General features: G+C 39.0%; 1 protein-coding gene across 1 annotated transcript; it reads left to right on the top strand.

The window, feature by feature from the left end:
• Nucleotides 1-37,837: 37,837 nt before the first annotated feature.
• On the top strand, nucleotides 37,838-38,665 carry LOC118590882 (high mobility group nucleosome-binding domain-containing protein 5-like; the record flags this gene model as incomplete). The annotated part of the gene is given in 2 exon segments (XM_036198663.1): nucleotides 37,838-38,562; nucleotides 38,565-38,665. Coding segments are annotated over 2 exon segments (780 nt in total), but the record flags the coding sequence as incomplete, so codon positions are not given.
• Between the last annotated feature and the right edge of the window lie 33,424 nt (nucleotides 38,666-72,089).

Raw genomic sequence — 72,089 nt, 5'->3', positions numbered from 1 at the left:
ATGTATCTAATTGTTATAGCACTGTGACCAAATATTATACATGACATACTTTTATATTCCAAAAAGATATTTATTCCACTCTACAATACAGACAGTTATGTTATTCTCTATAATTGCATATTTATATGTTGAACAATAAAACATATGAAAAGTTTATTTTTTTTTTATCCCTGAGTTTTTGTTTTCTAAAGAGGGACAGGAAGTGAGTGGATCCAAATGGAAGGGTAGGTGTGGAAGAACTGAGAGGAGTAGAGGGAGGAGACAGTAACGAGGATATAATATCTGGAAAATAACCAAAAATTACCAAGAAAATAATCTATGTATTGGATTGCTGCATGTAGAACAATGCAAATGAGATCCATACTCATTATTCTAAATGAAAGTCAACTACAAATGCATCAAAGACCACAACATAAAGCCAGATATGCTGAACCTGATAGGAGAAAAAATAGAGAAAAATCTTGAATTCATTTGGACAGGAAAGGAATTTCTAAACAGGACATTTATAGCACAGACACTCAGAACAACAATTAATAAATGGTAGCTCATAAAAGTGAAAAGGTTCTGGGTTACAAAGAATACCACTGTTCAGACAAAAGAGTATGCTACAAAATGGGAATTTGTTTTTAATCAATTACAAATCCAATATAAGGCTATTATCTAAAATATATAAAGAACACACAAAACTGGATGTCAAGAAGACAAATAACCCAACTTGAAATGTATTATAGATATAAACAGAGAATTCTGAAAAGAGGAAACTGAAATGGCTATGAAATACTTAAAGAAAAGTTCAACAGCCTTAGTCATCAGAGAAATATAAATCAAAACTACTTTGAAATTTCATTTTCTATCAGTCAGAATGGTCAAGATCAGAAAAACAGTTCATTCTGGAGAGTATGTAAGGGGAACACTCATCCACTGCTGGTGAGAATGCAAACTTGTACAGCTACTATAGAAAAGGCTGTGAAAATTCTTCAGGAACCTGAAAATATATCTTCCTCAAGATCCAGCTATAGCACTCTTGGGCATATACCCAAAGGACACTTCATCCTATTACAGAGACAAATGCTCAACCATCTGCATTATTACTGTATTCATAATAGTCAGAAATTGGACACAGTCTAAATATACAACAATGGATGAGGTTAAAAAATTGAAATCATGAAGTTTGCAGATAAATAGATAGAGCTAGAAAACATTATCTTTAATGGGGTAACCCAAACTCTGAAAGTCAAATATAGGATTATTTGCTTACATGTGGACTTATCTGTTAAGCCACTGATAAGCAAATCACATCTTGTATACACATCTGTATAGCCACAGAAGTTAGGTATAGAGTAAGTGATTAGGTGGGGGGCTCATTCTTCCTAGCAAGGGGATATAGAATAGTTATAGATGGATTTGTGTGGACTGGAAAGGGATTGGGAGTTAAGTGGGTGGTGAGGGAGCAGATACAGAGATGGACAGCTAAAATTAAGGGCTTTTTTTTTTTTAGATGTTATATGAAAACCTAGTAGAGTAGAAGCTTCTTAAAAATACATGAAAGTATCTAAATGAAATCATCACATAACAAGGAGATGTGCAGCTTCAACTAGACATTGTTTATCACCAATGAAGTTTCCAGTTGCCTGGAATGGGTTACTTAGAATTGATTTTCTTGTCACAGGGCTCCATGGGCACTCTTACATATCCCACTCACTGCCAATGCTATTGGTTGCACTCTGCAAACTAACCAATCATGAAGCCCTGTTGCTGAAGGCATCTTCTATACAGTTCCTTGAATATAGAAAAGTCTATCATGTACCTATCTACTGCCTTCACCCCTCTTGGATTAGTGTTCATAGTACTGGAAGCTACTCTGCGTGCTCTCAAAGGAAAAACTTGAACAGAACTTGAAGCATGGCCTAATTAGTCTTATCAATAAAAATCAGGAATCAGATATTGGGGTAAAAGATGAAAGATCAGAAAAGCAGAGGAGAAGCAACCAGAGACTTCTTATCACTCTGAATCCTCAGACCAGGAGTGGGGAGATCCTTTTTTCACCCTACCTTTTCTTTTCACTTCCTGTCTCCTGTCTGTATAGACCTCAGGAACTCTATAGTTAACTAGTGGCTAGCTCTACCCTCTGATCTCCAGGCAAGATTTATTTGTCAGAACACAAAATATCACACATTTTCCCTTTTTTTTGTCTATAAAAAAAGGCAAAGATTTTAACAAACATAGAAAAAAACTATATACAATAAGTATAATAACTATATATAAATATATACAGGTAATAATTACATTAATAATGTATAATCCATTATCATTTGACAAATTCTGAGAAAATAATCCATTATGTATCTTGCCTTGGTGAGTCCAAAGTGTTGTACTGTAGATGTAACCGCCTTGTTAAATAAGAAACACAGAACCAATTGCAGAGTTAAAAACCATGAGGTTAGAGTAAGAGCAGAAAACCTTACCCTTCACTGCTTCTGCTGTTCTTCCTCTCTGCAAGAGAGCTACCTCTGTGTGTCTTATCATTTTTATAGATTTTCTGTTCTATTTTCTCATTGGTTGTAAACCCAGCCACATGACTTCCTCGTCACTGTCTGTTTGTACAGACCTCCAGGTCTTCTATGGTTGGTATTGAGATTAAAGGCATGTGTCTGCCATGCTGGCTGTGTCCTTGAACACACAGAGATCTACCTAAAGAGCACCAAAAATAACTAACATTGGTGCCATGAGGGAACGGGTGCTTCTGGGCACTCTGCGCCTAGAAACCTGGGAACCAGGGACAGAAACTCTTCACTACACTATCTGGGAACTCTGCTCCTTTCACGACAGATCACTCTCCATTTGCTTGGTCGCACCAAATCTGCATGCACCACTACTGCTCAGCTTCTGCTCTGGCTTGCTCTGACCTCAAGGCAACTTTATTAACATACAAATAGTCACATTTCAATACGAATAAAATATCACTATATTGTACCTATTTACTTTCTATCCTAACTTGCATTACCAACCCAAAACTATCTTACATCTCTCAACCTTACACTTTATATCTCTTTAGTAAGTTTCCTTTCTGAGTCCTGTAACAAGGAAAACTATAACTATCTAGTCTTCAACTCCATCAGAGACCTGAGAAGGCTATAATATTACCTGAATAAACAGGAAGTATAGAGCAAACAACTTCCAAAAATAAGATATGACAGAAACAGCTGGCTGCCTAGAAAGTCATCCAAGGTTCTTCTGGAACATTGGGGCATCCATATTAGGCCTACAGGCCTAGAATATCTGATAAACTTTTCTGTGAAGGAGGATTTTTGAAGGATTGTTCAGCCTTGTCTTGGCAAAGTTCAGTCAGCAGTCACTTTCTTTTCTGTCCTTGTCCAATTTGGACAACATACTGTCCGCAGTTGAGGCAAGGGCAGTTCTTTGCCCAGTGGCTAACTTTTGCCACAAAGAAAATAAACTTTGTATGGAGTTTCTTCTTTGTCTATCATCTTCTCTGAAGTAGATTAGTGTGCCAGGAGCAGACACGTCTCATCATTAAAAACAAACAAACAAACAAACAAACAAACAAACAAACAAAAACCTTATATTATTAAAACATCTTAAATGCCACATTCTGTAGATCTCTCAAGTATTTGAAGACTACTTACATATTTATCTGAAATATTACCTATTTGCCTTAAAATGACCTCTATATGATCTTGAAAACATACCTAACATGACTATAAGTTTGATTACAATAGGTGACTAGCTACTATCCTGCATTTCTTTATTATTGTAAATACTTTATAATAATAACTTTCAAAGACTAGGAATTTAGATTACGTTGTAAAATGGGCTATAAAGGTTCAATACCTTGAACAAGAACAGAAATTAATATATAGTATGTTCTAACCAAAAAAAAAAAAAAAACTTAAATTTGTGTCGATATATAAAAATTCATATCAATGTAAGATATTTAAAACTAGTAGTTGCTTTTTTGGTTTAAAAGTAAATTCAATAATCTACCCTTTTATCCTATTTTTATATTCTCCCTTTTCTTTTCAGAACAAGATCCCTGAATCTAATCTCCTTTGTTTAGTGTTTTTCCTGACCATTACCAGTAACAACTTGTAACCCCACTAAATGATGACAAATATTCATAACCCACTAAATACCAAAAACCACCAATCCTACTTTTAGGGAATGTGGGTGGCATGTTCTTAAAATTACTACCTGCTTGATGGGGAAGACAGCATCTTTAGAGGACACTGAAAAAATTGGAATAATTGTCAAGTCCTGGAAAAGCTAGCTATATCATTTGTTGTGCAGGGCTTGTCTCAACTCCTGACTAGAGTAGTCTGTGAGACTGTATCATTTCAGTCAGCTACCTTGAAATTGTCCTGAGCAGTTTATAGCCCAAAGCTGATATCTGGGTGGTGTTTGTCAGCTTAGAGGCATTACCATAGTCCAAGTGAAATCATTATTGTGGAGCCCTATCCCCTGTTTGGAGACTTCAAAGGTCACTCACGCATGGTCATGGTTTACTACAGAAAACAAACATTTAAAATGTCATGTGCAGCAGAACTCAAAGAGGTTAAAGGACCATAATTTGTTATAGAGATCCAGAGTACAAAAACTTAATTCCTTGTTACCTGATAGACTCAAACATGAAATTATGTATAAGAAGCTAGATGAAGCCCTTTTAGCACTATATATGACCATTCATACCATGACAAAAAGTTTTATACATATATATATGTCATAAATTTTGATAATTCATAACTTTTCATAACTTTTGAAAAAGTTTAAAGAGTCAAAATAAAAGCAAAGGGTTATGAAAATATTAGCAATGGAATAGTCCCTTAATTTTGGTTTTTCTTCTGTCCTATATCAGGTGGCTCTTCTGACATAAGACAGACATTATGGATTTTTCTTTGAACAAGCATACTAGGATTTAAAGAAGGAAAGAGACACACTCCAATTCAAAACCCACCTTTAGTTTTTAATTGAACAGGGACTACAAAAAGACCATTTATATTATGTGTCTGTAGAGAACAACAGAAATAGACATTTAGAAAGATATATGAAATTTTAACCTGTGGGAAACATGATCTACCAATAGGCCAATTTACTCCTTTTCTTGGGGCTCTGGATGATGCATCCTTTTTCTTCAGATGTACCATTTGTCCTGTGGTCTTCAGATTCCTTAGCTGGTTGTCTTCATTCTCCTTGAAAGACAAAAACAAAACCCTGCCCCAACCCTCACTTTAGGAAGCTTCCCTTTTGGCAAGTTATATCATCACATAGAAAGCATTTGTTAGTCTTAAAAGTTAGTTTAGATTGAATGGTCACACTAATTGATGAACTGTCATCTCTTCTAATCAAGAGGTCTTGCTTGTTCAAACCTAATGTTTATCAATTTTGATGATATCCATTGCTTTTTTTCTCCTTTGGAAACAAAAGCCAAATATCTTCCCCAAAATAACACATATACTGGTTTCCATTCGGTGGTCATCACATTTAAAGTATATAGGCTGATTTAATTCAGTAGTTTTTTTTTTTTTTCTTTCTGTTATCCAGTGTCTCTCTGCAGCTGTCGTTACTTTCTCATTAGCATTTATAAAATTTAAATTTAATAAAGCATTATACAATCGATCTCTGGGGGTCCCTATTACCCCTTTCTGTTTATTAATCATATCTTTTAGAGTTTTGATTAGATCTTTCTATAACTGCTTACTCTGTAGGATTGTGTGGTATACCTGTAGTATGCTATATATTGTAATATGCAAAAAACTGTTTCAACATTCTGATAGTTCTGCCTTTATATGTTACTTGTCTTTTTCCTTTGCAGCTCTTAATATTCTTTCTTTATTCTGTATGTTTAGTGGTTTTTATTATGTGACAAGGGGACTTTTTTGGATCCAGTCTATTTGGTATTTTGTAAGCTTCTTATATATTCATAGGCATTTTCTTCTTTAGATTGGGAAAGTTTTCCTCTATGATTTTGTTGAATATATTGTCTGTTCCTTTGAGCTTATATTCTTCTACCTCTATTATTCCTAGGATAGATCTTTTCATGGTGTTCAAGATTTCATTGATATTTAGTGTTGTGACTGTTGGCTTTATTGTGTGTGTGTGTGTGTGTGTGTGTGTGTGTGTGTGTGTGTGTGTGTTTGACCAATGAATCTATTTCTTCTATTGTATCTTCAATACCAGAGATTCTCTCTTCCATCTCTTGCATTCTGTTGGTTATGCTTGCATCTATAGTTTCTGTTTGTTTACTCAGATTTTCCATTTCCAGCATTCCCTAAATTTGTGTCTTCTTTACTCCCTTGATTTTAATTTTCAAGTCTTACAGTGTTTCTGTTTCCTTCACCTATTTGATTTCTTCTCTTTTTCTTTTTTTGATTTTCTTGACTTTAGGACATTTATTGATTTCTTCTAATTTTTTTGTTTATCTTTTTCTCAAATTTTAAAGGAATTTTTCATTTCATCTTTAAAGGCCTCTGTCATCTTCATAAAGTCATTTTTAAGGTTGTTTTCTTCTGATTTTTCTATGTTGGGATGTTCAGTTCCTGCTGTTGTAAAAACACTAGGTTCTGCTGGTGCCATATTGCTCTTTATGCTGTTGAATATACTCTTGCATTGGCATCTACCTATCTCTTCTTCCAATTGGAGCAATCAGTGCCTATGTGTCAGGGAGTTGCTGGGATCTTGGGGATGGGTAAGTTTTGGCGACAAAGTGGGGTATGTATATTACAGTGTCTGATGGGGGAGGTAATGGGCAGGCCTGCCTGCAGGAGTCTTGCCTGCTGGCCTGCAACTGGGGATGCAATGAGTGTGGCTGGGGGGAGGGGAGCAAAGTTTGTGCCTCTAGGCCTTAGGCCTAGAGGCTGGGGAGAATAGCTGTAAGAATGGTCACTCCCTTCTTGGTCCAACTGAAGCTCCAGAGTCTGTCTCAGGGAACAGCTGAGGTGTTGGAGAATGGGTGAGACAGAGTGGGGCTTGTAGTTACAGGGTGAGTGGTGGCAGGGTAGGCAGGCCTGCCCTCAGATATCTTGCCTGCTGGGGCTGGAATGGGTGGGGATAGGATGGCACAGGTTGTGCCTCAGGGCCTAGGGCCTTGAGACTGAAAAAATTAGTTTTCTACAACAGAGTTTCACTGGGGATACAAACACCCTTAAGGACAGACTCAATGGCCAGCAGTTGATGACCAACAACAACAACAAAAAAGAACTCAATAGAGTCTTTGGACATATTTTTGTCTCATTGTGCTTAGGGCATTTAATTATTTACTCAATTAATTTTTAATTTTTCTTTATTTTTATTGTATTTTATCTGTTTTCTTTATAGGTTATTTGTATGTACATTGTGGCTTTCAGTTTTGTATTTTTATGGGATTCTTGTGTGGTAAAAAGCATGTGCCTTTGCATATGTATTTCTTGTGCTTTTCTATCTTTCTATTAATTCCTTTTTTCCTACTCCGATTTGTTTGTTTCATCATCTTTTATTTTATTACTATTATTTAGATGCCTATTTATATTCTAGGGGAGACCGAAGATGAGAAAAAGATGGAAGGTGAAGAGGGGAGACTCTTGGAGGAGTTGGGGTGTAGGAAACAGAAGCCAGAATATATTGTATAAAAAGCATTTATTTTCAATCAAAAATATAAAGAAATATATGCAAGTCAGGATTGATTTGTTTTTAATCAGAAAATAAAGTGTGCTTGAGATCTGGAAACTTTATGCCATTTAACAACAATAAACCTCACTGCTTGTCATCAGTTGGAGTTGCCCAAAATTTCTATACTAAATTAGCTGTTACCTTTAGTAATTATCAAGGTCTCCCAGACAATGTAAGAGTGCTTTGAATATTCTATCTTTCATTATTTGAATGTGTCATGTAAGAATATCAAGCCTGCATATGATTGGAGTACCATGTATCAGCAGGGTGGAAAAGACTGATGGGAGCTTCTAAAGCACTAGCCCCATCCATTGTGCTTGTTAAGATGTGTTCACTTTCTTAGGAGAGTCTAGAGCTGCCTGACTGTCAGGAACTCCTGGCTACAGTGCACAATGCTGTGCCATCCTTTCCTGTTACTAGAACTACATAACATAACAATGTACCATGTAGTGGGTAGCCATCTCAGCATTGGCCTGGATGTTCCAACCACCATTCAGGCTTCGATAATGGTCACGCCCATAAGGCAGGGCTGAGGGAGGAAGCTGAAGACCCAGGATGGAGAGGAGAGGTCTCTCTTGGTTCTGGGACCCTGGACGCTGGAGGTAGACAGAGCAGAGTTTTCCAGAGAACACCGCTGGACTGCACCATACCTTTGCCAGACCCTACAACCTATCCCTTCATTTGTAAGTTACCCCCACAGAATAAACCTCCCTTTTACCTATGTGGAGTGGCCTTAATAATTTCACCAATATCTGGTGCTCACATGGGGCAAATTCCAAAGGCCTGGGTGGCCGGGCGGTGGTGGTGCTGGTGGTGCAGTAGCACTTTTCAGCCAGCAGGAGGCATTGGTATAGCTCCAAAGCAGGGCCTGCTGGCGACCTTGGCTGGTGGCAGCTGAAGGCAGGAGCCAAGATGGCGGGCACTCAGGGAGGAGCGGGAACGCCTCACTCACAGGACTAGCTGCTCCCTTTTTCGGGAATGGAACTGTGTAGGTGTCCCCTGGTTAAATGGAACTTTGCAGGCAGGTTTAGGTACCCGCCAGCCAGGGAGGAGGCTGAGGGAGGGAGCCACCCAGGCCTTTGGTATTTACCCCACGTGAGCGCCAGATATTGGTGAAATTATTAAGGCCACTCCATGTAGTTAAAAGGGAGGTTTATTTTGTGGGGTAACTTACAAATGAAGGGATAGGTTGCAGGGTCTGGGAAAGGTATGGCGCAGTCTGGCGGTGTTCTCTGGAGAACTCTACTCTGTCTACTTCCAGCGTCCAGGGTCCCAGAACCAAGAGAGACCTCTCCTCTCCATCCTGGGTCTTCAGCTTCCTCCCTCAGCTCTGCCTTGTGGGTGTGACCATTACCGAAGCCTCAGTGAGGGTTGAACTTCCAGGCCAATGCTGGTATGGCTGCCCACTACAGTACCAGGCACTGAATAGGTTCAGAACAGTACACATATATTTTTCATAGTTCTACAGGCTCAGAAGACCATGTTTGAGGTGCTAATGCATGTGGTGTCTGGTGAGAGCTTTTTTTTCTGGTTTGTAGATGGTGCCACATATGGAATGAACAAATAAGTTACCTTTTGCCTGTTTATAAGGAAACTGATCTAATTCTCATAGTTATTGAGAATTTTAATAGGTGAACACAACATTCAGACCATACCAAACAGCCAACTTCTTCTGTCAACAAATTTCATGCTGAATATGTGACATGGAAGACATTCTCAGCTTTGGCAACCTGTGTGCAGATGGAGGGATGTGTAGAGATTACAAGGGGTGAGTGTTTTGGAAGGCCATAAATGGGAATGCTAATAAGCATGTGTAATCTGATTTCACTGTAGCTTCCTGACTATCCAGCCAACTGTTTAGCATCTGATAGTGCACCATGTGAAATATCATGTCTTGACAGGGAAAGGTAGGCATAAGTAGGAAGAACCAGAATGTACTAAAACCTTTCCATTGGGCACTGTCTGACATGCAGTGCACTCACCTGCAAAATTTATTATCTTAGGTTACCTTTTTTTCATTGTTACACACATTTTTGCAAGCAGTTGCCTGCTTTTGAGGTGTGTGTGTGTGTGTGTGTGTGTGTGTGTGTGTGTGTGTGTTTGTGTGTTTTCCTTAGTAGGCAATTATCATAAAGCCTACCAAGAATTATGACATGTCATTGTGATTTGGAGTTCTAGGTATGCCTAGGGAGACAAGGTGTTCTCCCAGTTGGGCTATTTCACTATTTTTAGTTTACCCTTTCACTTCAGTTTTATAAAGAGATGTGCATATCAGCAGAAATTCATGTTACAGTCAGTTTTTGTATGTATAATTATATTTGTTGAAACACTGAACCAAATATTACAATATTTAGCCATTGTTAAATTCATAATAAATTCTTTTTTAAAAACTTTTTATTGACTCTTTGTGAAATTTACATCATGTACTACAATCTCACTCATCTCCCTGTCCCTTCACATCTGCCCTCTGTCCTTCCTCCCCCCTCCAATAAAATTAAATTAAATTAAAAACAAAGCACATACACATTTCATAGTGGAAGCTGTAGTGTACCACAGTGAGTCACACAGTATTCTCTTTACTCCATACATCTTTACATGCAAATATTCATTGTAATGAGTCATTGGTCTGGTTTGAGGCCTCTGGCTTCCACTACACTATCAATACTCTATTCTCACTGGGACACCTCTTGGATTTCCTGTTGCTGCCCTGTGTCCTGGAAAGCCTGCAGATTTGGATGTGAAGGATTGGCCCCTTAACATACTCCAGCAGTTCACAGATGGGGTGGATGTTGGGGTGGAACAACTCATAACCCTGGATCTGATCCTTGGTAGTAGCTGAGTTACTACCAGCTCTCCAGAATCCTCACCACCAGGGTGAGCTCTCCAGCACTGCCCTGGCTAGCCTATCCAATGCCACAGGCAGCAAGGGTTTGGACCAGTTCTGCTCTCATGTCCTAGGCGCCAGCTCACCCACACTATCACCACCAGGGTCAGCTCTACTGTGCTGCCTGGGTGAGATGCAGGGCCGCCTTCCTAAGTGCTGCAACCAATAAGGGGAAGAGACAACTCTGCAGCCCTTGGATATCAATGTGGTTCAAGGCAGCAGTTTAGACCAGGGGCATTCATACTGGCTGAGGTGGTAACATGGGCTTTGGACATTGCTACAGACCCTACTGCTGCATTGCCACAGGCTCAGCCATGGCCCTCAGTGGGTAGGGATTTCACCATGGCTTTGCAGGCTACTCATATCAGGCTGTTCCTCTCCACCCATGAGTCTCTAGAATCACCTCTCTTTATAGTGATTAAGCTCTTCTGCTTCTCTTTCTCCCATCACCCCACCCCATATTTACACATCATAGTGGCTTGTGCTGTGGGTGGGCCACATGTTGGGTAGGTTTCTGGGTATCTTCCAGTGTTTGCCAAACCCAAAGTTTGCAAAGAAATAAATCTCTGGCCAAAGTTATACACAGTATGGTAAAACTAATTCAACATAGTTGTCTAGTCTCATGGCTGAACTGCCCCCACAAACAACAAGAGAGGTTATCAGCTAGGCCAATGATGAGAACTAAAGACAGCAGAGGATGTTCAGTCAGTTGTGGGTCTCCATTCTGCAGGTACTGTTGTTCTTCCTGGGCTAGGATGTGGCTCTGGGAGTCACAGTGACTCATGGAGTGTTTGGTTTTCTCCAAGGAAGAAGGCAAAAGCCCAGTGGCACTTATGTTTGTTACTGGCTCTATTGATGAGCCAGTACAGCTCCCAAGGAGCAAGTGCAACAACTGCCTTTGCATCTCTTGCCTCACTTTATAGCACACAAATAACCCCTTCTGTTTCTCCACCACCAATTGCTCCCTTCTTTCTCTCACCACTCTATATCTACTTACTCACTTCCCACCACACCTAGTCAGGGGCAGAGCCCTTGGTGTCTTTGGGCTTTCTGGCAGGTAAGGGTGTGTCTCAGGTCTTTCCAGTGTCTAGAATGTGTTTCTTGATGATTCCAGTCATGGTGACTTCTGGGTACTAGCAATGGTCTCTTCTCTTTGTTGTAGTCCTCTTTTGGTCCTGCCTCACTGGGTAAGAGGAGAGGCACTTGTGTGCTCATTCTTGGGAAAGATCAAGACCCTGCCTGGCCAAGGCTACAGCTACCTCAGCCACCACCGAAAGCCAAGAGTGTGACATGACTACCAGCACCATCTTCATATATTCCTACTATATAAGAATATTTATTGCATTCATTTTACCTAAGAAAAGTTGTGTTTGAATGCCAGGGTATGGTGGTTTGAAAGAAAATGGCCTGCAAAGTGACTGGTACTATTGGGAGTCATGGTTATGTTGGAGAAGGAATGGGCTTTTTGTAGGAAATGTGTCACTGTGGAGGCAGGCTGTGTGGTCTCATATATGTTCAAGCCACACCCAGCATCTCATACCACTTCCTGTTGCCTGCAAGTCCAGATGTAGGACATTCAACTATTTCTTCAGCATCATATCTGCCTCCATACCACCATGTTGCACCATGATGATAATGGACTTAACCTCTGAAAATGTAAGCCATCTCAATGAAATGTTTTTCCTTTATAAGAGTTGCTGTGGTGATGGTGTATATTCACAGCAATAGACACCCTAACTAAGACACAAGGGCATCATAAAATATGTATAGATAGGGGAGAATAAGCCTTGTCTGGGCCCTGAGGTATACACTGACAATATAAAGTCAAGGGTTGGAGATGGGTTGAATAAGTATCCAGTCTTCTTTGAAATTTCACACTTAATTACTCATGGGAATAGAGAAGTCTCAAGGACTTTGTTACTGATCAGGACTCCAAAGCAAGTTTAAAATGAAGTAAATATTAGACTTTGAATTCTCTCACAGACCCTTTTTTCCTCATTAATTTAATTGTTTGGTTAAAGTGTCTGTGCTATGAAGCTTTACTGGTTTATTGAGTCCCTGTACATTTGCAGAGTTATTGCTTTTCAGGGTGATTGCACAAGTCCTATGATCCTATGATTTCAAGGAGCAGCTACAATGCCACCTAAATACCTCAACCTGCATCTCTGGTTTCCCTCTCTTCAGAAAGTGGGCTTGGAACAAAACTTATTACAAGTATTATGTTTTGGAAAACAGATGTCCTTTGATTATGCAACCCATTATTATTTATTTCACTAAGATTTTGATCACTAGTAACTTCCTAGGCAGTGTTAGCTCTGCATACCCGAATGTTATCTCCTTCCAGCCATTTGTCACTTTAATGAACTGACAAACAACATATAAGGAGATACAGCTACTGAGAAATTCACAAATATTCCCACAGTAGAGGGTCTTCTATACTATTTCTTTGACTTTTGAGAAAAATAATACTGAGAAAATAACTTGAAATGAGTATGCCTTTTTACAACTCATGTGTCACATTCAAAAGAATAGAAAGGTGCAAAAGCCAATGAATAGTCTTCATTGAAGCAATGCATCCAAGTGAAAAAGGCAAAGGCACTTAAACACACTAGGGAAACTGTCCATGCCTCCACCAGGCAGAGATCCACTCTAACATTTATTCATCTAGGTATTTTTAATGATTTATTAAGTATGTTTTATGTGCCAAATATGCTGCAAGATAAAATGAACCCCTTTCCTCCAGGAAAAAATAGGATGGAAAGAGAGATTCTGAAGATGGAAAATGCTTTCTATTGATGATAGGTTGGGATATAAGGACAAGGAGTTAAGGTGTCTTGAAGTAAGAACAAGAATATTTTCATAAAATCAGACTGCATACAGGTGCATCAGGAGAAATGAGGGGAGTGTTGCCTCTCAAGTAAAATATATGGCTTGTGTGCACCAATGGCAAGAAAAGAAAAGCAGGAAGTTCAGTTTGATGGAATATTGACCCCCAAGGAGGTTAGGGAATGGATGAAATGAGGTTGGTAATCAGAGAGGAATCTTAGAGAGATTTGTAGGGGCTGGAGGCAGAAAAAATGATGTGTTTGAGTCTGGGTATTAAGGTAATCACTCAAAATGCATGGAAGAAAAGACATTGACCACAATGAGAACAATTAGGAGACTAATGTCATAGCCTAATTGTTCCTCCAAGGGTGAAAATGCCTTGAAGTAAGAAATCAACAGCAGCTTCTGGAAAAGGGTACAATTTTGAGAAGTCATTAGTTAGTGGAGAGTAGATGACTTGTTGATTAGACATGTGAATGAAAGAAAAATGATTGAGTTTCTCCCTGGATTCAGACATCATTTACTGAGGGAGGATGGAAAACTGAGGAGAAGGAAGATGGTTTCTGTTTCTGACATCCTGAATTTTATATGCACATGGTAGAATGAAATGAAAGTCTTCAATTTTCAGTTTGACATCTAAAGTCTAAGGAAGATAGAAGATTTTGAGATTTCAGAACAATCACCCCAATGAAAATAATTGAAAACAAAACATACCTATTGATGACATGCCAGTTGTATGAAAGCACCCATTGTCTCAGTGAGGGTTTCTATTGCTATGAAACCCCAGGTCCAAAAGCAACTTTGGGAGGAAAGGATTGGATTTTTGTTATCTTTCATATTTCATCATCAAGGGAAGTCATTGCAGGAACTGAAATAGGAACCTGGGCACCAGAACTGATGCAGAGACTATGAAGGGATGCATCTTACTGGTTTGCACCTCATGACCTACTTAACCTGTTTTCTTATAGCACCTTAGGTGCCTGGGAGTGGCACCACTCACAGTGAGCTAAGCCTTCTTACACTAATAACTAATGAAGAGAATACACTACAGGCTTATCCACAGACCAATATGGTGGAGGCATTTTCTCAACTGAGGTTTTCTTTTCTGAAACAACTCAAACTGTGTCAAGTTGACATAAAACTAGCCAGCACATCCATGGAGAAGAAGAATAGAAATGGGTTAACAATGGGGCAGAGAATAAACATTGTTTAATCTTCTTAATAATTCCTCTGACTTCATAGATTCTCAAGCATCATTTTATTAGTGACTGGTTCCTTCAGCAGTGCCAGCCACAGGTGTCCTTCTAAGCAATGGCGCAATTTCCCCCTAGTTCTTTTCTGCCCCATGTCATGAGTTCCTAGGGTTACTTCTGTACTCACTTGCTGGCTCTTTTGGCTCCTCCAATAATACAAATCCTGCAGACTGTTAAGCAAAGTTTTTAAGACTCTGTAGTATTCTATTCTGGGAATTTTTCATAGATAACACATGTCTTTTGATTTCTTCCTTCTGAGATAACATGACAATAGTTTCAATATTATTTTAAATCTTTTATTTTGATAAATGATGTGGTCCTCAGAGCTCTGCTGATAATGAGCAAGTTCCTGGGGATTTTGGCAAAGATATTTCAATGCATAAGTGGGGTAAAAGTGATAGTGTTTAGAGTTAAGTAGATTGAACTGCAAGCAAGTCCACAAAGTAAGTGGAGACACCCTCTAGATTAGATCATTTGTGAGAGAAAAGAAACAGAAGACTACAGAGTTCTGGTTTTGGGTGTCAAGCATGGTAGCCAATGGTTACCTGTAGTTTACTGAGTACATGAATTGTGGTTAATCTGAACTGAGAAAATGTATAGTCAATTCCAAAGACATGGTATTAATAATACAAACATTTCTGTATGCTTTATGTTGGTTGTAGGCTAAAATGAAAATATCATAGATATATTAATAAGTATATAATGTATAGCATGCATATAATATATATAACATGTTATATTAATATTTTATAAGCTGATAAATAAATTACTACATATTCATAGATGTAATCCGATAAAGTGTCTTAATTAATTAATCTGCACATTTTGGCTTTTATTTAATATAGTATCTTAATTCATTGTAACAAACTACTATAAACAGAAACAAAAATACAAAACAAAAATAGCAGTATATCCCTCAGATTTCTAGACAATTGGAAGTTCAATATCAAAGTACAGCAGAAGTGTCTGGTGAGGGCTTGCTTCCTAGTGGGTAGTTAGCTCTCTACCTGCTTTGTCCTCACAAGGTGGAACAGTAAGGATGCTCCCTGGGGACATTATTTTTAATATTCCAGATTTTTCCTGGGGACATCACATTGGAGTTTGACATTTGTTTGTTACTAGTATATTTTAAGTTTAGTTTGGTTTGTACGGTGCTGATCAATACAATGATCAAAATCACCCTTAATGCTTCAGTCCCTTTTCTGTGTCACAGCCTCCTTAGTACCTTGTTGAAAAGGTATGACCTAAACTATACAAAATGTACATCAATTCTTCTTGTACCACAAGTGATTACAGATGGAAATAAATGCCACTTAGTCATGATCACAGAATTAGAAATGTTCTACTCACAGAAAACTCTTGAGAACATTTGAGGTTTGGAAGCTGATATGATAGGTTTGGCATTTGGTGCTAAGAAAGTAACTCTCATCAGTAGAACTGAGGCAGAGGAAAATAAGGTCCCAGCACAGTTAGAGAAGATTCTAAGGAGTTCTTGCAGAGAGCTAAATCAAGAAAATGTGATGTATGTTGTGGGCACCCATTTTCAGGTTCCTCGTGGCTTTATTCAGCAGGTCTGCATAGTGAGGATGATTAGGACCACAGGCCTGAGTGCACATGTCTGAGATGGTCTGCACTTGGCTGTGCTTGGGGACTCTAGGGCAAAGACAGGGCCCATTGATATAGGTTCCAGGCCCTCTGGAGGCTATCCTGTATTTTCTATCTGTTTATCTCCACAACCTAAATCCTTCTGTCTTATATTTCCTGCTGCTCGTACTCAAGAAAAATCTGGGAAGTTGTGGGGTTGGTGGGTAAACACCCTGCAGAGTGGTGCCATGAACAGGGACTAAAGAAAGAAAAAGAGACTGAAGACAAAAAAAGGGGGGACTAAAGTCAAAATAATATGGACTAAAGATAAAGGAAAATAATAATTTTATTACAGAATTTTTGGCGAAAGTGTGAATCAGCCCTGCCAGTGGAAAGTGGCATGCCAGTGTTTTATATGTGTGTGTGTGTGTGTGTGTGTGTGTGTGTGTGTGTGTGTGTGTGTAGAGAGAGAGAGAGAGAGAGGGGCAGGGGTTTTATCCTTGAGAGAAAAGGAAAACAGACCGGAAGCATGACTGATGCTGCAGTGAAAAATTCTCTTCTGTCAAAATTTTCTATCTTCTATCCCTTTTCTCAATTTCTATCTGTGAAAAATAAGTATAAGTTATAGTGTAGTAACATAATGTAGGAAAAACTTAGAAATGTAAGATCGTGTAGAAAAAAATTAAGATAACTAAAAGCAACTAGTGAGAAATACTTCAGTTTTCTAACTTTGGGGACTATGAACGCAAACTGGGGGGAAATCTGTCTTTGAGCTTTATGGGTAGTAAAAAGGCTCTTCTTTGAGCTTATCCACCAGGAAAAAAGTTTCCTCTGGAAGCTTTAGTCCTAGGAACAGCTGAAATGCTTAGTCCAAGTGGCAGGAGAAAGTGATTTCTCCCTGAGGCAAAAATAATGGTGTAAAAAGCCAAAAAGTTTAAAGTTCAGAGGTTTTGGGAAAAGATGGTCTCTCTCTTTTGAGGGAAAAAAATCTTTCTCTTAAACTAAAAAGCTTTTCTTGGAAATTTTGGGGAAAATCTCTCTAAAAAGTTTAATATTTCTCTTAAAAACATAAAAAGTAAAGCCTTTAACTTTCTCAGAAGGGAAAACTAAAGCCTTTAACTTTCTCAAGGACAAAAATTAGAATCACCTGAAGATATTAGTATGGAAATCACCTATGATTAGTTCTAAGGGAAAACAACAAACCTCTTTAAAACAGCAAAACCTCTCTAAGTTCTCTTTCAAACTTTAAAAATCCTCCCTGCGATGCAGGAGGCAGGGACAAGTTCCTAAAAACCTCTTCTAAGTTCTCTCTTCAAGCTAGTAAAAGACAGTGGGTCAGAGTACCCTGAAGGAAATGCTTGGGAAAGTAAGGTTCAAGAGCTATGGAGAGCCCAAAAAGGCAGGAAACTTTACCCAAGAAAAGCAAAAGAGCTCATCAGTTTTTCACAGCTCACTCCGAAAATGCTTGATGCCTCAGCTCAACTGTCACTGATAATGCTTGATGCCTCAGCTCAACTGTAACTGATGGGACAGTTGAGCTGAGGCATCAAGCATTTTCGGAGTGAGCTGTGAAAAGGTGTTCCTAATCTTCCGAAAGCAAAGATCCCCTGAAGCAAAGCAAACTCTGTTAGCATTGTATCCTCGATTCTGACCAAAGACACAGAGGCAAGTGGCCAGTCTCAGAATTGGAGTGCATTTCCGGGTTCCTGCAGTTGTAAACTTCCTGGAGCACAGAGCTGAGGCAGGAAGGTGCAGGACCCAGGGGAAGATTGCTAATGAACACACAAAGCTAAAGCTAGTGGGAACGGCACAATTGTCCACTTTCCTACAAGTCCTGGGTTGACAGGTCCACAGCTGCAAAAAGAAATCTGAGAAAAGCTTTCCTACCAGAGAAAGGATCTTCCCGGGAAAGCAGTGAAGCTGAACTGTGTCTGAAGCAGTTATGCTGCTGAGTCAGAACGCTGTCTGGGGATAGAGCCCAGCCAGGGCAGAACAGAACTATCCAGGAGTAAAGCTTTCTTTTCTGTCAGAGATAGAATCTCTTTGAGAAAAGCTTTGTTTCAACTGCCTCCTGGTGAGATGAGGGAGTGTAGCCCTAAGGGGTGATTGCCTCTGGCATAAGCTCTGTCCTTGAGCACCCAGACAAACAAACACAACCCACTGGGGGACTGGGCCAAGTGAAGGCCTGATTAGGCAAAACACCTGTCCTAATGGGAATTTAGAAATTGCAAAAACTCTCCCTTGCTAGATTTTCAGTCCGTACGCAGTACGCAAATCACACAGACCCCGAAAACAGAAACAGACAAAAGGCCCCTACCTTCAGTAGCAGGAAAAGCCACCACTTTAGTGTCAAACTGTTTCTTGGGCAGAGGGGGGGATAAACTGAGACCAAAACTGTCAGAGAGAAAGAGACTCTCTGAAGAAATGGAGAAGGGACAGATTCCTCCCCAGAAAATGCAAGACTTGAGAAAGCTGCTAGAGTTTGAGGTAGATTTGAAGGGGAAAAGCCCCTATCTCCAAAGGCAGCTAGCAGAGGTACAGAGCCACAGATAGATACCTGAAGCTCGGCCTGGGGGGAGGAGGGGAAACAAGCAAAACATGATAAAGATCTCTCAGTGGGAGAAAATGTCTCTGAAGAAGCTATTGAAAAGCTCTGTTGTAAGTGTTTTTGGTTTTCACTGAAAGTGTTTTTGTTTTTCACTGACTGGCTAAGGCAAACACAAGCTCCGAGGAAAGTTGCTATCAGAAACCTCAGTGGGTGCTAACAAGCCAGGTGCAGTTCTGATCCCAGGCCGGTGTCAAATGAAGGAGAGACACCTGTTAAAGCCAGCTGAGGAGAGAAAAGAAATCTCTCTGTGTTCCATAATTGAAAACTTAAAACTCTTGGTTCAAATCTCTTGTTGCAAAAGCAAAAACTTCCAAAGCAAGTCTGGTAAAAGAGAACTGAAGGGTTGACTCCCAGACCCAAAAAGAACTATTGGAAATGGAGTCATAAGCTAGCTCTTAACAGTGAGCCTATGAAGAGAAATGCATCCTGGGAAATGGAGTTTTTCAGCTAAAGATGGCAAAACTGTCCAAAAACTTTTCAGCTCAGAATGAAGTTTCTTCTCAAAGCAATGGTAAAAAGCTTAATCTTTTTTTTTTTTTTTCAAGACAGGGTTTCTCTGTGTATTTTTGGTGCCTGTCCTGGATCTTGCTTTGTAGACCAGGCTGGCCTCGAACTCACAAAAATCCGCCTGGCTCTGCCACCAGAGTGCTGAAGATTAAAGGTATGAGCTTTTGATTCTATTAAAAGGTCTTACTCTGCTGTAAAAAAAAAAGAAAAAAGAAAAAAGAAAAAATGAAAAATAAAACAAAACAACAACAACAAAAAATCCTTAATCTTACCTCTTGAGAACTCAGATCAGACAAAAAGCTACCTATAAGAGCAAATAAACCACTTTAAAATCTTTAAAACAAGGGAAAGCAGTTAATACACTGAATGTTGTCTTAGATATGAAGAAACTTATGTTGAAATTAAAAAAGTTATTTGCCTTTTGAACAAACTGCCTGCAATGAGTAACTACTTTGCAAATCTAATAAGGAGACAAGGAAACGGGCATTCAAAAAGAAATGACTGCTTTACAGATGGGAACAAACTTCAGAAAATCTAGCCATTTAAAAAAAATTGCTTCACCTGAAAATTCCTTATAAGAAATCAATGCTAAATATTACAGCTGCTAATAATATCAGGAGTTAAACCTAATGAAGTGGAAATACTAAATCCTGAAAGTGCTTTTTCTCAGAGTAAGCTAATGAAGGATATGTTTCATGAAGGAAGATCTATCTTCTTGATGCCTTTGAATATGAACAGTTTTGGTGAAAATACTGAAACTAACAACAATCAAGTCAAAATGTTTCAACAAATTCAAGATGCTGTTCCACAAAAGAAAGCTGCATGTTTTGTGGACTATATTAGAGCTTACTCCAATCTTCCTGGTTCTTTAGCTGAGGGGAATGCAATGGCTGATATGTTAACAAAGATAGTAGCATTATCCCAAGTGGAAATGGCTCAACAGTCACATGCTCTTCATCAAAACATCCAAAGCTTAAGAAAACAATTCAATCTTACTAAAGAAGCAGCTCATCAAATAATTAAACAATATGGGATATGTCCAAAATATTTTCCTGTCCCTCACTTAGGGGTAAACCCTCGAGGTCTTCTTCCTATTCTTCTATGGTAAATGGATGTTACTCATATTGCAGAATTTGGCAAATTCAAATATGTACATGTAACCATTGACACTTATTCAGGATTTCTAATGGCTTGTGCACCATCTGGGGAAGCTACAAAACATATAATTTGCACTACTTGAAGTGTTTTTCGTATATGGGTATACCCAAAATTATTAAAACTGATAATAGTTCTGAATATAGTAGCAAGACATTTCAACCATTTTGTACCCAATGGGAAATCATACATAAAACAGTTATTCCTCAAGGACAAAGTATTGTAGAAAGGTCTCATAGCAGTCTTAAAATACAACTTCAAAAAATAAAAATAAAAAAGGAAGAAATTTACCCTCAATCACCACATAATGCATTAAATCATGCTCTTTTTGTTCTGAACTTTTGAATATGGATGTCTGTGAGCAGTCTGCTACAGATAGATTTTTGACACTGTGGCATCCAAGCGACTTTTGCTCAAGTGACATGGAAAGATTCCTGCTCAGGATTATAAAAGGATCCTGATCCTGTGTTAATATGGGGTCGAGGACATGTTTGTGTTTTTTCACAAGAGGAGAATAAAGCTCGGTGGTTACCAGAATGTCTGGTAAGGAGTGTGGAACTAAGAAAGGTCAGCTCCAACAACATTCCTATAAGGGAACCAGAATGAAAGTGGCTTGATTAGTGTTTCTGAGGTTTTGTCACTGGTTAATGCAAACATTGAGGAAATAGAGCCGGGAGCTGTGCCACTTTCGGCTTTACTAGCTCCTTTAGAAAATACTTTATATCACTTAATAGCTGTGCAGTATTTTTGTGAAGAGCTTTACAGCAGCTAAATATGGTAATTTCACAGCGTGAAGTGAAGTTTTTTGGTAGAACAAACCAAAAGTACTGCTGTAATAGAAACATTTGTTTGATTTGAAGCACTTAGGGGAGCTATTATGAATTTGGGTGAAGGGACAGACTCTAGTTAAAAACCGTTTACCGCTGACAGTACATCTCTGCCAGTTCCAGGACCCAGAACCTCTGAGAGAACTCAGCAGCTTTGGGGTGTGGCTTCATCCAGATAATGTTACAGTTCCCTAGCAACAAGTACCACAACTCTATAACAACAACACTCACTAAATCCCAGTGTTGTTTAGCAAAGCAGACTATAAACTTTAAACTTTAGAAATATTTCCTGTCTAGTTAAGAGAATATTTCTTTCTTTTTTTTTTTGCTTTTTTAAGAGAATATTTCTAATAGAGATAGTGATAATAATTAAGAGTAAGAAGTAGAAAAAGATGAGCCAGGCGGTGGTGGCGCATGCCTTTAATCCTAGCACTCAGGAGGCAGAGGCAGGTAGATCTCTGTGAGTTCGAGGCCAGCCTGGTCTCCAAAGTGAGTTCCAGGAAAGGCACAAAGCTACACAGAGAAACCCTGTCTCAAAAAACCAAAAAAAAAAAAAAAAAGAATTAGGAAAAGATGAAAATAAGATAGGAGTTCATAGAATCATCTATTCTGTCTTGTTAGATCTCTGTTAAAAAATCTTTACGTGTTTGCTAAGTTAGATATATGCTAATGGTAGCCCTATATGTTTGTAAAATAGATCTATAGAGTTCCTTTAAGAATATAAGCTTGAAAGAAGTATCTAAGGTAGTCTTAAGACATGTAGTAATAAGCTTGTAAGAAGTAAAGATCTAGTTGTAAATGTAAGTTTAAATAAGAAATAAGAAGATGGAATTAATATAAGAAGTAATAAGAAATATATTTTCTAAAGTACTTCTATAGTTTCCTTAAGGAGTATAAATAAGTAGATGTTAATATGTTATATGTGAGTTTATGCTTAAGCACATGTTATATGTGAGTTTGTGAAAAATTATAAATGTTGATTGTGAATCTATGCTTAATGTATATGGTGAAAGAACCTGAGACACAGAAGGTAGTGTCCTGGTAGACTGCAAAGCAGGCAGCCTGAATGGTTTCAAAAGCTCCGGAAGCTGCTAAGAAGCTAAGAATGGCAGATGCCAGAACCAGCCCAAGGCACCTGCAGCTGAGATCCATGGAAAATCAATGTAACACGGAAAAACCTGAGCTAACATCAAAAACGGTGTGGTTTAGAATACTACTGTAATTAAAAAGATCTCTGTCCATGAGAACAAAAGTTACAAAGATGCTTGTTTGAACTAAATTGTTAACTGCAAAAAGTTTTCGTTGTAAAACATCTCTTTATATTTGGAAATGAAAGCCCGATACCAGAATTTTTTTTTTTTTTGAACTTTCTAAACTTAAAATAATGAGATAAAACTATAAAAAGTTTTTGTTTTGGATTTCTTTGTATTTGGAAGGCTCATACCAGAATTTATTATTTGAATTTTGGGACTTAAGAAATGAAACGAACAATAGTGATTTCATTGCAATGGGATAATCTTGAATTTACTTATCATAATGAACTGGGAACTGTTTTCTGGAGTTATTTGTGTTAAAAATGGAACTGTTTAAATGAAGAAATTTATTGCTTCTACCCAGAGTCAAGATGCAATTTTGTGTATACATATATGCTTTATTAACTGGTGATTCATTAATTGTATTATGGAATTGTTTATGTAAAAATGGAATCACTTATGGAACTGGTTTTATGTTACAAATGGAACTGTTTAAACAGAAAAGTTTGGGTTTTCCAACTAGGCTTGAGATTTTGCCTAAAGATTATAAAGAAAAGGTAAAGTTAATATCCCTTAGTCTATTTAACTTAAAAAAAGATTGTTGTTTGAGTGGATTGTAGTGGGTAGCCATCCATTCCAGCTTTGATCTGGAAGTTCCAACATCCACTGAGGCTTCGGTAATGGTCACGCCTACAAGGCGGGGCTGAGAGAGGATGCTGAAGACCTGGGATCCAGATGTGTGGGCTCTTTTTGGTTCCTGGACCCTGGACGCTGGAGGTAGACCAAGCAGAGGTCTTCAGAGAACACTGCCAGACTGCGCCATACCTTTGCCAGACCTTACAACCTACCTATCCCTTCATTTGTAAGTTACCCCACAAAATAAACCTCCCTTTTAATTATGTGGAGTGGCCTTAATAATTTCACCAATAGTGGATTAATATCATGTTTTGTTAGTAAGAAATGCAAATGGAGTATACTAAGAGACTACTTTTAAAGTGTAAAGAGTTTTATTAAGAAACTGCTTTTGGATGTTTTGCTAAAAGTTTTCAAAGTGTTAATGGGTAGATTGAGTCAATATGGGTTTGTAGGAATTGTATAAGTTTGTTTTTTTTCTAACCAGGTTCCAGATTTGGTTTTAAAAAATTATAAAGAAAAGGAGGAGTTATGAGTGAATTAAGGTTGAATATATGTTTGCAGAAATTATGTTTAACCTATTGATATTAATGCACCCTGGTTTTGTGGAGTTAAGGAAATATTTAAGTTTGATGTGAATACATGGAGGTTTTTCTATGTTCTGTTAGCAAGAAAATTCAAATGATTCTACTAAGAGTTAAAGTTGTAAGATTGAGAAAATTGTTAACTATACATTGCACTATATATGTTCATTCAAATGGATCTGTTAAGAGTTTGCTTTGAGTTGTAAGATTGGGAGAACTGTGACTATGTACAGCAATATTTATGTTAACCTGTTAATGGTAATGATGAAGCTAAGTGCTGTGGATATCGCTCTTTGTAAATAAAGTTCTGATTGGCCAGTGGCCAGGCAGGAAGTATAGGTGGGACAAGAGAGAAGAGAATTCTGGGAAGTAGAAGGTTGGAGAGAGACACCGCCAGCCGCCACCATGAAAAGCAACATGTAAAGACACTGGTAAGCCACAAGCCATGTGGCAAAGTATAGACTAACAGAAATGGGTTAATTTAAAAGAGAAGAAATAGATAACAAGCAGCCTGCCACGGCCATACAGTTTCTAAACAATGTAAGTCTCTGTGTGTTTTCTTGGTTGGGTCTGAGCGACTGTGGGACTGGCGGGTAAGAGAGATTTGTCCTGACTGGGCCAGACAGGAAAACTCTAACTACAGCTAAGGGATTATTTAAGTTTGCAATTGCATTAAGTTTTTGGTTTAGAAAGGGTTTGATGCAGCTAAAATGCAGCTAAAGACTCCTGTAGTCACCTTGGACTAATCCAAAAAAGAAATGCCATCTTTATCATCCTCCTCTCCCATACTGGGAGGTGTAACAGCTATGGAGATTGTTGTGGACTCTTAATAATGAGTTATTTTTTATATATTAAGAAGGGGGTCCTGTGGGAGCCCATTTTCAGGTTCCTTGTGGCTTTATTCAGCAGATCTGCATAGAGAGGATGATTAGGACCATGAGCCTGCATAGAGAGAATGATTAGGACCACAAGCCTGAGTGCAGGTGTCTGAGATGGTTTGCACTTGGCTGTGCTGGGGGTGGAGGTCTTTTGCTGTACCTCTTGATATCTCTATAAATACTTTGGGGCAGAGACAGTCAGGGTTCATTGGAATAGGTTCCAGGCCCTCTAGAGGCTATCCTGTATTTTCTATCTGTTTATCTCCACAATCTAAATCCTTCTATCTAATATTTTCTGCTGCTCACAATCAAGAAAACTCTAGGAAGTTGTGGGGTTGGTGGGTAAATGCCCTGCAGTATGTCACTTGGTTTTTGTCAGTCTGACATAAACCTAGACATATTTAAGAAAGAAACTTAACCGAGAAAATGCTTCCATAGGATTGGTTTGTAGGCAAGTATGTGGGGGTATTAGTTTGATTAATAACTGATGTGGGAAGGTCTAGTTTACTGTGGCCAGTGCCATACCTGGGCAGGTGGTCCTGTGGTTCTTCACAAAGTAGGCTGAACAAGCCATTAGGAGCAAGTCAGTAAGCAACATCCCTCTGTGTTCTCTGTTTCAACTCCTGTCTCCAGGATCCTGCTATGACTTTCTATGATAATAGACCATGATGTGGAAGTATAAGCCAAATTAACCCTTTCCTCCCCAAGCTGCCTATTGCCATGGTATTTTCTCACAGCAATAGAAACCCAAACTAAGACAAGTAGTTAACCTTGATTGTAACTTGGTTATATTAAAAATAATTAGATTAATAAAGTGCATTTCTGTACATGTCTTTTAGGATATTACCAGTATGGATTAAACTAAGTGGGTCAACCCATCCTGAATGTAGGCAGCAGCATCCTGTGAGCTGGGTGTTGAGATGCAAGAAAAGTGGTAATGCAAAATCAACAGGATTGTCAATCTCTCTCTGACTCCTAGGTGCTATATATGATCAACTCATCTCTTCTCATCTTTCCTCTATGATGGGTGGAATCTTTGAATCTGAGCTAACGGATATTTTTCCTCCCTTAAGTTGTTTCTGTTGACATTTGACATTAGTTGTGATAAAAAATGATTGATATAGGCAGCATCCATGTGATGGGGGGGGGTGTTTGATATCATGCAACTGGTACAATGACTACAATAGATCTGTGAGGGGAGTCACAGAGTTTATGAACTGTGAATACACTATAGATTTAGCTTCAACTCACCAGTTCCTGGACAGTTTGTCTTCCAAAGGAAATAACATCTTTGAAAAGAGAGAAATTGGAAAATTCCTTACAATGCCCACATGGCAAGTAGAGGCAAATATTGAGGATGCAACCAAATGTCCTTAACTCAAAGATTTTCTGAAGCTTCATAAATAGCAGGCTTCATATTAGTGGTATTGAACACAACTCTCCTGGTTCCCCAATCCTTCCAAATCAAACACCAGCTGTCTTTTAATATGACATCACTCTTTCATGAGGCTACATAGGCACAGAGTAAACTGGACTGGAGATGGAGGTAACAGATAAGGGCTCAACATCTGAATTTGTCAAAGAAAACTGGGAGAGTGACTGACAGCACCTGAGTTCCATTCTCCACAAAAGAAGTTTGAAAACATTTGTCATGGGATCACTTTAAAGTTATATTGAACCCTATAGGTAAGAGAACTTTGTAAATAAAGAAGTCATGAGTAAAAAAAAATCTCCACAAAGCATTTTAATGGCTTCTGTTTTTAATTTTATACACATGGACACCCTCAGTGGAAATATGAATATTTTCAGAAGATTAATTCCCCCTAATCTCTCTCTCTCTCTCTCTCTCTCTCTCTCTCTCTCTCTCTCTCTCTCTCTCTCGTGTGTGTGTGTGTGTGTGTGTGTGTGTGTGTGTGTTTACATGTACTTTCCCATGCAATCTCATGTAGAAATCAGAGACCATTATAGGACGATAATGATGTCCTTCTCAATCACTTCTCAATCTGATTTTTCTGAGACAGGGTCTCTTTCTGAGCCTTAACTTCTCTGTCTTGCCTAGGTTGACTACCCAATGAGGACCTAGGATGCCTCTGCTTTCCCAGTGCTTGGGCTCAAGGGCTGTGCTACTGCACCCACTTTTATTTGGTTTCTCCAGATCCAAACTCAGGTCCTTATGCTTGTGTAGTGAGTACTCTGTCCAATGATTTGACTCCTCACTCCAGAAATGAAATTGTAATGAATAATTTCATAAACAGTGTTGGGGGAGGAACTTTGACCTACGGGATCTATTAATTAGGCCTCTGACTATCCCTGCAATTTAAATCTCTCTCTCTCCCTCTCCCTCTCCCTCTCCCTCTCTCTCTCTCTCTCTCTCTCTCTCTCTCTCTCTCTCTCTTTCTCTCTCTCTCTCTCTGTGTGCGTGTGTGTGTGTAAGTGTTGAACAGAGCCAAGCTATGGAAAGTGTCATAGCTTGACAAAACCTGATTTGACTGCTTCATAAAAGCAGTTTTCACAGTTAACCCTGCTGATCTGTTTATAAACTCAAAATAGGCTAAACACACACAGTTGTCCTCATTAATTTTTGATAAGCAACAAGACTCACAAATATTTTACTTCTAAGCATATGTTATCTGTCCTTGGCTTCAGTAGCATTCATATGCTTTGACATATGATGTACCATATTGTACCAGATGTACGAAACTCAAATCTGAGACAATGGCTAATGTGCATGGGAGCTTTTGCAGGCTGTCTGGCTTTCTTATATTCAGTGTTTTTTGAATAAGGCAGAAGTGATGCTTATATGCATAAACCTTAAAAGCATCTAATTCTATGAATGCATATATTATCCTTATCACTCTTAAAACCACAAGAGAAAATTAATTTCTTTATAGTCTAATTTGAGTGTGTGAAATTGCTCTTTCCCTTACAAAGACTGTCATCATCTAATCCTGTAGCAACTTGACATATGCAGCACTCTCTTGGAAATAGAATGACCAAGGTCATTCATTAGCTTTACAAAATCTATACAAATTACTTATTTTATAAAACATGATTTTTCTTTGTTTTATTGATTTATTAGTATATGAACCAGCTAGTTTTCTTATGGTATTTTTTTTTTTATGTGCTCAGTTTTGTTTGACACCCACATACATCCTCTCCCCATCTCTTGGGCTCTCATTACTGCTATCCTTTGCCATCTGAAGTATTCCCCCTCATATCACATATATTTTACTAGCCTCCCCAGCCTTCTAATTTAAGGCTATTCCAGGGGCCCATTGCTAGTTTTGTGGCCTCTACAAAGACTCACATCACCATGAATATACACTTCACTTCATGTAACATTTTCCAGTTCTATTCATTTTCTGGTAAATGTCATAATTTCATTTTTCCATATAGCTAACAAAAGTTATATTTTATATACAGAACACATTGTTCTAATTGTCTCTTGATGGACACCTAGTGTAATTCAACTGTCTTGCTGTTGTGGATTGAAAAGCAGTAAACACATATTGCATGTGCAAGTATTTCTATCATAGGACATAGACTCTTGGAGTACAAGTCCATGAGTGTTATAGTCTTCACATTGGTTTCCATAGTGGCTGTACTAGTTTATGCTCCTATAAACAGTGAATAAGTATTTCTCATTTCCCCATATCTGTGTTGTCATTTACAGTCTTTTTTTTTTTTTTAATAATAGTCATTTTGACTGGGGTGAGGTAAAAATCTCAAGGTAGTTTTAATTTGCATTTCTCTTATAGATAAGGATTTCTAACATCTTTAAAAGTGTTTACAGCCATTTGGATTTCTTCTTTTAATAACTCTCTGTTCAGTACATTACCCTATTCTTTTACTTGGGTTTTTACTTATTTAGATTTTTTGAGTTCTTTGCATAGTCTAAGTGTTAAACCTTTTTTGGATGTATAGCTGTCAAGGACTTCTGTTCTGTAGGCCACCTCTTAGCTTAACTGGCTCTTTATTTTGCTCCACAGAAGACTTAATTTTGTGAGGAGGTCACATTTGTCAATGTTGGTCTCAGTTTTCAGTAACTATGGTCAAGTTCTTAAATTCTTTACATAGGCTTATATCTTGAAATATTTTTTCATATATTTTCTTCCAATTGATTTCAGAATTTCAGGTCTTATGTTGAGGTGTTTGACCCATTTAAAGCATTTTTTTTTTAAATGCAGGATGAGGTACAATAATCTAGGTTCATTCATTTATGTGGACATCCGGTTGTCTAAAAATTATCTGTCCTTTCCTCAGTGTGTGATTTTGGCATCTTTGTCTAAATGAGATGACTGTAGTTGTGGTGCTTTCTATTGAGATTTCTCCCTCTCCTCTCCTGCTCTGCTTTTTTACCAGTGCCATGCTGTTTTGTTTTTGGTGTTTTACCATGGTACTGTACCATAACTTGAAATCAGACGTGACACCTCCTGTATTGTGTGTGTGTGTGTGTGTGTGTGTGTGTGTGTGTGTGTGTGTGTGGGGGGGTAGGATTTATTTGTCTATCCAAGATCTTTTGTGATTATAGATGAGTCTTAAGATTAATGTGTCTATTTATTTGAAGAATGTTATTAGAATTTTGATCAGAATTGTAGTCAATCTATGTATTGCTTCTGGTAGGATGATCATGTTCACAACACTGGTTCTTCAAATCCATGGGCACGGGGATATTTCCATCTTCTAGTATCTTCTTCAACTTTTTTATTGTGTGTTTTCAAGTTTTCTCTGTAGTGGCCTTTCACTTTCTCAGTTAGATTTATTCCAAAGGTGTTTTTGAAATAATTGTGAGTGTCATTGTGCTGAAAGAGTTTATTATCACTTCTAAGAATTTTATGATTGAGTCACTAGGGCCTCATGTATATAGAATCATACCAACTTCAAGGTAAAGATACATTGACTTATTTCTTTCCTTTTTGCATCTCTTTTATTTACTTCCCTTGGATTACTGATTTAACCAGGACTTCCAGTTCCATATTAAATAAAGATGGAGAAAATGGGTACTCTTGTCTTATTTTTTATTTCAGTGTGGTTCTTTTGAGTTTTTCCCCCATTCAGCATAATGTGAGCTATCAGATTGTCATGAATAGCTTTTATAACCCTGAGATATTTTATTTCTGCTCCACGTTTTTTTCAAAGCTTTTATCAAGAAGGAAAATTGGATTATTTTTTTAAAGCTTTTATTTTTATCTGATGAGATGATCTTGTGATTTCTGACCTTGAGTCTGATTTTGTTTTCTATTAATGGCACCAAAATAGCCATATAGTGACCTAGGAGGGGGGACAGGGAGAATTTGTACATAGAACAGGCTACTATTAAATCTAAACACAGAGTTCTATTCAGTGAAAACTAATGGATCCTGACATCAGTCATTGCTAGACAGGGAACCCTAGAACACTTGAAAATTGCTGACTACTTGGCTTGGGGAGTAGAAAGACCTTCCCTACATGTCATTTGCAGACAGGATGGGTGCACTGAGCATGAGCCTCAAGGGTATTGGGAATAGGTTATTGTGTAGCTAGTACTTTTTGGGATAGCTTTTGGGGTGGGATGCTTTTCTGATTTACCATTAGCTAGGGATCTACTCCTAAGGATTGTCAACTACAGATAAAAGACATGAAAATTTCTAGGCAGCTAATGAAGAGCCATGCTATCCTTATCCAGAGTAAATAGGAATGAGACAAGGCTGGCCTTAGGCAAAGCAGAACAAGAATTGATAACAAGGAATAGATGAGACAAAGAGGCAATATAGCATATGTTGCAGTAATTCAAATGTGTGGCAGTTAATGTTGGAAAATAAGGAAATACTGGAATGTAAGGAACAAATGAAATTAAATAAAAACCTTCCCTCTTCATGAGAGAGGTGGCTATGGTAACTGACTTCTATTATACACCATAGGTTCGATCCACTTTTATTTACTTCCCTCTTAAAAAAACAAACAAACAAAAAGAAAAACTGAGCACTTGCTGCCTATCAGGAACTGCCCTTTGCCCAAATCACTTCTTGATTTGCTTGCTAATTTTAAGTTGTTATTTTTGTGGCTATTCAAGATGATAAGGAATAGAGCTTGAAGAGGTGGAGAGCCTCAACAAGGGCTTTGGAAAAAACTACTATTTTAAACTATGCCTAATACTGAAGCTGACCAATAGGTTTAACATCCTACTGACACAAATGTTATGCCTAAATATTTCTTTGCTTTAGTATGCTTATTAATTAAAAATGAATTTACCTGGGCAAGCTAAATGAGGAAGAAGTGTTCCTTGCTCTTTCCATGTCTGTCTAAATGCTTTGTCATCCTGGAAAGATCAAGCACAGGACCCTAATCATGCTAGGCAAATAGTCGACCACTGTACTATATCTGCATCCCCACTCCTTGGGATCTTACCAACAAGAAAAATAAAGCTGAATTGAAGGAGAGGGGACTGGTGGTGACATCAGAGCCACATGTCCTTCTTTTAGCCCATCTGTCTTTCAAGTAATTTATTTATCCCTACCGAAAAGGCTTACTGGTTTCCACTCATTTTATTAAGAAGCTACATAGTCCTCTAGAATTCCATGGTTGAAGCATATTCCTTCTCCCCTCAAATGCTAATCATCCTACCCCTGTTCATTATTAAGAGGGTATATAGATACAACTCTAGAGTGCCCTGGAATTTGAGGTATTCATTTTATTTCATGTAATACTCCTGTGTGCATAATAACTTTGATTACTTTTCTCCTATTGTCAACTATTTTTATGTATTAAACAACTTAAACATTTTAGAAGTATATGGAGTATAAACTTAACAACGTTATTTAACACACACACACACACACACACACACACACACACACACACACACACTACTGAGACCTCCACTTCCAGCTAATTCTCACACTTTTCCTGTGGGTAGCTGCTACTAACAATTTAGAGGGCAGCTCTCCATCTTGGGGAAAGCCTTATTCCTTTGAGAAGTACTCTCCTTTGGATTCCTTGTACTACTGAAATTATGCCATTCTGTCTTCTGATCACCTTTGATGTGAGTAGAAGCATGGGCAAGAGATTAGGAGATAAACGACAACAACCCCCAAATTCCTTATAGAATCAGATAAAAAATCATTTAAAAATGATATTTCTATTTTTTTTTCTTACAAAGTTAAGGGAACTACCTGACAACCAAATGCTCCTTGCTCATTTGTTTACTTCATTAGCTATTTAAGAGTCTAAACAATTCAAAACCCTGAAGAGGTCCATAGTCCAGGGTAGGGGGCAAGCATAGGAAAAATTAGGTAAAATAAGTCAAAGACATACATGGGATCCTGTTTAAACCAGATAAATACATTGTCCCCACTATTTACTGTTGCACAACAAACTAACCCCCAAGCTAACATGTATCAACCAGTGTCTTCTAGGGTCTCCCAATTCTACCAGACCCTAGATGGCAGGTTTTGAGTGTTACCCTCTCTATTCAGGGACAGTTGATAATAGCTGATGTGGTGTCCAGTGGTTTGGACGTTGTTTCTCTTCACAAGGGTTTGTGTGCCAAAAACTTGAGCCCTACATGGCAATATTAAGGGGTAGTGAGATCTTTGAGACATAGTTCTTCCTTATGGGATACTGCAGCTGTTATCCTTGGAATAGATTAAGGTATCTGTCATGGACCCTGGAGTTAGTTATTGTGAGAACAATTTGGACACTAAGAACAAGATCAGTTTTCACTGGTCCCTGCCTTTCCAACTCTCCATTCAAACTTTTAATTTTGATACACACCTTTCTTTCATGTGACAGTCAGGGAAACTGTAATCATGCTTTTTTATATTTTCAGTACTTAAGACAACAAGGTAAGTAAGTTTTCTTTCTTTATAAAGACTCAACCTTGGATATTCCATCAGTCATGAAAAATAGGCTAATGAAGGCAGTTATCTAGAGATTCAACTAGACTAAGTATAATGGATTCATCATGTCAGAAACTTAAGTGTCTTTCTTTATTCAGCTCCATCCACTAAAGAAACCTGGACTTTCTCATTGCTGGTTAAAGCTTCATGGCTGATATCTTCTCAGGTCTGCTTTTCCTATTTTGACTGTAGGATATTTGTGGCTGACAAGTTCCCCATCTGCTATGACAAATTTTTAAGGTGGTACCTTTCATAGTTTTATGAATAATTTATCACTGGCTTTGTTGTTGGAGCTAGAAAGGTAATGGTGTCTATGGGGACAGGTCATGTCCTAGCCTTATAAAATGTAAAGTAACTTATGTCCAGAAGTAGCCTGATCCTAATACTATTAAATCCTTAAATGATCTTAAATTTGTCTGTTTCACCACGAGATTGCAACTGGAACTTATTAGGTACCTATCTCATTATTTGATGTATCAACACCCAATGATATGTTAATTTGCAATGGGGACTCAATTTAGGAAAGCCAGAGGGAAATTATGAAAATTTATGACCAAAATCAGAACATTCAATATTATACTCCACATTTTCAAAAGACCACACACACACATCACACCCTAACTGTAACAGCTGCCAGAGCTTAGCAGGCTCTCAGATCTTAGTACAACTGACTCCATGATGAAAGTACCATTCAGGCCTTGGAACCCAGCACATAGGCAGCAACACCAACTAAAACTAGAACAAACCTAATCCATCAAAGTCCATAGTTCTGGGAGAGTTCCTAAAAGTATTAACCTTGATTTTTTTTTGGCTGTAATACCATTTCTGGCCAACCATTCTTACTAAATGAGGTGTATCAACACAGTATGTGGTTTCATGCTTAAAACCTCAACCCAAGAAAGGCTCAGGACTGCACTTGGGTCCTGAACACTCAGTGTAGTCATGGGGCAGCTAATGAGGTTTGCTATTGGTTTGAACCCATGTCTGGGTGGTTTTCTCTGGTGGCTACCTCACAACAACAAAAAATGTACCTAAAGAAACAAATATGTTTTAAAAATTATTTATTCTCATTTATGTGTGCCTGTTTGCCACATAGCTACAAGTGCCTGCACAGGCCACCAGATGGTGTTGGATCCTATCCTGGGAACTGAATTCCAGTTCTCTGGAAGGGTAGCAAGTACACTGAGCCATCTCTTCAATCCCATGATTGCCCTTTTTTTTTTTTTTACTATCTGCTGTGGATATCGCTCTGTGTAAATAAAGTTCTGATTGGCCAGTGGCCAGGGAGGAAGTATAGGCGGGACAAGAGAGAAGAGAATTCTGGGAAGTAGAAGACTGGAGAGAGACACCACCAGCCGCCACCATGAAAAGCAACATGTAAAGACACTGGTAAGCCACAAGCCATGTGGCAAACTATAGACTAACAGAAATGGGTTAATTTAAGATAGAAAAGGTAGATAACAAGAAGCCTGCCACGGCCATTCAGTTTGTAAACAATTTAAGTTTCTGTGTGCTTTCTTGGTTGAGTCTGAGCGACTATGGGACTGGCGGGTAAGAGAGATTTGTCCTGACTGGGCCAGGCAGGAAAACTCCAACTACAAATGGCATCCAACGTGTTGGCAAGACTTTCCACCTAAAACCTGAACAAAAGATTCTAAGATGGAGCTAAAAACAGCTTCCTAGTTGTCTCTCTGAAGTTAGCGGCAGCCTGCCAGTTTGAGCTACTATGGCGGGTTCCTGGCGGGTTCGTCTGACCTGCAGTGTGGCGGGAATGAGGAATCAAGCAGCACTTTACTCTGCTGTGTGGTGGATTTAGCCTTTGCTAGTTAAAAAAAAAAAAAAAAAGTTTCTGGGCTATGCACTACTTTGATAGAACTGCTTCTGATAGTTGATGGTACACATGGCTCCAGACCCAGAGCTGGTGGTAAACTGTACCACCGCCATGTTGGGAAGCTGAGGTGGGCGGAGCCAGCAGCCACAGTGGTGTTTCAGTCTTACAAAGATGGATATTACACAGAGAATTTGGTTTATGTTGTCTTTGGGATTTTTAATTGCAAAAAAAGATTTGATTGTAAAAGCTGTTGAGTTAAAAAAATATATAAATTTTAAAGGTACCTTGACTTCAAAATTTGGATATAAGGATATGTTGCTTTGGAAAAGAGTCTCTGCTTTTGTTTCCACAGAAAACCAGAGGCTGTGGATTTGTTCCAGATTAAGATACATCAGGTTGCATCAGCCAAGACCACCTGAAAGGTCTCCAATGACACAATGGCCCAGATGATTCGACATCCAGAATGGTTTCAAGGCAACTGGCTCAGAGGTTCACCCTAATGGACTACTCTATAATCCTAAAATTTTCTTTGTATCCCCATAAGATACAGCGCCCCCCTCCAGCAGGAAGTAGTAAGACAAACTATGCCCACATTCCCAAAATTATCAAGCTGGCTTTGGAGATGGAATTGGCTCACTCCTTCTCTAAACCCAGACCTATTGCTAAAAGAAAAGGTTAAGAGATTCTTGTGTCCCAAATCAGAAGAGCCCTCTGGTGTGGGACAGAGAAAAACCAATATTTTTCTTTAAAGCAGGTTGATTATAAATGCGATCTCTTTCTAAAGAATAAAAGGGGATATGATATAGATATAATAGGATGAAAGGGTAGATTAAGGAAGGAACTTACTTCTAAAGAGCAACAATTTGTTTAAAATGTTTTACATTGCTATAGATTTTAGTCTATTGATACAAACTTAAAGTTAATTTTGTTACACTGTGTGTATATTTCTAATCGTGTTTAAGGTATTATGTTTGTATAGCTCATTTTAAATTGAAATGGATAATTAAAAATAGATTAATAATTAGTCATCTATGATAATCATACTCGTAGCCATGTTAGTTAAGTCTTCTAGATATACATAGACATATTTCAGATAGATAGGTAATCTTCAAATACTTCAAAGACCTACAGAATATGGCATTTAAAATACTTTTAAAATTTAGACTTTCTGGACAGTGAGACATGTCTGCTCCTGACAGCACCAATTTACTTCAGAGAGGAGGATGGGCATTGAAGACACTTCATATCTTATCTTCACCTTGACATAAATAGCCATTTGGGCAAGAAACTGTTCTTGCCTGGACTGCTTGATCAACTGGACATGCAGGACCCATAGAAAGGTGACCACTGAACTTGGCTTGACAAAATGGTCCTTCAGGTTCCTGCTTCGCAGAGGAAACTGCCAGACATTCTACAGGACACTGAGTGAATTGACCGAGTGACTCTAGCCCTGTGGGCTGAAGACAAATGCCCCAACTTTACAAAGGAACATTAGGTGACTGTCCAGGCTGCCAGCTGTTTCTGTCTACTCTTGCAAGGCTCCTGAAAAATACTTACATCCTTCTCCTGGTTCTCAGGTAATATTATATCCTTCTGAGGTCTTTGATGTGGTTGAAGACTAGATAGTTATAATTTCCTCAGTTATGATACAAGATAAGTTAGATATAAAACTTTATATAAGATAGATAGGATATCTTCTTTAATATTTTAACTATAATTCTTGCTTGATAATTGTTTTGTTATATGTAATTGTACTATGTAAAAGTTAAAACCTTCCTTAAAAAAAAAAAGAAAAGGGGAAGTGCTGTGGATATCGCTCTGTGTAAATAAAGTTTTGATTGGCCAGTGGCCAGGCAGGAAGTATAGGTGGGACAAGAGAGAAGAGAATTCTGGGAAGTAGAAGGCTGGGGAGAGACACTGCCAGCCGCCGCCATGAAAAGCAACATGAAAAGACACTGGTAAGCCACAAGCCATGTGGCAAAGTATAGACTAACAGAAATGGGTTAATTTAAGATAGAAAAAGTAGATAACAAGAAGCCTGCCACGGCCATTCAGTTTGTAAACAATTTAAGTTTCTGTGTGCTTTCTTGGTTGAGTCTGAGCGACTATGGGACTGGCGGGTAAGAGAGATTTGTCCTGACTGGGCCAGGCAGGAAAACTCCAACTACAACTATCTCTCAACTAATTTATAACTTTTGTTTGGGCACATCTTACAGTTGCTAAAAATTAAATTTATTGAGGAGCACAAATGACCCTTTAGTTAGACAGAGAGGCAAATCAGGCTTGTGGATGTCAGTCAGGAGGAGGACAACTGACAGGTCACTTTGAGGAAGCTCAGAGCTCAGCAGTTGTCTGCCCTCACAACTGCCTACAGCACAGTTCTGTGGTTTTGCTAATAACTTTTCCTGCTCACCAAGTCTGATAGGAGGCAGCCTAAAGCTTTCCCAGAATATTCCAGAACATACAGGTGAGCCTGAATTTGGAGACCTGGGGGCACAGCCTCCAGAGCTTTCACAAGGGGACCTGTGATATTTGCTTTTTTTTTTTTTTTTTTACTGTCCCTTTGTCCCCTGATGTGATGCAAGGGATATGCTGCAGAGAGCAGGAATATGGCTTCTGGATATACCAATTATGAACAAAATTTAAATGGTTGAAGGTAACCATAGGGCTTGTGAGGTAAATACTTCTCTTTTTCTCCTACTTTGTAATATGGTTTGTGGTACAAAATGAAACAAGCTGATCAAAAATCTTTCTGACTCCCCACAGAAAGTCCTGGGATAGAGGGGGCAGTGCATGAATTCTGTGGCAGGTGCTGTTTGAAAAGACCTTATAAATTGTTGCTTCACAGTGAGCTCATGTTCCTTACCCCTTCAGAAGGGGGCTATGCAAAATGTATTGCTTCACCATGCACCCTCAAATGGCCTCTCTCAGGAGTTCTTTGATTTGCTGGCTATTGAATCTCTCATGGTGAGCTGAAAGGCTGAGTTTCATCCAGAATAACCAAGAAAGCCCAGGAACCAAACTGGCTCACAATGACACTGACAATGAAGAAGAAAATAGATTTCTTTGTCATTTTTCCCCTTTCCTCCAATTTTTGTTCCAACTGGATGAATTCAAAGACCAAGTTATAAAGAAAAATAGTACTTTCTTTAGGTTTGGAAGTTCTGTGGGATATAAGAGGAAGAGGTATTCCTTGGTCCTCACAATTGGAGTTCCTTGGTGCTCCTGGTGAGAAAGCAGTCTGTCTTTCTGAGGAGTCACCTTATGGGCAGTGCATCCAACAGGATGGACAAAAGATCAATTGAAAAGATGTGATTAACTTGAATGCAGCTTCGTTATGTTTAAGCAGTGCTTGACATATTATTGATAGCGCTTCTCACAACCAGCATGGATGCCAATATGTTAGTAAAGTAGTAATTCTATCAAAACAAAAACTAGAGTTGCTTGTGGAGTGGTCAGACGGAGACTCCTCTCAGCATTTTTCCCTCCTGCCTAAGGATCTCCTGTGGAGAGCTGCAACAATGCCCAAAAGAAAGGCTGCAGGTGATGCCAGTCAGGAGCCAAAGAGAAGATCATTCCAACTGTCTGCTCTGCCTGTGGCCTTTACACCACCAGAGTTGAAACCTAAAAGAGCATCGACTCTGAGGAAAGTGAAGACCACAAATATTGTTGTGGAAGAAAACAAAGATGCAGGTAACATAGCAATTCCTGAACCCAAGCCAGAAGATGTTAAAGAAGAGTACAACATGGAAAATGCCGAAAATGGAGACACTAAAATGATTGAGGCACCCATTCCTAAAACAGAAGCTGAGGAAGTAAAGGAACAGATGAATGAAGACACTGAAGAAGATGGAGGAGAAAGGAAAGAAGCAGAGGCAGCAGAAGGAAAGGAGGAGGAGGAGCTAGAGGAAAATGTCCAAAATATTCAGAAAGATGAAACTGGAAAAGAGGACAAAGATGATGGTGAGGAGGTGAAAGATGGAGAAAGGGAAGAAGTCCTGGAAGAGAAAACTGATGCAGCAGAAAATGAGGCTGCAAAGGACAAAGATGCTCAAGAGAAAGGAGACGATAAGGAAGAAGATGACAAAGAGGAAGGGAATGGGAACAAGGAAGAGGAGGAAGAAGTCAAAGAACAGGAGGAGGAAGAAGAAGAGGAAGGTGGAAAATTGAAGAAGGAGGAGGAGGAGAAGGAGGAGGAGGAGAAGAAGAAGAAGAAGAAGAAGAAGAAGAAGAAGAAGAAGAAGAAGAAGAAGAAGAAGAAACTAAGGAAGATGAGAAGGAAGGCCAGAGTGAGGAAGAGAGCAAGGAGAAAGAAAGAGAAGAAAAAGAGGTTGCAGGGGAAGGAAATGATGAAAACAAGGTGGAGGCTGAAAAAGAAGCTGAAAACCAAGATTTTCAACAAGATGAAGAAGAAGAGGGGTCTCTGTGCATTGTCTAAAATTGCCCTATGATATCATCATTCAGTAACATGTACTTTCCTGTTGTAATGTTAATAGAGATAAATATTTTTATCAGATATTTTATAAACTGGTTTTCTTTAGCATCATTCAATCTTTGAACATCATCATACATGTTATTAGTTGCAAAATACCTAATATGACACCTTTATACACTTGTGATTACAGTAGTGCAAAACATAAAATATATACTTGCAACTTTGTGAATTTCACTGTGTGTAAGTTATGTATTAAATCTTTGAATTTCAATTTTATTCTTATATGTGATAATTTTGCAAAGTAGGAGAATTCTAAAAGAAAGAGTTTGGTACAACTTTGCTGTAGTTCTGTAGGTTGCTTTTGTAAAGAAGGTCAACTATTTTCAGGTAATGTTAAGAATTAGAATTACCATTACCAAATATAACTGTATGAGTAGCTTGGAAAGAATATAAAATCTTAATTTCATTTTTGAATAAATTTGCATGTTTATTTCAGGAGGGCAGTTTTGATTATATGTGTATGCACAAAGTTTTGCTGGGTTTATCATAATAAAAAAGTTCCACAAAGAAAAAAAAACACTAATTCCCACAACACAAAGAGAAGATGGGGAGTGAGGAGAGAGAGGAAAAGAGAGCGGGAACACATTGGTTTACTCTAGAGACCAGCTTCTTATATGAGTTGCAACACCATATGGGGTTCCATAACTGAATGAAAAGATTGACAGTAGTTGATATGACATAGACAAAAAATAAAAATTAAATACATAATGGACCTGATTTTCTAGTAGCACTCTCCCATGTTACATTGTGGCAAGCCACAGGAATATTATAAGCCAGCTGTATATTATAAGCTATACCTTGAGTGGTTCAGTCAAGTGGGAAGACAATCAACAAGGTCTATTGGTGTTTTACGGCTTAATATTCAGTTGTGCCTTGCTATGAATTTCTTTTTTTTTAATTAATTGATACAGTATAAATTCTTATCCTAATAGTGAAATGTTTCATTGAGGCTTGCCCAGTAATTGAGTAAAACCAAAACTTATTATAAGCCACAGTCATCCTAGGGTCCCCCTTTGCTATATAGCTTCTCTGGTTCTGTGGGTTGAAGTCTGAATGTTCTTTGCTTTATATCTAATATCCACGTATGAGTGAGTCTTAGTTATTTGGCAGCACTTACCCTGCGAGGAAATGTCCCGAAACATGACAAATCTACTAACAAGCGCTTTATTAAGATAGGAAAAAAAGAGGCAGATGTGAATAGGCCTGTGGAAAACACATGTGATCAAGAGAGAAAGTGATGCCAGGGAACATGGCGCCAGCTTATAAAGGGTGGGCTGCACCTGCATACATGCACTCACATGGCTACTCCACACTGGCTGCGTGCTTTATGCAAGCATGCAAAGCCAAGGGGGTCCTGCTCACGCGAGATGTTTTGACCTGGAAATCGCTATTTTTGAACCGGAAATAACTAGGCGGAAGTGTCTAGGTCTGCTGGCCTGCCCAACCGTGGGGGCATGTTGTGAATTCATATTAGTAAGTACATACCATGTTTCTCCTTCTGGGTTTGGGTTACCTCACTCAGGATGATACTTTATAGTTCCTTCCATTTGCCTGCAAATTTCATGCTGTCATTGTTTTTTCTCTGCTGAGTAGTACTCCATTGTGTAGATGTACCACATATTTTTAATCCATTTTCATTTGACGGGCATCTAGGTTATTTCCAGGTTCTGGCTATTACAAATAGTGCTACTATGAACATAGATGAGCATGTATCTTTGTGGTATGATTGAGCATTCCTTGGGTATATGCCCAAGAGTGGTATGGCTGTGTCTTGAGGTAGATTGATTCCCAATTTTCTGAGAAACCGCCTTACTGATTTCCACAATTGTTAGTTATTTTGGTGCTCTTACCCTTCGAGAAAACGTCCCGAACACAACAAGACCACAGAAAAGTTTTTATTAAAAGAGGATAGAAGGCATGACAGGCCTGTGGGAAACACACACATGGTCAAGAGGACAGGAAGAGAGGAGAAGAGAGACCTGTGCAAGAATGGTGCCAGCTTTTTAAAGAGTGGGCCGTGTATTCGTACAGGAATGCATGTGGCTACTCCACGCATGCACATAGATTACATGGCCATGCGCGCTTTATGCAACCATGCAAAGCCACAGAGTCCTAGTCACGCGAGATGTTTTGACCTGGAAATGGCTATTTTGATGCAGAAATAACTAGGCGGTCCACCAGGCGAGCTCAACTGTGTGGTCATGTTGTGACTTCCTATCATTCCTGACTTGTTTTTCTCTAAAAAAAGAAAAAAAAAATGTGGATGAATGGGTGTGGGGCACTGTTTCTCTCAAAGACTGCTTCAGGCTGAATGGTGGGCATCCATTGGTTCTTGGGGGAAAATGGGGAAGCTGGCTCCTGAAGTCTTGGGATGAAGTCCTGCAGCTGTGTCCATCCTTCATGGTGTGGCTGGTCCTGGGATGAAGTTCTGTCATGCCTTGTCCTGCAGCTGTCCGTCCTTCATGGTGTGGCTGGGAACCTTCTGTCTGACAAGATACTGGTGACATAAAAGCTTAGAGAAAAGACTCATTATTATTTTATTTTTGGAGTTGACACTTATCTGAGGTAGATCTGGCCTGTCCAGATGGAGACATGTTAAAAAGGTGGCTATGATGTTTTAGTACTCTGCTTGATTTTTACCTGAGACAAGCCTTATTTGAGGTAGTTTATTTAAGACACCTGTTTGTTTTGTTAGTTTAGCATTTAGGAAACACAGGTGATCAGTTGCTGAGTATTAAACAGTGATAGATTGTTATATCCTTACCTCCTAGATATTTTGATGGTTCTTTTGACTCTGGCCCTATGTGGCCCTAGTTGGGAAAGGAAGGGGTGATACCTTATTCCTCTGGAATTGGTGACAAGGCAGTGGATCCTGGTGTCGTCTGGAGCTTGAGAATGCATGAGAACTTTTTTTTTTTAAATTAGGGACAAGGCAAAGATCATGGCCCTGTCTGTATGCACATGAGAAACACAGGCGATAACTTTAAGGTGAGACAATGAGCTCTTATTTTAGTTGGAAATCTTTCTCATTAAGCAACTCTGAAAGTAAAATTAAATCTGGTGAGGTAAGTAAGGCTGTCCTCTGTTCCCGACAATAGAAAGGAGAAGTGACATCCTAAAACTCCCAGGACTGAGTCAATGGCTCTGGTGTCCAGAAGGAAAGAAACTGATGGCTTCCCTGCTGAGTTCTGGGTTCCCTGCTGTGTCTGTAGACAAGCCTAGGTTTGCTGGGGGTCTTAGCTTGATGTACCCATGTGTCTTGGTGCCTGGGGGCGGTCAACTGACTGGTTGTCTTTCTAGGCAGCACCTTTAACAAGGCTGTTGATGGCCTGGCAGGGCATTCACTAGCCTGTGGCCTTTTTCACTTAAAACAGGGACCCAACAGCTTTGGGGAGTCAGCGAGTGCCAGCACTTGGCAATTTTGTTTTTGGGCTTTTTTCTCTTCCCTGGCACACCTTAAAAGCCATAGATGACTCTTTTGCCCATGGTGTCAGGAGCCTTGCTCTCCAGATACTTAACTTTTAGCCGGGAACAAGAGATGGATTTTACTCTGTGTCCTGAATTTTTTTCCTGACAATTGGTGGCTTAAGGACAGCTTTTGTAAGCTCTGCCAGTAGGCAGACTGTAAACCGATCCTTTTGGAAGACTTGCCTGCGACTATAATCTGATTTTTTTTTTTCCCCTTTGGCTTAGGAGCCATCCTGATTATTTTAAACTTAATTGTTTAGATCTCAGCTGCTTTTAGACCCGTCTGTGGTTCTCAAGGCAGTTTGAGAATGAGTGGGTGGAGTTAAGGTGAGTTAGGGCGAGTGTTAGAAACTGCCCAAGCCCATGCATTTGAGCCCGCCCACCGCCAGCACGGAAGTCAGACAGAAAAGGTTACATGTGGCCGACACAGAAGTGGGAAAGGAAAGAAAGGGTTTAGAGCTTTAGCAGAAAGCTTGGAGATAAAGCAACTCTTATTTTCTTATTCGCTGGCTGAAGTACCTGCCACACTGTTATGCAGTCAGGTTTACCTGTACTTCAAAGCTGTTAAGCAGCCAGATTTACCAGTACCTGCCCCATCTGCCAATGTAAGTGGGTAGTATCAGCTCCTTTGTCCCATGGCTGTAGCTGAGTGGAAAATTAAAAATGAAAAAAACAAAAACAAAAACAAAAACAAAAACAAAACCAACCAGGATCAGACTTCAACTCAGCAGCTCAAGTCCCGCCCCCTTTCATCAAGGAATAGGAAGAGCTGCGACTCTGCTGCCCTTGGTCCACCTGGTAGACCACAGATGACATTTTTGCTCCTTCTTGTTGGAAGCAAAAAAATGTGCCTGCCATTGCCAGCACAGCCGAAGGACAACCCCCAGGGTGTCCATCGCAAATATAGAGCTCAGATTTCAACCATTAGAACAGCAGACTCACTGTGAAAAATGGTGGCAGTATCAGTGGTGGAAAGCTGTGCTTCTCATGGCTGTCCACCACCTCCGGCGGCCAGTTGGAGGTACGTGCTGGTTGGAGGAAGAATCACAAGCCATGGTTACCTTTCTAGCTTTATTGAGAGAGAGAGAGGGAGACAGAGACAAAGAGACTGTGTGGAGGGAAGAGAGAATGAAAGTTGAAGCCAGAGTAGGGCCTTTGGAAACGGCTGCTGCCGAGAAAGAAGAATGCGGAAGAGGAGCTGAAGGAACAGACGCCCTAGGAGGAGGGGTGGGAGCCGGATGTTGGATAGGTGGAGGTTTATTAGCAGCATCTAGAGTCAGAGATTCTGGAGTCAGAGAATCTTCCGGTTTAGGCATATCTAGGAGTGTATAAATAGGAGAGAAGGAATCCAGAAGAGACAGTTTAACACTGAGAAAGAAGAAAGCAATGATACAGAGCAACTCTTTCCATTTGCCTGTTCGCTGGCCAAAATTAGATAACTCCAGCAAAATATTGGGATTTTTTTGTTATTTTCTAAAGCATACCTGGGCCATCTCTCAGTATAGAGACAGATAAGCTTAGGAATCTTTAAGTAAAGCTTCAAGAAGACAGCCTAAGGGAGAGGAAGGACTGATTGGGTTGGAAGCCTTATTTCCCATGTCTGCAGCAGAGAGGCAGAAAAATAAAAAACAAACATGATCCGGAGCCAAGACCTCCAGGCATCCCTGAGACCGAGCACAAGCTGCTTTGTCCACTTGGCAGCTGAGAAGCAGGGAGGCGGGGGCTGTGTGAAGCAAAGAATTCCCTAGGAATCCTTAACGTCTAACCGCTCAACCCAGGACGCATCCGATGGTGGTGGTCCTACTTGTAAGAAATATCTCAAGCTGCAGACGTGGGAGATGGCTGGAAATTTAGGCCTGCGATAGGGGCCGATCATAGCCAGTGAAGACTGTGGCAGAGGGTTCTCCTCCCCTCTTTCAAGAATAACCAGTGAGACGCGGCATCACATGCTCAACGGTCATTCTCACGGATTCAGGAAACCATTTACACTAGCCGAAAAGGGGAAAACTCACCAATCAGAGGAGTGGTGTTGTGAGTGGATTTGTGTGACCAGGAGAATGGACGGTGGTGGTCTGTCGCATACAGAGCAGAGTCCCCGGTGTGTGTGGAGCAGAGTCCCCATTCTCCGGGTCTCCACACCGGTTCCCTCATGGCACCAGAATGTTAGTTATTTGGCGGGTGCTCTTAGCCTGCAAGGAACACATACCGAACATGACAAATCCACAGAAGAGCTGTTTATTAATATAGGATAGAAGAGACGTGACAGGCCTGTGGGAAACACACACATGGTCAAAAGAAAAGGAAGAGAAGAAGAGAGTGGGCCGCACATGTGAATGCATGCGGCTACTCCTCCACGCATGCGTGTAGGTTACATGGCTGCGCTCGCTTTACACAACCATGCAAAGCCACAGAATCCTGGCCATGTGAGATGTTTTGACCCAGAAATGGCTATTTTGAACCAGAAATAACTAGGGCAAGCCCAACTGTGTGGACATGTTGGGACTTCCTATCAACAATAGTACAAGTTTCCCTTCCCACCAACAGTGGAGGAGTGGGAATTTCTTGTGCTCATAATTCTCCTAAAATGTGTATGTATGTAAATCTCCATTTCAAAGTACTAGGATAGTCACACAAACAGAACCTTCTGCCTTTGAGTTCCAGGCCCTGTCTTTAGCATTTGTTTTGGGTATCTGCCATTTGTAAATACCCTCCTTGAGCTACTTCCTAAGATAGAGTCAACCCCAAACAAAGCCTTAAAACATAAGCAAGGAACAAATAACTACCAGGCCATCTGTTAGATGCCTGAAACCCCCCACCCACCAGCAGTCCCCAAACTAAGATAAAAATGTCCTTTCTGAGATTACAATTCTCAGGAGCCAAATACCTACCAACTAGAGGAACAAGCTTTGTTTCTTGGGCAAATCAAGGCCTTCTCTCTCTCTCTCTCTCTCTCTCTCTCTCTCTCTCTCTCTCTCTCTCTCACCTCTTACCACCCCCAGAGAACCTCTTAGATCAAAGGGACTTTCCCCTCAACAGGTGTTTCAAGCTGTGATGCAGATTGACTAGCTATCAGTACTCTTTCCCGCCCTGTCAGGAAACTGGTGGCAGAGGAAAAAAGTGACAGTTTTAACTTTTAGTGGCCTACAGACTTTTCCTACCCTATCACCTGTAAGTTTATAGTTGAACACATTTCAGATAGACTTATAATGCCCTCACCTAACCACAATAAGGATATATTTCTAGTGCATAAATTCCTTTTCTGATTTATCCCAACTACTGACTGATTCCACTCTTATCTCTCCCCTTTTGGGTTGCAAATAAAATGGCCAGGAAGCCTCTAGGGGGACCCCTATAATCTTGTGCTGTATTGTGTCATTGTTTGGGATAGGATATAGACCAGCCCTGGGAAGAGAAGGGAGGACTGAAAATTTGAGGGAAGTGAGAATTGAGAGAAAAAGAATGAAGAGAACTAAGGAAATTAAGAGATCTGAGAGAGTTGAACTGGTGCTTGAATAATGGTGACTGATGAATAAATGAATTGAATTGAAGAGCTCCAAGCAACTGGATTCATTCCCAATGGTAGTGTCTTTCCTGTGCCTCTGGATTTGTATAAATTTGAGGCTGGACCTTTAAATATTATACAAAAGCACATCGTGTGATTTGGCTGCATCCTTGGATCTGAGCATATAACATGCCACTTTGCACTGTTACTAAATCACAGCATGCAATAGTGAGTACTACTGGGATATCAGATGTGGGACTATTGCAAGATATAAACTGTTGAGATTTCTCTTACTGTACAGTTTTGTGCTCTTACAGAAACAAAATTTAACTGTGAAAGCGAAGACAGTACACTCTTGCAGTCATTCTTTAGCATGTGAGTTTCTTAGTGTGTCTTTAGTTTGTATTATGTTATAATGTTTGTTTTAAAATTTTGTAGTTTTGGCCTGAGTCAGCTGATAAAACCACTTGTTCTTGAAGAGGATCCAGATTCAGTTCCCAGAACCCACATGGTTACTCCAAACTGCCTGTAACTCAGGGCCTAGGGGAGCTGACACAGTCTCTTGACCTCCACAGGTACTACATGAACATTGTACATATACACTTATACACATAAATAAATAAACCAAAACAAATGCCTGAGGTAGAGACTTAAGTTTCTTTAAACAAACAAAAAGGCTCTGTGAGTTTTATATTAGACCTCTGTGAAAAGCTGCATTCTCAACATTAACAGTTATGAAATCAAAATTTTAGTCAACTCAGAAGAATGTTGAGAATATTCTACAATATCCAGTATTAGCCAAGACTTAATTCCTTATATGAAAATAAGGAAGTACACCTTTCTTAATAAGACACAAATTTTCTTTCTTCTCTAACACATGGTAAAGTTATATGTAAACCAAATAATCATTCTAATTTCTATAGGACTTTTTTTAAAAAAATGAAAGTATACAATATAGGATATAATTTGAACATCAAAGTTGGCTCTGATGATACTAGATGTGTGCTTAAAATTTATTTATATAGACAGGTTCCTTGTGGTCTCTTTAGTACTGCAACAACGAGACTTAAGGGCCCACAAATGGGTATGTCTGACTTTGTGTAGCCTTTTAGATAATATTTTATTTTTTATTTGAATGTGTATGTAGGGGTATGTGTGTGTGTGTGTGTGTGTGTGTGTGTGTGTGTGTGTGTGTATGTATATGTGTGCATCCTTGCATGAACATTTCTATGCACCATGGCATTTGTGTGGAGGTCAGAGAACAATCTGTGGAGTTCTCATCTTTCACCATGTAGGTGTCAAGTATTGAACTCAGCTTATCTTGCTTAGGGGCAAACACATTTGCCCTTTGAACCATCTCACTGGCCTCTTCTTGGGAAAATAATCCAAATCATAGCATAGTGCTAAAAGGTCAGGCTTCAAGTGGTCTTGGACAATCCTTCTCCTTCCCAATGAGTTCTTTTCTCAGGAAAATCATATCCGATACTACAGAAATGTCACCATTAAAGGGTCACTCCTTGAAGCCTTGACATCACTATTTGTCTTTCTTTTAGATTATGTGCACTCAAATACTGAATTATACTGCTTTAAGAAACACAGGTTGATGATTAGAAAATATCCAATATGGAATGGGTCAGTATAATCTTAATACTTAATACCTTACAGGGAAGTTGAAAGAGGCAATAAAATTATTTACTGGATCTACTTTGATCTATGGTGAAATGTTTTGTCCTTCCTTCTGAATTTTGTAAAAATATTCATTTACAAAATGAGAGAGAAGTTTCCTGTTAAAAATCCATATGACAGGGGCTGGGAGATGACTCAGTTGCTACAGTGTTTGAGGGACTGAGTTTTATTTCCAGCTTCCATAGAAAACCCAGACATAGCTCTGTAAGCCTGTGAGCTCCAATGTTGGTAGGACAGCAACAGGAAAGGTCCTGGAGTTCATTGACCAACTGATCTAGCTTAAGCAGTAAGTCTTGATTCAGCCAAAGCCTTGTCTCAAAGAATAAGATGGGCAGTGATTGAGGAAGACACCAAATATTAGCTTAATATACACACAAATGTGTGCCTACACATACAGAGTCTATACAGTTGTCTAAGTGATTTCTATAGTATTAATAAAGGTCCCTTTACTATCTTTTCATTAGTTTTTATCCTCCTACATCAAAACAAACACCAATCTTGAGTTTGGGGGCTGGGCTACTCCTGTCAGAAAGCTGCATGCCTCTGTCTTTCTCTTGATTAAATTCTCTAGTTCACTTTCATGTTGCTGCCTGGCTTTTGCTTCACATTTTATTCTGTACAATATTCTGGCATCCATTTTACATATTAACAAAGGCAAATTGCTGACTCTGTGTTTCACACCTGAAATGTCAGAGTTGAGGTGGAAGAACATTTGGAGTAAAGTGGGAAGCACATGACAGATGGAGCACTGGCCACCTATTATCCTCTAAAGCTATCCATTTTCCCATGCACTCTGGCTACCACATGATTGAGCAGGCCTCTCTCACTGTGGAACATTTGTACATTGTGACTATGTATTGCTCTCATTGGTTAATAAAGAGCTCACTGGCCAATAGCTAGGCAGGAAAAGGCTAGGCAGGGCTTGCAGACAGAAGATGACCATGGGGTAGAGGAGGAGAGACTTGCCAGGAGATACAGAGAGAAGCAAGATGAATATGCTGTGGTGAAAAAAGGTACTGCCACATGTTAGAGTGTAGATAAGAAATATGGGTTAATTTAATTTGCTAGAGCTAGTTAGCCCGAGCTATCAGCAGGGCATTTGTAATGAATTTAAATAGTATTGTGTTGTAGGTGGTGGTTCATGCCTTTAATCCCAGCACCCAGGAGGCAGAGACACGCAGATCCCTTGAGTTCAAGGCCAGCCTGGTCTAAAGAGAGAGATCCAGGATAGGCACAACAAAACTACACAGAGAAACCTTGTCTCAAAAAACCAAAAAGAAAAGAAAGACAGACAGAAAGAAAGACTTATTGTGGATGTGCATCCATGATAAGCTGCTCTCTGTATTTTTATAAGTTGTACTTTTCTATACTAGTATCTGTCTATTGTTAAGAATAGCTTCTTAAATAAGGTTTTGGAACTACACTTACTGAGGATACAATGATAAGTAGCTAGAATGCACATAGAAATTATGCTGATTTAGAAAATGGTGGTAGTAGGTATGCTTCTAAGATTTATGACTTCAAAAGCCCCAGGTAGTTGACTGTGTTTCCAGTACTAAGCATGATTTACTTTTGGTTGATCAGGCTTTAAGACAAATTAGAGAGTTGTTGGTTACTGCCAAGGTGTGAGTTCCACTATTGTACCCTTAAAGATATCTTGTCATGCTTGTGGTCTTTGCAGTGTTTCACATGCTCCACAGCTGGGGAGGATGATAGTTGCTTTCCTCCTTTGGCAGCTTGCATAGCACCTTCCATGACTATAAAAATTTAGTTCTCAGGAAGAAGGCGCTCAGGTGAAAAATAGCTCACAGATTTTTTTTTCTTTTGTTTTGTTTTTGTTTTTTGGGGGGCAGGGTTTCTGTGTAGCTTTGGTACCTGTCCTGGATCTTGCTCTGTAGACCATGCTGGCCTCATACTCAGAGTTCTGCCTGGCTCTGCCTCCTGAGTGCTGGAATTAAAGACATGCATCATTGCAACCTGGCTTGTTGTTTGGTTTGGTTTTAATAGCTCACATCTTAATAGTCCTGTTTCTGAAGCACATTGTGTGTCTTTAGCATTCAGGACTTACCTTCCACGTCTGGCATGCAAACTAAGGGCAGAAGCAATAGCCTCTGTGAGGAAAACCAACTAAAGGCCAACTGACAAATTGTCAGACATATGAAAATTCAACAACACACTTGCAAGTAAGTCAAGGACACAGTGCAAGGAACACTGAGAACAATTTCAAGAAAATTTAAAAAAAAATTACAACATACCAGAACTTTTAGTTACAGCAAAAGTAGTAGTAACAGAGAGATTTACAGTGATTAAGAAAGTTTATAGTGATTAAGAAAGAAGAACCAGAATCAATAACTCAACTTTACACTTCAAAGCGTAAAGAAAGAAGCAACCCAGAATTACCTAATGGAAGGAGATAATAAAGCTGTTAGCATAAAATGGAGAAGATGTCAATAAGAGAAGAAATCAACAAGTAGGGTGCAGATTCCTCAAGGAGTAAAACACTCTGCCTTGCAATCAGAAGGACCAGAGTTGGGTGCAGATTCCTCAAGGTGTAAATCATTCTGCCTTGCAACCAGGAGGAACAAAGTTTCAAGTCTCAGCACCTACATAAATGTTGGCTGTGCATGGCTGTTGATTTCAGAACACAGAGAAGAATGTCTGAAGCAGGTTGAATCAGTGAGTCCTGGGTTCAAGTGAGAGACTCTTCCTTATTATATAAATGTAAGAAAGTACAGACAGCATTTGAGGTCAACTTCTGGCCTCTATGTGCACATACATATGCACTCATATATGTGGGGTCCCAGGGGCATGCAAATAATGGGGAGCAGACCACCAAAGTCTATGAACCAGAAGCAAACTTTATTTCAGACACCATGGGGCAAAAAGGAGCTTACCAGCTGACTGGTACCACAGCCAGAGTTCAGGCTTCTGAGACTGTGGCAAGCAGGGCTGGAGGTAGGTTTTGAGCCTCTCTTTATAGTAAGAAGTACGCATCAGGCATCGGACAAAAGAATTTTTACAATCTTGAGGTTAAGCTTAGAGTTACATTGCATTTTGGTTATAGTTAACCCTTGGCTGCTGACAGAAGAGCTGGCTGCAAGGTTAAAAAAGCCATTGTTAAAAGTTAACCTTTAGTCACTGACAGAGCTGATGACTGTCAGCTCTCATCTCTCTAGGCTTACAGTTTTATATTCCTGTAGTCCTGGACCCTTCAATACACACACACACACACACACACACACACACACACACACACACACACACACACACACACACTCTTACACTATGCTACAGACCATAAACACATACCTGTTGCACTCTGCATCATGGCTCAGGTGTTTTCATGACAAGAGTGACTAAAGAATGAAGAAAAGAAGGCACACAGACACATTTACAGAAAAGCTGGATTTGGGTGGGCCATGCACGCTCTGGTAAAAACACACACCAGCAACCCAGAAACACAGCATTTCATGGCAGTTTCAGCTATTCTTGGGAGGACGTCTCTGTAGAGGCACAGTTTTAGGCTTTAAACATCTAGGAAGAGGAAACCATGGTTGCTACTTTTTGCATGCATTTTAAAATCTGTATGAGGCCCAGCAAAAGGCTTCACTGCTCCCGTAAGTCTGAGGTTTGGGAGTTCTTATCATAACCTTGCTCATGCCAACAATACACATTCTCTCAGGACTTCCTTTGCTCCCCATACGTGCCTATGAAAAGTTAAAGCTCCAAACCAGGGAGAGAAGCAAATGATTACAATACAATAATGGTTATCTATTAAAAAAAATATACTTCTTACCTAAATTTTGCTGGGGATACCTGCAGAAACATTCTACAAAGCTCATTGATCACTTAAAATTTCAGTTTGTGGAGGGTTGGAGTGTTTCAGGTTATGATCTAACCCACCTTTGGATATCTTAGCCCCATAAATAGCCCTTAATTGCTACTTCTGTGTTTAACATAACACTCTTGTGTAAGTCCTTTTGAAATCTATTAACAGACCCTTAGCTTCCACCAATTTTGAGACTAAGAATATCACCAAATAGTATTTGAGACCTACAGCTAAGATTTCCTCACATTGCTAAAATCTGCCTACCTGATGTTTCGACAAATATGTTGAATGTCCCTTGATTTACCATGCTCTTTTTTCTGTTACAATACTTCAAAAACATGTGGTATTTGGGGTAACCTAATCTGTGTTTCCATGCTATAGTCATACATGTTAGCTTCAGAATAAACTAGTATTCCCTTTGAGGTGAGAACTGATTCGTTTTTGTTTTTGTCTTGGTTTGGTTTGGCTTTGCTTTTTTCAGTGATGTACTCACTGGTAGAAGATTAAAAATATTTTGAACTTAGTTGAAAATTGTTCTTGTCAAAAGAAATAGTTTGCTAGAAATCATGTTAGACCCCCACCTCATCGCCTAAAATGGCTACCTAGGAACAATATCTAAGAACTTTCAGGCAAAACTGCTGGTATTGATTTCTACCCCAGGTCTTCTGTGTGAGCTGGTGAATCTGGAGTGTTCTTGTTTGCCTTTAGTTTGCCAGGAGCATTTGCCAGAATTCTGGAGCCACTACTTATCCCTCAAATTACTGCCTATTTGGAGATAATATTAGGCTGCTTCTTAAACTGGAAAAAAAAAAAAAAAAAGAACAAGCAAACAAAAAACGTGTGTTGTAGCTGTAAGGTTTGTTTTTGCCATTCAGATGCTTTCTGGCCTGAACGGATGATAAACTCATTAGGGCATTCCCTGAAGGCAGTGATTGGTGCCCTGTTTGTAGTCTATTGTGCTGTTGGTAAATTCTGGGTTTTACTTCTATGCACTTAAGTCAGAATAGGAAAGATTTGCTCCAGGTTTGATCAATATTTCTCCTGGAAGGGAGAAAGGGACACTGGGGAGATGTTAATCCACACTGCTGGGTGTATATGGTTTCTAAAACAACAGCCAGAAGGTGTAGGACTTGATGATATATAGACTTCATCTGCTCTGAAACCAAAGCTGATAATAAAGTTTACAGACTATAACACAGGCTTAAATATTTATGTGGCTCCATAGGTGAACTGGGTCTGCTTTTTCAACCCTGCTTAAGCCCGCATTGTACAGAAAACCATGGCTTTTTTAGAAAGGCAGAAAACAGAGTCCTACTAAGCTGTTCAATGAGTCGGATGCTCTGCCTGGTGGGGGTTTTGTGTTGTGGGTGGAGCAATGTTGGAAGGACTAGGAATGGAAAGGAAGGGGCTCAGGTCCCCAAATAGTGATACAGCAATGGAGTTTTAGATTTTCATAAAACATTCATTATCCTCTAAATCAACCCTTGTGGTGGTTTGCATGAGAATTGCCCCCATTGGCATATTTATCTGAATGCTTGGTCTCCTGTTGGTGAAACTGTGTGTAAAACATTAGGAGGATATCCTTGTTGGAGGACATGTGTCAATGGGGGTGGACTTTAAGGTTACAAAAACCCACTGTCCCTAGTTAGCTGTCCCTCTCTCTCTGCCTCATGCTTATCGATCAGGTTGTAGCTCCTAGTTACTTCTCCCACATCCTGCTTCCCCTACCTGCAGTCATTCTCCCTGCCATGTTGATCATGGGCTCATCATTCTCCAAGACTATAAACCCTAATCAACTCTTCCTTTTATAAGTCATCTTGGTCATGGTGTCTGAGATAGAAGTTGGTACCAGGTATTACTGTGCTAGGCTAGACAAACACCACTGGGCTGGCCAGAGCAGTAGCTAACCAGCCATCAGTGCTCCTTAACATTTGAGATGTGGCTATCAAGAGAAAGAAAATGAATTTTCAGTTTTACTGAATATAAATTAATTACCATAAAAGCATCCACATAATGACTATTAAAATAATAAGGTGTCATACATTGATTTTTATGAAATGTGTATTAATTGACTCCATTATAAAATCATTTAAAACTATGCAACCTTTTTAAGAAAGTGCTTAATGTAAACCCATACTTTCCAAATACTCAGAGATGTTCAGAGAAACATCTATAGGTTTGTGATTGTGTGTGGCTTATATTCAAAAGAGATATGTTGGGATTTAATTATGATCACATCATATTTCGTGAATCAATAAGACCATAATCTTAGACATATTCCCTGCCTGTAAAGTGGGTCCTTTAATAGCAAATGCTTCATAATAATGTGTAAAAACTAAATGAAAAACATTATTTTCATTTAATTTACAAATTGGTTCTGTGAAATAAACTGTAGATTGATCACATATTACTGATAAAAGGACCCTATGGGCTCTAGCATACATCAGTTTGGGTTCATTCAGGGGGTCAGAGATACATATATAAGTTACAGCACCAGAGTCAAGTGTGGAGCACATACTTGTAGCCGCAGCACTCAGGAGGCTGATGCAAGAGGTTTTTTACAAGTTCATGGTTAGCCTGGGCTACATGCTGAGTACCAAGCCAGGCAGGGTTACATAACGAGACCCTATCACACAAAAACTCAGCAAAACAAAATTTAGAGAAGTACAAGAGTAGATCTCTATGACATGAGTAAGAGCTTACATGGATCCTGGAAGGTAAAAAAGTGAGGTCTAGAAAGGAGACAGGAAAACTGGAGCACTAGCCACTAGCCACACCAACCTGAAGAACTGGTATGTGTGGATGTGTCTCGGCTTTTGAAAATTCTAGAAGCAGACTGTGGGCTTTGAAGGGAGAACATGTAGTAACTGTCCCATTTCCAGGAGCTGCTTTTCATGTTTAGGGTTCTGTGAAGTGACTGTCAAGTGCTGGCAGTAGGTTTATGGTAACTGGGTCAAAAGCACTAGCAATCAGAAAGGCAAAGTAGACTCAGAGTGTGAGAGATCAAAACCTAGCCAGAGATCACAAGTCATTCCTCTCTTCTACCTTTGTGTCTGGCTATCAAGTTTTTGCCAAAAATGATGGCTTTGATTTACTTCTGTCTTTTAATTTCACATAGAGGCTTTTCTCGCTCCATAGAGTTCTGTAAAATGTGATTACTGTCTAATTTAATTTGGACAATTAAGTTAGAGATCAGGGCACTCTTCCACAGGAGAAGCAGTTTGGAGAGATCCAGGCTCCTACGTCCAGATGCCAAACACTTGCATTGCGTGGCCCAATCTTCTTACTTTATAACTGATGTTGATTTTATCTTCTATAATTGGAATTTTAAATTATTCACAAGTGAATCTGCAGATGATTAGACACAACTACCCTCCTACTTTAAAAATGATTTTCGGAGTACCATATAATGGTTTGCACAAGAGCAAACAAGGGAGGTTAGGATTGGACCCCAGGTCTATTACCCTTAGGCCCTAGAGGGCTCTTGTAGCCCATAGAAGCTGACGAAAGGAGCTATTTATGCGGCTCTTACTCTCCCACTGATGAGAGGATAGGTGCTGAGGAAGACCAAAGGGCAGTCCAGCTTTTCATTCAAACACAGTGGCAGCTCAAGTTGAGCCAGCCAGACAATCACCAGGAAGCACTAAGAGAAGTCAGTCTTATTTCCTCATAAGCTCTTTCTGTGGCTCCATGGTCTTTGGCTAAAATTATGGTACATCTTTATAAAATAGGATTAGTATCACCTTAGTGGCATGTTTGATGGGATGCATGGTATTCACATTTACCCTCATGCAAGCTAAGAAGATAAATTGTGCACCATTCTTTCTGTGACAAACTTACAGAAATAATGATGTGTAAGTAAATGAAATGCAATTTAATTATTTATGTAATGGAGACATTTGTTCTTATAAGTTGTCAAGTTATAAATAGTTGCCTAAGATGTTAGATTTTTCTAAGGCTGTGTTCTTTCTTCTTATCAAATGTGTATATGATTTATGAAGGCAGTCTGAAAGATGATAAAGAAAATGTGATTTGCTCACAAACAGAATCCAGAGATAAGCATGAGTTTTAAAATATACTCAATCAGGAGTAACATAATAAAATGTGTCTGTTTGCTTTCTTCCCAAAATAGCAAAATTGGCATGTTGTAATACATTAGTTAAAATTTATCACCTAAACTTTATGAAGGTGATATTACAATACTAACTTGCACAAAAGTAAAAAAAACAAAAACAAAAAAAAAACCCAAAAAACCTTGAAGTTGGCAAAAACACAGGCATTTGCTCACATAGTATAGGCAGCGGTGACAATAGAACCAGCTTGCCTTGGTCCCCATCTAAATTTAAAGTGAATCTCAAAGTTTTCTGAAAATATACCAAAGAGCCTTAGTCTGAGATACAACTTCTCAAAGCTTTATCATTCATTTTTACAGAAAATTTGATATTAAAAGAAGTATAAAATGTTACATTGAAATTGGATAAAGAAAGGAAATAAGGCTAGCTAAGATACCCCCCCACTTCCCTCAGCAACATATTCCACTATAGGAGCACATGAGCACTGCTCATCAAGTTTTTTACCAAGCAATGTTCTCTGTTTCCATGGAGACTGCTGACACAGGCAGGTCGATGACACTATCACTACATCCATTTCTTTTGTCCATGTAAACTCTGGAAAAGCCTTCAGCAATTACTTGTCTTTGTTCAAACAGGACCTAATTTTTAGATACAGACCTGCATTTCTAATTAACTTGTCAACATCTGACCTTGATTCCATTTTGGACAGAATAAACTTGGAATGGTCCTAGCTAGAGTGATTGTGATTCTGTGTTTACTGCAAATCCATATCTTCCTATAGTCTTCTTTTGAGTTTTTCTAGGCCTAACTATCCAGGAACACAAACTTGAAATGGAAAGCATGATGCTATAGAAAATAGTTGGACAGAGTATTTGACTTCAACTTTGCAATACTTAATGACTGTGTCAATAATAGTTTGTGACAAAATGTCTGGCAATAGCAGCTTAAGAAAGGGGTGGGTGGGTATTCTGGTTTATTGTTCCAGGGTGGCAGGAGGAGGAGGAGGCAGCTTGTCAGTGTGTCCAGACTGATAAATGCTAGGTTTCTCTCTTTTATTCAGTCTAGGACACCAGTCCATGGTTCAGTACTTTCTATATTCTGATTGGCTCTTCCCACCCTAAATAATTGCTAACATACAATTCCAGAAGTTTGTCTCCCAGGTGGCAGTCAATGTTAACCATCAAAGTGCCTTAGTTTCCTCACATGTAAATGAATATGTAATGTGATATGAATATAGTATGCATTTATAGTACATTCTGAGATTCTAATAAGGATAAGTTCTACTAATGTTACTGAATTCAGATTCAGTAAATTCTTCTAATGCACTCTACTATGTACCCTACACGATTTTTTCCTCCTATAAATTTTTTTTAAATTTCTCATATTATGTCTTGATTTGAATGAGCTGGGCTATGTCTACAAACTACATCATCTATGTCCAGTATTCACCATTAATATACGTAATATATCATGTATTCTACTGATGTACCATAGACCATTCAATTTTTAACAACTAAATCTGGCATTTTAGGTTGGTTTTCAGATATAGAGAATAGACAACACGCTCGCTAGTTTTATGTCAACTTGACATAAGTTAGAGTCATCAGAAAGGAGGGATCCTCAATTGAGCAAATGCTTCTATAAGATCAAGCTGTAGACAAGCCTGTAGGACATTTTCTTAATTAGTGTTTGATGGGGGATGACTAAGCCTATTGGGGGTGGTGCTACTCTTGGCTAATGGTCCTGGGTTCTATAAAAAAGCAGAATGAGCAAGCCATTGGGAGCAAGCCAGTAAGCAGTACTCCTCCATGGCCTCTATTTCAGCTCCTATCTCTAGGTTCCTTCCCTGTTTGAGTTCTTGTTCTAAATTCTTTCAGTGATAGACCAAGATGTGGAAGTGTAAGCCAAATAAACCCCATCTTTGTCAATTTGCTTTTTGTCATGGTATTTGATCATAGCAGTAGTAATCCTAATTAAGACATATTTTGCAAAGTGTGGGAGGATTTTAAATAGAGTTTACTGGAGTCAAACATCACTCACTACAGATGTAGTTCTCCTGTGTTCCCAGCCTACTATCACATTAAATCTTTTCTGTTTCTTCCATCAACCAAGAAAATTATGTGGAAAATGAAACAGAATTTTTTTATGATTTGCACCTCCCCACTCCTTCAGATCTACTACCCACTCCTCAGAGAAAAGCAGGCCTCCCAGAGATATCAACTGAATATGGCCTAACAAAACACAACATGATGAGGCACAAACCTTCACATCAAGGCTGGGCAAGGCAACCTAATAGGAGCAAAAGGGTCCTAAGAGCAGACAAAAGAGTCAGAGACACCTCCACTCCCTCTGTCAGGAGTCCCATGAAAATACCAATCTAACAACCATGACATATATGAAGAGGGCCTAGTGCAGGCCCATGCAGGCTCCATGATTGCCTCTTCAGTCTCTGTGAGCCCCTTAATTGATGTCTGTGGGCTGTGTTCTCCTAGTGTCTTCAACTTGACCCCTCTGGCTCATATAGTTATTCCCTTTTGAAATTTAAAAAATGAGTATCATCTTACCTAAACACTGTGATATTTAGTTTTTCTTTACTATCATAAAATAGCTGTGATTAAAAAAAAAATGGGTGAAGAAAGGTACAAATTTGTTTTCCTTTTTGAAAGGTTCAGTTCCTGATCAGTTTGCTTTATAACTTTTGGGTACTCATGGTGCCTGGACAGCACAAGAAGAAAAAGGAAAGGGATGGGGTCTCAACGTGCCCTTCCAGGGAATACCACTAATAAACAGATAATGTGCTACTAGTCTTCAGCTAGGATATACAACCTCTTCATAGGACCAGGAACTGGGGACCAAACCTTTATTACATGTGTTTTTGAGGAACCTTTATTCTAACTATTGCAAGTCTCTGATAACACTTGTTTTAGGACAAGTTTGTAACAGTACCCTGGCAAGTAGTTTATGTGCAGAAGCTGCAACTGAAACAGGGTAGGGGCCATGTTCACCTAACAGCTGTGTGTTGCTGACATCTACACAGTGGACAGCTGTGTGTTGTCAGCATCTACACGGTGATTTCTCTAAGGTTTTCTATATGCTATAACACAAACCTTTTGGGGCCACTTATCTTCATGTTTCTGTTTAATCTCAAGCAAAATCACATGGTACAGTGGTCATCAGGACTAATAATCAGATTTATTGAAATTGTGTCTCTGGGTTCCATCTTTTCCTGGTTATCCCAACATCTTTCATAAATCTCAAATGTGTCAAATTAACAATCTGGCACCTAGGCCCAAATGGAAATGTAAAGTTATCACCATGAGCTTTTCCAAAAACATAAAGCTACAGTAAAATAATGAACATTTTTTTAAAAAGTAAGAGAGTCAAAGGATTCACCCTCAGAGAAAACAGAGTAGGTCAGTATTCCGTTTCTTTTTCAAAGGTATATGGACCCTAAGTTAGGATAGAGGGTGATCAGGAATGCATAAGACAGTAACCAGGGAAAGGTAAGTTGAAAAACAGCAAGATCACAACTCAGTGTTATATGAGATTTGGGACTAGGATAGCTTTTGGCTTTGATAGGAGCTTGGAGTTGTATTTAGGGCAGTCTGTCAGCTTTGCTTAATATCAAATATCTAGTCCTGTGACTAGAACTTCCCCTGTTTTCTGTAGGTTGGATTTTGATCTATCCTCTTGCCTCACTGGGGGATTCGGGACAATGAGAAACTCATTTATGGTCCCAATACTGTCCCAACCCATGGAGCAGCTTCCTGCCCTCACACTCATTGTCCTGAATCAACAGAACACTTCCAAAAGGGTACTCGGCTATCTGACCTGTTAGCTTAGTTCCCATGGAGTCTTCTTGAGAAAAATATTGGGTATGAACAGGAACCTTGAGCTTTCTCAGTTGTGAGCCACAGTTTAAGCTGTGATATATCTTTATGTATATAAACATATGCATGTCTAAAACAGTATAAGGAGAAAAAAACATATCCAAAAAATTAACACTTTCTCTTACTAACTTCTCAATAAATTTGTTATATTTATCCAAGTACTCCTGCTTGTGCATACACACACACACACACACACACACACACACACACACACACACACACACACACACACACACACACAGAGAGAGAGAGAGAGAGAGAGAGAGAGAGAGAGAGAGAGAGAGAGAGAGAGAATGTACTCAAAGTTAACATTCCATACAGACACAGATATTCTGCTCCCTAGAATTTGCAACAAACCTAGATCCACTGAAGAGGCCTGCTGATAGTGAGGACAACAATGGAATTTGACTCAGTGGGTCTAGAGACAAACGAAGTTGGCTAACAGTCTCAAAAGCCAGCTCCATCTCATACCACCCTCAATCAACTTAAAGAATGGAATTTTATACTCTATATATTTTATTATTTTGATGTTTTTTGCCACTCTTGGTGCCCTGGACCCCATAAGATGTCTACTGAGTGTCACTCTGCCTCTTTCAATGTCTACTGCCCTTTGAGGCCATCTTTCCTTTAAACTGATTAACTGTCTTTCTTTCTTTCTTCTTTTTTAAAAATTTTTCACAGCCACATCCCCACCAAGGTTCTCAATATGAAGCTGAACAATAGACTTCTTTCTGGTAAATGGCACCTTTATTTAAGTAATTATTGTTTTTCTTTATAAAAAAGTTTAATGTTGACACATATAATGGCATAAATATATGAAGTATGGTATTTCATTGTATACATATCTCATGTAATATGGAAGTTAGAGTAAGCAATGTATCTGACAGATACTTCAAACATTTCTCGTGACTGCCAATATTTATGAAAACAGTTGGCAATTCTTGACCCCACAACAAATGTCACACAGCTAGCCACACTGAACAAAGCCAGGCTACTAATGATTGCTTTTGTGTACTCAGTTGTAAAGAAAATACTAGACTTTTAAATGTTTTTAGTAACAGATATAATGGGTACCTTCAAAGTGTAGAAATGATTTATAAAATGAAAAGAAAAGAACATTTAGCTATCACAATATTAGAAACATCCCCAGGTCACTTCTTACTCCAATCTGTAGCCTTTGGACATAAAAAATGTAGGACATATTCCTTTTTGTAACTATCATTTGTTACATATGAATCTGAAATTCTAACGTATCTGATTCAGCTAGCAAGAGCCCTATTTATTTGCATGAAGGGACATCAACTTATCTAGTAGCTACTCAAGGTTAGACAAGGACAGAGGATTTATCAGCCTCCAGCTCTAGACAAGGCTGGGTTTACTTTTCATTTGACCTGTTCAGCCTTTGCTCCTGACCACAGGCATGATCATCCAGTGCTCTGTACAGAGAGGACACTTGCCTGAGGTCTAGAGTTCAGAACCAGGACAAAGTTATTTCAAACTTTTCTTTCTTCCTGTTATAATAAATTGTCAACATATGGAAGCTGAAAGTAGAAGACGGTTGTTTTCACAGTACTAAACATCAAATTCATTTGCTTTCTTGTAACTAAGTGTCCTCTGACATCACACTACAGCATTACCAAGCAGAGTTTTTTTTTTACAGAATCAGCTGAGGTGGTTTTTTTTTAGGGTCATGTTCTCCACACTCAGGACCTAGGGGAGAATCCATTTCATGCCCCTCAGACACAGGAAGTTGCCAGCATCCCTTAGCTTGTTGCTACTTTCCTACAGTTCTCTATCTCTTGATCATCCCACTCTCTCTTCTTGGTTATGTCTCTGTGTAAAATCCCCTCTTCATATGTAATGATACATGAAATTACATTAAAAATCAACTTGAAAAATTTAAATTAATCTCCCTATTTTAAACCATAGATCCCACTTATAATGATGTTTTATTCCTGGTTCCAGGAAGTAGATTATTGGTAATGCAGGGAGTATTTTTATCTTGACTACACACATCTTCTTGATAAATAAAGTGCTCATGAGCATCAGTGTACCAAGCTCAGATCCAGAGCCTAGAGCCAGGCAGAGGGGTGGGGAATAGGGCTTTCGGTTGCTGTGAGAACTGTTCCCTGCTTCTCTTCACTGGTGATGAATGCCCCTCATCCCAACCTAGCCCATGAATGAATGACAGGATGGTATGAATGAGACAAGAGACCAGCTCTCCTGACCATGTAAGAATAATTTAAAATGTAATATTCAAACTGAGCCATGATTCTTAAATAGAAGCCCACATGTGCATGTAATAAGCCCCATTCCTATACCACATTTATTCCTGAATTGAAACTCTAAGCATAAACACTCCAAATGCTAACAATAACAGAACTGAAATCCTCCCAACCTCCCTTGTTGCCTTTATTACCACTGTGTTTTATAATTTATTTCAGATTTACTCTCTAAATACAAAGCTATGTAACCTCATACTGATGAATTTTTGCCCCTAAACAAGTACAAACAATTCTACTCAGTTCCATAGAGCTGTCTGACCAAACATGTGACTGATTTTGCTAGTGTAGAGACCCAGGATACATTGGGAATATTTCAAATGAACTTCTATGTAAAGAAAAAAAAATGTTTACTAAAGGACAGTTACCAAGCAAGAATGTGTGGACTTAATGTTTCAATGCAAACTGTGAAGACACACCAAAGCCTTTTGTGTGAGAATCTTAAGGTTGGCTTTGCTTTTGAGTTACTTTTACAAAATGGTTTTCTCCAGTGCTGTTCTCTCTTGTATTTCCTCAACTAAATAATTGGAACAAATAATGTTGCCCTGATAGTGACCTGAAACATAAAATTTTCTTTTCTTTCTTTTCTTTTTTCTTTTTTTTTTTTTCTAGACAAGGTTTCATTGTGTAGCTTTGGCTATTTTGGAACTAACTCTGTAGACAGGGTTGGCCTTGAACTCAGAGATCTGCCTACCTCTGCCTCCTGAGTGCTGGGTTTAAAGGCATGCACCACCACAGCCAAGTTTTTTTTTAAAAAAAAAATATTTGTAATTAAAATTCTATGAAAACAAATCTGATCTGTTGGCAAAAATAAGGTAAAACCAAATTAAAGGTGCTGCTTTTTAAACTACGACATTTTTTTAAAGGTCTTTAGCTTTCAAAAATATATTAACACTTCAGTGGAAAGATTCACAGGCTCTAAAAAGATGTAATCATTTCTTGAGAGCATCCGCAGAGATGGATGTTTTGAGGACAACATTTCAGAACACACAGCTGTAATGGAACTCCATCCAGTTTATAAATAATACAACATAGCTTTCTAGTTCCATTTCTATTTAACAATTTGGTGTAAATTCTACTCAATACCTAAAGGAAAAGAGAGAGGGAGCAGAGAAAGAGAGAGGGAGCCAGAGGGAAAGACTTAACATTGCCAGTAACAAAGAAACAAAATGATTACCATGTCTGCCTTTCCAAAATGATTAGTCACATTGGGCTTGTCAGTAAATTAAACAGTTAATTAGAAGTGTCTGATATTCTTTATCTCACTAAAGGTCAGTCAAAACTTAGGACCAAATTTCCTCAAATAAAAAGTGAAAATTTATAAAAGGTGTAGATCTAATCACTTCCAGTAGGAAATGAATAGCATTGTTATCAACTGAGCTGCCTGGAAAAAGTAAACAAGAGAGGAATCATTGTATTTTCCTGAGTGAAAAGACTGAAAAATAACAATGAATGTTATTTATGTCACAAACCACTTATTTATATACATAAGCTGTAATCTTATTACTTAGAAAAAAATTGAGTAAAATATTTTGAAGAGGAAGATTGGGAATTTTTGCCATTATTTTGTGTGTGTGTGTGTGTGTGTGTGTGTGTGTGTGTGAAAGAGAGAGAGAGAGAGAGAGAGAGAGATCTTAAAAGTAGAAAAATTTGGAGGACATGGAGTTACAAAGTGGAATTTTTCCATAAGTATCAGTGTTCCCAGACTACATACTGTATATTTTGTGTGACACATGATCTGTGACATGATATAATCATTACAAAACAATAAACAGAGGAAGAGAGACAGTCCAAAATTAATGGATCCCCAGTTGCCTGTAAACTCTGACCAGCAGATTTACATCCTGGCCTATTTACGAAGTTAGTAATGACTCCAATTCTATGCATAAAATGGAGGCTTTGCTTACTTATGGCACATATTTGAGGAAGTAGTAAAAACATTATTATGAAGACATGCAATATAGGTATTGGTTTATGGATTATAAAATTTGTTCTCTCCACCAGCTTTGAAAAGTTGTACTTATTGCATACACCACATAACATTTCCTCCCAAATTTATTGTTTTGTAATTGATAAAGATGCATAATTAAAGTGTACATGTGCTTTTTTTTTTTTACTCTGTATACTTTGTGAAATACCACAATCAAGCTAACTAATATATCTGACAAGTCATATTTAATTTTTCCTTCTCCATTCATCTTTCTGTATCATAACTATTGTGAATACAACCATGATACCATGATCCTGTGGGAGTTCATCACCTGAATTTCTAGAAAGATTCTCTCCACCATTTGGGTGCAACATGGCACTAATTGTAGTTGCTAGAGTATTGGTTCAGACTAATTGAAAGGGACCCCACTATGTAGCTATGAGAAGCCTCTATCTAAGGTGGGTGAAGACTTGCTAATGCTGCCATTAGGAGTTCTCCAATGTTCCTGCCAGTAGCTCTATGAATGTACCTGATATACCCGATAAACTTACTGGTTCCTCGGGGTAAATGGTGTTGGTAGAACTGTATTTTAGCTTGGCCTGGGACCTTGTATGGAGGGGCTAAGCAATGTTTTCACTCTTCCAAGGAAGGGATTCTGGAAATACCTCAACATGAGGATTACATTTCATTCTGCCATGAAGCAGGAAGTACTACTGGGTCATATAAACAGCTGTTACATAACTCAGCTGCAGCATTAATCTTTTGAGAATCCTCCCTGCTGGTTTTCTTAGTGACTATACCAACTTGTGTTCCCATCAACGCTGGCCAAGGTTCTGTTTGCTCTGCATCTTCAATCTACACCTCTGTAAACTTACTGTTTACCTTTTGGATGATACCAGCATAAATGGGAATGGAATTTCTCATTGTAGTTTGGTGATGTTGAACATATTTTCATATCTATTGAACATTTGTATATTATCATTTAAACATGTGTATTCAGCTCCTTTGCTCATTTTTAAATCAGGCTATTTGTTCTGATTGTTGATACTATTGTTACACTGTTGAGTTTTTTTTTTGTGTGTGCATTTATGTGTGAAAGAGTGTGCATTTATGTATGGAAGAGCCTATGACTTGTGAGAGGTTTTTTTTTTTTTTTTTTTTTTTTTTTTTTTTTTTTTTTGTGTGTGTGTGTGTGTGTGTGTGTGTGTGTGTGTTTATTGCTTGTTATGCAGTCCAAAGTGGCCTTGGACTCACTGTGTAGCCCAAGCTGGCCCTTTGGCTGCCTCAGTCTCCAGTGTTGTGTGATGACACATGAGACACTATCCTGGGATGAGCTGTAAGAGTGTCATGGTTTTGAGTACCAGCCCTCCTCACACTCAGGAATTTCACGTCTTCCTTCCATAGGCTGCCTGTGTAGCTGATTTCATCTCGTTGGCTGCATGGACTTCCTAGCTTCACATAACACTGCTTTACTTTTGATTTGTTGCCAGTGCTGTTGGATACATGTCCTAAACTCAAATATAGCCCCTGACAAAGTGATCAGAAGATAGACAGCAAGATGACTCTGCAGGTGAGGGTGTTCACCACCAAGTCTGATGACCTGAGGTCTATGCATGGGACCCATATGGTAGAAGGAGAGGACCAGTTCCACAGGTTGCTCTGGTGGGTACACACTTGTACTTATATGTGTACACACACATGCAAAAAATAAATAAATGAGTAAATGAATGAATGAATATACTTATACAATAACTTAAAAATTCCTTATCTAGATCAATGTCATAGATCTTGTCCTGTAGGTTTGCTTTCAGAAGATTTATTGTTTTCAGTCTTAAATTTATGTCCTTAATCTATGATGGGTGATTATTGGATGTTCTGTCAGTATTGTATGTGAACAGAGACTGTTAGGTTGTCTTCTTCCCATTGTGTGCTCTTGCTGCTCTATTGAAGGTTAGCTGGTTGTATATATGTGGATTTGTTTCCATATTTTCTGTTTTTCATTGGTCTTTGTTCCCTTTTTTGTATACCATGGTGTTTGGTTTTTACAGCTTTACTTGCTATTTTAAGAAACTGTGATGTCTCCAACTTTTATTTACTATTATGTTCAAGATTATTTTGGATATTTGGGGATGGACACACATGAACTAATATTATATAGAATGAAAAAATTTAAATTAAAATATCTTGGTCTAGCAAAGTATACTGAAGTAAATTTAGAAATTTAAAAATTAATAACAAGTTTGGTCCTCTTTGACCCCTCTCTCCTGGCCCTTTCTCCTCCTTGCCACCATTCCCCCCACATGCCTCATGGCCCACTTCTATCTATGGGCCATGTTTAGTCTGCTACTTCCTTTTCCTACCCTGGACTCTTCTACATTCTTCTCACTATATATCCATCATAGATATAATATAATCCTTCCTCCCAAATATTCCTTGGAGCAGTTATGTCCTCACTTTTCGTATCTGGTGCTGAAACCTGTAGGCTTGACTTAAATAGGACCTCTCTCCACAGGGCCCAACCTAAACCTCACCAAGTAACTGCTTTGATTCTAAGGATGGTGTTTCTACTGACTTCTGCCTCCTGCCACATTTGATTCCAGTTTCTAGAGTACTCCTTTTTAACTATTTTTTCCCACTACCAGCTAGGTTTCTCCTCTGTGATTCTGAGCTCTCAGTCTCACTCTGGATCATGGGGCCTGCTATGCCCTCCTGGGCACAAGTCACTGTCTGCTCTCTCCTTGCCCACTTAGTGTCTTCTCAGTTTCCTCCAGCTCTGGAGTGTACTAAGCCCTCCTGGGTGCCCACTGTGTAGGCCTCTCTCTGCTAGGACACTTATGCCTATTTTTCTATTGCAGCCATCCATTTTACCAGAAACATCTCCCAGGCTGCCTCTTCACCTGCTTTCTCTCTCCTCCTCTTCTGGGTGTCACCCTGGAGCTACCTGCTTTGTCAACAACTATTCTAAAAGCGACAGCTGTAGGTCAGGAAGTGTCCTCTCACCCTACACGGCCCCCATCATATGGAAAGGGATGCTGCTCCTCGGTGATAGAGGACATTTCTAAGTCTGCTTAGGGACACTCCAGATTAAACTATTGTCACCAAGGACCCTTTTTCATGCACCTTTGCTCCTTCTGCCTAAGTCCTGCCTTCCTCAATGGGCTCTCTGCTAAGTCCCGCAGCTTCTGTATGCCCCCTGTATGCCTTCTGTATGGGTCCATGATATTGAAATCCTCCCTCAGCTGGAGTTTCTGCTTGGGACTAAGGTTATAAAGGTATACTCAGGTTAACAGAAACAGTTGTAGATGTAGTTCTATGTAGCCTATAGAAAATTTTAGATATTAAACAGCATATGTTTGGTGATTAAGGTTTGTAAATTCCTAATATAAAAGTCTACTCAGATTAACAAAAGCTGACCTAGAAGTGTATATCTAACCACATATATCTTTGCTAATTGTGTTCAATATTATGCTTCCAGAAAATTTAAATAAGAAACAACAAATGTTTGATAAATTAGATTTATAACTTCCTAAGGTCTACTCAGGTTAAGTGTACCAGACTTGAAGATGAATGTCTAGCCTCTTTATCTTTGCTAACTTGGTTCAGTTTTAGCTGTTTGGATAAACTGAGTCATACAAGAAACTGTGACACTGTAAAAAAGTTCAGAGAAATAGGTTCCTAATCCCTGTATGGACTGTTTTTATGGTCTTGTAAAGTTCTAAGTCTCTCTGTGGACTGCATTTATGGTTTAAAATTTTATTATGATGGTAAAGGATCTTCAATTAAATCTTCTACTCAAATTTTAAGGCTCAAACTTTACAGGGATAAAACTATAAAATCCTAATTTTATAATGGCTACTAGCTTATAAACTGTTAAAGATCATTAGGACATGCAAGTTAATGGTCAGGCACATTATAAATGTTCAAATTCTTTAATGTGTGTAGCTGGAATTATCCCCAGTCCCACCAGGGCTGGCAGCCACTCAGACTCAAATAAACATACAGACACTTAAATTATTTAAACTATTTGGCCTAATGGCTCAGGCTTCTTGCTATCTAGTTCTTCTATCTTAAATTAACCCATTTCTATAAATCTATAACTTGCAACATGGCTTGTGGTTTACCGATATCTTAACATCTGCTTCTCATGGCAGTAGTGTCTGGCAGCATCTCCTCACCTCAGCCTTCCTCTTGCCAGAATTCTTCTCTCTCCTTATCCCACCTACACTATACATCCTGTCTGGCTACTGGCTAATCAGTGTTTTATTTATCAGTCAATCAAAGCAACACATTCACAGCATTCCCAGCAAATGGGCTCATAACTATGCTCATAGTCATGCTAAGTACAAATGGAATTCATTTACAGAAACAAGTTTTACTTAGCTTACTGTATATGTTTTCAAAGTTAAGCTTAAAGCAAGTAACTAAAAACAAGTTAAGTTTGTTTAAAATCAGATATACTTAGTAGATGGTCCTCAAACACATCAGAGATATGCTGAATATGGCATTTAAATTATTTGCTGAAAAAGCTCCATGTCATAGAAAAAATGCCAGCTCTGAGAAGTAACATTAAGGTCTTCAAAGAAAATAGCATGGCACAGATGATTCCACTTAGATTATGATGATGACGATAACACTGGGCAAAGAACTGCTCTATGCTTCACCCACTGGCAGGGTCCTGCAAAAACTGTGGGTGCTGTTGGGTTGAATGCCCTCCTCTGCCTCATCAAGATATGTCAGTTTTCCCAAGTTTCTCCTCCACAGGAGAATCTCTCAGATTCTGGTTCTGCCAGCCAAAGCTCCATGCTGTCCTGTGACAGCTGAAGATTTAATGGTCTCCAGTGTGACAGCCAAAGACCCAACAAAGCCATCTAGATCACAGGATCCTAGGATAGCCACCCATGTAGCTGGTGAGTCTCTGTCTACACTAATTTTCATATCTCTAATGGTGTGGATGGCTAACTGCAGCTTTAGCAGCATCAAGCAAACCAGCTTGGCATACCCCATGGCTGCAGCTGCTTAGTCAATTCATTTCACATGTAAAATTAGGCCTTGCTTTTCTAGAACTGCTAGGTCTCCTGCTGAGAAAGAAAGACAGAAGTTTTCCTTGCTCACAGGCTTCACAATGAAAGAGATAAACTCACAAAACCAGTTTCAATGTAGCTTTTTTAATCATTTCTTCATTAAAAGGAACTTGCTTTGCAATTACTGCTCTTAATAATCAACGACTTGTGTCCCAAGGGTTAAAGTGGGTTCTGGTTTAAAGGTGTGTGTCATCACTGCCTGGTTCTGATTCTCTTTTAGACTGGATTAATCTCCTGTAGCCCAGTGTGACCCTAAACTCAACAGAAATCCAGTCAGATCTCTGCCTCTGCCTCCCGTGTGCTGGGTTAAAGTTGTGTGCCAACAACTGCCTGACCTCTATGGCTAGTTCTGTGGCTGGCTCTGTCCTCTGATCTTCAGGCAAACTTTATTTCTCAGATTACAAACAACATATCACCACAGTACTGCTTTTTCCACAATGTGGATTTAAGTACAGATTATAAACAGTGGTTATGCTAATATATCTAAAAGGTTTTGTAAACTTAAAAATTCATCATGTAAGTTTCAGGCAGTCATGTCTTGGATTCAGCTCTCACTAGTCAAAGGACTCCTGTAGTAGGAATCTTAAAAGTTCTTATTAATAAAATCAAATCTGAGGCCAGTTATTGTGGTGAATGCTGGAAAATCAGAGAAGCAGAACAAGCCACAGCTTCCTCACCTTGCCAGTTTCTCAGCTGGTCTTGTTTCCTCAGACTGCATGCTTCTGTGTCCTCATCCCAATGGCTCTCAGCTGAACTATGCTGCTCCAAAGCCTAAAAGCTTAACCAGCCAAATGCTGAACCAGCCAAATCCTTCTAGTTTCTGGTCTTCACGCCTTATATAATCTTTCTACTTTCTGCCGTCACTCCCTGGGATTAAAGTCTGGATTTCTGGGATTAAAGGTGTATCACTATGCCTGGCTGTTTCTAATGTGGCCTTGAACTCAGAGATCCAGAGGAATTTCTGTCTCTAGAATGCTAGGATTAAAGGTGTGTGCTACCACTGCCTATTCTCATGTTTAATATTGTGGCTGTCCTATTCTCTGACCCCAGATAAGTTTATTTTGGGGAACACACAATATTTCGGGGAACACAATACCACCACAGACTCCAGAAGAGTACTTCTATTAATAAGCAGTTTAAGCTTTCCTGCCCAAACTACCAGGACCATGGGTGGGCTCGCTCTCCTTTCCTTGGGAATACTTCCACATCCCTGACTATCAGGACTACAGGCCTGGATATCTCAAGTGTTTAAACAAGATACATATTTTCCCCTAAACTCCTTAACTTTAGCTTCTGTCCCTAATGTACATCTGATTCAGCAGATTTCCATCCAATTACAGACTGCAAACTGCCTGCTACAGGTCAGTCCCAGGTGGTCACTTGGAACTTGCATCCCAGACTTCTTCAAAGTGGTTTGCACTTCACTGGCCCCAGGTAGTCCTGCAGACCCTGGGCCATGAGTGAAGCAGATGTCCCCCAACCTGTACTTCACTCTGCCTTCAAGGCCTTTAAAAACATTCCAGCCTTCCTGGGCCACCAATAATGATATCCTAATTTCAGGTAAGAATCAGTTACAGAAGATATTATGGTTCCCCGATTATCAACAAAAAGGCAGACATGCCAAAGAAACCTGGAACAAATGGCAGACTGAGGTGCCTATTACCATGACAAAGCTGGCCTCTAGGCTCTCACAGTATCTTGTGGCTCCTCATTGCTCTTCTCACTCCCATCCCTACCCTAAATCAGTTTAGCTCAGAGGCTCTGCTCCCTTCCCCCAGCTTCAGAAATTCTTTCAACCATGTACTCTCTTGGTCCTCTTGGTTCATTGGATTCTCAGCTCTCTCTTGGTAACCTCTCTTTACAATCTCTTCTTCTCCCACACTTTTTCTCCTCTTTTGGCCTGGTTCAATCAATTGGTCATGTTTAGTTTACTATTTTCTCTTCCTGTTTTGGACCCTTCCAGATACCTCTGGCTGTATTCTCCCTCATATCTACAAGGGGAAAAAAAAAGGAAAGAAAGAAAAAACAAACAAACAAACAAACAAACAAACAAAAAAACCCACACCCAAAACCAAAATCCCCAAACCAAAACCCCTCTACTCAACCATACCTAGGTGCATTTAATTCAATAAGGGTGTCAGACATCAAGGACAATGCTGTGAATTTGATACCCAGCTCCCACAGAGGAGAGAGAAAAGAAAACTCCTATAAATTGTTACTTGACCTCCACACATATGCCATGGAACATACATGCACACAAACATGTTATAAATGTATTAAAAATGTAAAATAATACAATATGTGCAATTAGAGCAGGTAATCATAAGGACACTTATCTAAGTGTATTTCTACTCCTTGTCATGTGTGTAATACTGTGTGTGTATGTGTGTGTGTGTGTGTGTGTGTGTGTGTGTGTGTGTGAAGGATAGGCATACATAAGTGTACTTCAGAAGAGCAAAATTTTGGGAATATTCTAAATGTTCGGAATGAAAGTTATTATTACATATATGAGCTTGGTAGTGTTGCATGACTAAAATCCCAGTACCAGAGGCTAAGGAAGCAGCATTGCAGGTTCAAGTCCATCCTGACCTACATAGCAAGCTCCTGTCTCAAAAAAAAAAAAAATTAATATGATGGGTCACTATATATCTATTAAAACCTTGTCAAGAAATTTATTTCTTGCAGAATTATTTGTATATTTATTTTATGAATATCTTGCTGTATGTCTGTACCATGTGCACCTTTCATCTAAGACAGACAAAATCCCAATATGGAGAGCATATCTGGGCACACAATCCCATTCTAACAATGGAGAAAATGTCAATTGTTAACTCTGGAGGACAGATAAGACACTTTACTCTAAAAGTGTGTTCCCTGGCAAGTTGACCACACAACCATGAAAAAATATTTGGACAGAAAAAATTGGTCTTGAAGGTATATGTTTATGTATGTATGTATACACACACACACACACACACACACACACACACACACATATATATATATATATATATATATAATGTGTGTATATGTATGTATGTATGTATACATGAATTATGGATCCAAATTTAGGTGGGTATGGGAAGTGGAGTAGATCTGGGAATAGAGTTGGGATTGAAGACGATCATGTTCAAAACTCAAAACTCTCAAATTAATTTAAAAGTTAATAACAAATAGAATAATGTGTGTGATATACTTAACATTAAACACATAATATAGTAATTTGTCCGTGTTGTTATGGATTACAGTGTATTCCTTAACATAGCCTAACAAATCATGTATTCCCCATAAAAGAAAGTCAAACAAAAATGCATCACTAGTAAATATGATGAAATCCATTTAATAAAAGAAACAAAAACCTTACTGCACATAGGTGCTGATTTAAGAAGTAGAATCAAGTCAACTTATTTAAAAAGCTTTATCCAAACATTGTTCTGGCTTTAGGACTTAAACATTTCTTCAGAGCCAGTGTCCATCGTGCTTTTTTTTTT

The sequence above is a fragment of the Onychomys torridus genome, chromosome 9 (genome assembly GCF_903995425.1).
Source record: "Onychomys torridus chromosome 9, mOncTor1.1, whole genome shotgun sequence".
Classification (NCBI taxonomy): domain Eukaryota; kingdom Metazoa; phylum Chordata; class Mammalia; order Rodentia; family Cricetidae; genus Onychomys; species Onychomys torridus.
This window is presented reverse-complemented; position numbering and strand designations above follow the sequence as displayed.